Source organism: Megalobrama amblycephala, linkage group LG12, assembly GCF_018812025.1.
Source record: "Megalobrama amblycephala isolate DHTTF-2021 linkage group LG12, ASM1881202v1, whole genome shotgun sequence".
Taxonomy (NCBI): Eukaryota; Metazoa; Chordata; class Actinopteri; order Cypriniformes; family Xenocyprididae; genus Megalobrama; species Megalobrama amblycephala.
Window position 1 is genome coordinate 25447731 of NC_063055.1, and position 72089 is coordinate 25519819.

The 72089-nt window shown below is 37.1% G+C and overlaps 3 protein-coding genes across 10 annotated transcripts; all 3 read left to right on the forward strand.

Annotated features, from left to right (window-relative positions):
• The first annotated feature begins 3010 nt into the window (after positions 1 to 3010).
• amt (aminomethyltransferase) lies at positions 3011 to 9617 on the forward strand. The gene is made up of 9 exons (XM_048210008.1): positions 3011 to 3305; positions 4495 to 4662; positions 4851 to 4931; positions 6193 to 6324; positions 6621 to 6699; positions 6851 to 6996; positions 7513 to 7693; positions 7764 to 7919; positions 8588 to 9617. Exons 1-9 carry the CDS (start codon positions 3195 to 3197, stop codon positions 8764 to 8766), a joined length of 1233 nt encoding a protein of 410 aa, XP_048065965.1. The 5' UTR covers positions 3011 to 3194; the 3' UTR covers positions 8767 to 9617.
• Positions 9618 to 10099: 482 nt separating this feature from the next.
• On the forward strand, positions 10100 to 24955 carry ifrd2 (interferon-related developmental regulator 2). Of its 2 annotated transcripts, XM_048210005.1 has the most exons (13): positions 10100 to 10529; positions 14369 to 14428; positions 16182 to 16295; positions 16389 to 16470; positions 16556 to 16680; positions 19256 to 19413; positions 19500 to 19553; positions 19648 to 19826; positions 21562 to 21670; positions 21746 to 21880; positions 22053 to 22181; positions 22876 to 22968; positions 23966 to 24955. In XM_048210005.1, exons 1-13 carry the CDS (start codon positions 10481 to 10483, stop codon positions 24044 to 24046), a joined length of 1368 nt encoding a protein of 455 aa, XP_048065962.1. In that variant the 5' UTR covers positions 10100 to 10480; the 3' UTR covers positions 24047 to 24955. The 2 variants fall into 2 exon arrangements, with proteins under 2 accessions (XP_048065962.1, XP_048065964.1); XM_048210007.1 differs by lacking the exon at positions 14369 to 14428 and having other exon boundaries at positions 10101 to 10529.
• A 153-nt stretch (positions 24956 to 25108) lies between these two features.
• On the forward strand, positions 25109 to 49509 carry zgc:136971 (S9 family peptidase). Of its 7 annotated transcripts, XM_048209998.1 has the most exons (26): positions 25109 to 25195; positions 25746 to 25917; positions 26078 to 26382; positions 29455 to 29512; positions 31227 to 31633; positions 36574 to 36706; positions 36812 to 36938; positions 37060 to 37135; positions 37218 to 37293; positions 40771 to 40910; positions 41040 to 41174; positions 41323 to 41414; positions 41614 to 41651; positions 41798 to 41919; positions 42539 to 42599; positions 42711 to 42805; positions 43012 to 43081; positions 43210 to 43295; positions 43382 to 43520; positions 43613 to 43696; positions 45319 to 45399; positions 45487 to 45575; positions 45655 to 45848; positions 46892 to 46994; positions 47351 to 47457; positions 49146 to 49509. In XM_048209998.1, the coding sequence occupies exons 1-26, from the start codon at positions 25166 to 25168 to the stop codon at positions 49246 to 49248; spliced, it is 3123 nt and encodes a 1040-aa protein (XP_048065955.1). In that variant the 5' UTR covers positions 25109 to 25165; the 3' UTR covers positions 49249 to 49509. The 7 variants fall into 7 exon arrangements, with proteins under 7 accessions (XP_048065955.1, XP_048065956.1, XP_048065958.1 ...); XM_048209999.1 differs by lacking the exons at positions 25109 to 25195; positions 25746 to 25917; positions 26078 to 26382; positions 29455 to 29512 and having other exon boundaries at positions 31241 to 31402; positions 31510 to 31633; positions 49146 to 49507; XM_048210001.1 differs by lacking the exons at positions 25109 to 25195; positions 25746 to 25917; positions 26078 to 26382; positions 29455 to 29512; positions 31227 to 31633 and adding exons at positions 34326 to 34594; positions 34775 to 36103 and having other exon boundaries at positions 49146 to 49506.
• The last annotated feature ends 22580 nt before the right edge of the window (positions 49510 to 72089 follow it).

Genomic DNA, 72089 nt, shown 5'->3' on the forward strand with positions numbered 1-72089 from the left:
AACGACCGACGCCACGGGAGCGCAAGCGCTTTGGAAAGAAGGAGAAGCGGTGCGGCCGCGCCTTCCACGCGTTTTTAGACGCGATATGTGAACGGCCCCTATTCATAATTCTAAGTTCATGTTAAATTTAACATTTTTTTTCAGTGACAGACAGCCCTATTCAGCTGTTAATTTGAATACAGAAGGTTTTTATTAAAATTTTATATTTATTTATTTTATTGAAATGTGATCTTGTATGTACAACAAGGAAAATTATTGAAATTTGTTCATGTTTTTTTAATAAATCTTGTTTGAATTTCAGTTTCATTTTGTTCAAAATATCGTGATACGTATCGTATCGTGAACTCCGTATCGAGATACGTATCGTATCGTGACCTGAGCGTATCGTTACACCCCTAGTGTATTGTGATTGTCAAAACATTTTAGTAACTAAGCTGAATTGTATTAGGTTTAGTGACATGTTACAATGTTTACATGGTAGGCTACAATTTCTGGTAAGCTACACTTTTTTATTATTTTTATTCAATTATTATTATTTAATTATTTTTGTGATTTGATTTCATATTGACTCATTTGGATAAATATTAGCTAGGCTACACAAGGTAGGCATTAATTTTTCTCAAGAAAAAAAACAACTCACCTAACTTAATGCTGTAAACATACAGGGAGCCCTATCAGCTGGCAGTATTATTTAAAAATAACAATTTAAATATAATGCATTTTTATTATAATAACAACTTTATTTAATGATATAAGTAAAATATAATAAAGATGTAATACAGTACACATATCAGCCAAAACAGGTTCTGTGTGAGGGGCTGCTAGCTGACAGCGTTCGGTCATTTCTGAGAGATTTACCTCAGACGAAGGTAAGTGTGAATACATAAATCCATTTTGAAAAACATGTTTACAAGAACATAACATTATACGTCGTTTGATGTTGTAATATTTTTTAATCTGTATTTCTAGCATGTCACATTTACAAGCACCAAAATGGTATTTATTGTTTGAATTTCGTAATAAAATTGACAGAATCTGAGAGCTGAGATTTTTTTCTATCATAAGTAACCTGCTCTGTCTAGTCTGTCGGTCTCTGTGTCCTCTTTACTTCGCGATTTTTCTGTGCGTGAGAAAATGGATGTGTGGCGTGAGAGCGTGTGAAAAGCGTCAATTGCGTGTGTCTCACATTTTATTGCATTTGTATTAGCTGTTTGAAGAGTAAAAAAAAAATCCGTGGGTCTTAACGCAATTACAATCGGCAAGTCGGTCGGACTAAAAGGGGAAAAAATAATTAATTGGGTCGGTCCTAAATTGACAGGGTCGGTCGGGTTATGGCAAACAAGAATATTTTTAAGGATGGCCTAATAATTATTTGAAACTTAAGCTTGTGAACATATTAGCAACACAGCTAGTAATGACAGCGTTCGGTTTTATTGTTGTCATCAATTAATACACTTCTTAATTACATTACATTACATTTTTACATTATTACATTATGTTGTCAATAAATTACCTTTATCGGTAAGTTTTGGCCACTGCCTGACATCATCTACCCATGTTCCCTTTCACCAGACATTTTCTTTAATGAGCAGGATGAACTTTAATTGAAATGTCATTAGAGGGCACCGGCAAGTGTCACACCGTCACACTTCGCAGGCACGCAGTAATGGCGGCAGGCAAGATGGCGGCGCCCATAGAGTTCGCGGCGGATTTGTGTATAGAAACAGTCAGACGCGCGCCTCCGAAGAGACGCGCATTTAGGTCTGCGCATGCGCATTAGCTTGATCCAGCCTGAAAAATACAGTTTTTTGTCATGATTCGAGCGTTTAGAAACTAAATTTATGAGCCGGTTGTTGTTAGATTTCATTGGTGATTTCAAATATGAAATTTAATCGTAAGGTTGGTGAACAGTTTTGGAGAATTTGATGTTTCCCCATTCAAAGAGACTGCATGATGCCCAGGATGCCCGAGAGGCGTTTCAAAGATGGCCGCCGAGTGAAATGACTTGTCTTAAAGGGACTTTGCTATTACTCACCCTCATGACGTTCCACACCAAGACCTTCGTTAATCTTTGGAACGCAAATTAAGATATTTTTGTTGAAATCCGATGGCTCAGTGAGGCCTCCATAGGGAGCAATGACACTTCCTCTCTCAAGATCCATTAATGTACTAAAAACATATTTAAATCAGTTCATGTGAGTACAGTGGTTCAATATTAATATTATAAAGCGACGAGAATATTTTTGGTGTGCCCAAAAAACTAAATAACGACTTATATAGTGATGGCCGATTTCAAAACACTGCTTCATGAAGCATCAGAATCAGTGTGTCGAATCAGCAGTTTGGAGCGCCAAAGTCACGTGATTTCAGCAGTTTGGCGGTTTGACACACGATCCGAATCATGATTCGACACGCTGATTCATAACGCTCGGATTCTTCCTGAAGCAGTGTTTTGAAATCGGCCATCACTAAATAAGTCGTTATTTTGTTTTTTTCTTGTCGCTTTATAATATTAATATTGAACCACTGTACTCACATGAACAGATTTAAACATGTTTTTAGCACATTAATGGTTCTTGAGAGAGGAAATGTCATTGCTGGCTATGCAGGCCTCACTGAGCCATCGGAATTCAACAAAAATATCTTAATTTGTGTTCCAAAGATTAACGAACGTCTTATGGGTGTGAAACGGCATGAGGGTAAGTAATAAATGACATTATTTTCATTTTTTGGGTGAACTAACCTTTAAGTCCACAGAGGCGGGACTGGACAAGAAAAGCTCCACGAATGAGTCGGACTTCCAAACAAATGAGTCCGAGAAATGTGTTATCTTCATAGTTTAAAAAATACATAGATTACATTATACGTTTTGTTGTGACCAGTATTTTATATAATATAATTCATTATGTTGCCATATTTATGTTTGTTTAGTAGTGCTATTAAGGGCCACCTCTTTGTCACATCAAATATTATATTTCTTATGCGCCATATTCTTATGGTCTGTGGCAATTTCTCAACAGCACGTGTGCGTCAGGAATTCCAACTACATTTCCCAGGATTCTCTGAATTTGTTTTGCAGTGAAAGCAGAATTACGAGTGAGAGTCGAGTCCAAACGAGCTGACAGTTCACCGTGAGATCGTGTTGCTCTCGCTGGGCTTTTGAAGAACTGCTGTGAAACTAAACGAAACGCAACATGCTTGCTCGGGCTTTTGCAAATGGACTCTGTAACCGACTTTCCAGGGAAACCACGCGGACTGTTGGGTTGGGGGTAACGGGGCGGCAGAACAGACAAGCTTCCACAGAGGTATGCACGGTACTGGGACCATCAAAATCATCTTAAGCTGTGCAAACAACTTAAAATAAACCAAATCCTTTGCAAAACCGTGACAAAAGACTAATGATCATTCCCTGCAATGCGTGTAAAGGGAAAGTTTGCAATTGGTGCATTTCAGTGTAGTTCTTATTTTAAAATGATTTTGAATGCATTGCGGTTTTAGTGGTCTGTTAATGCTCAGGGTGTCGTTCATGCACGAGGAACACGGCATCTGCTGTGCTGTTGTCCGCTCGAGCTGCTGCGCTAATTAGGAGCACGAGAGCGTCCATCCGTTCAGGGTCCTCGCGGCTTTGACTCTGAATCACTGAAACACAAACTCCTGTTCATATTGGGTCCCTACGGAGTGTTCACACTCTCTGCTCTCTTTGTAGAAGTTCACTTCACTTGGGATTTTTTCTTTTCCATCTGGAACACCCAGTCACGTCATCAAACGCAGACAATGAGTCACTGAGAGTTTTTTTTTTTTTTTTTTTTTTTGAATGACAGATGTACATAAGCGGTTTAAAAGTTAAAACGTTTTTTTCTAGGGTACATTTATAAAAGCTACATAAAAACCCTAATTGAACTCAGGCCTAATCCTGGCTTAGTCTAAGCCCTGTCCGTGAAACCAGGCCATAATTTAATAACTAAAATAATATGATCTTGTGAAAATACATGTGTAATAATTGCAATAATTACTATTAAAATAATTAAACTGGTAGTCTTAGTTGACAGGACACTAAACTTCTCTTCACTAAATGCTGTGTGTGAAACCTGAAGTAATAAAGATAAAGTCACACACACACACACACACACACACACACTTGGTAGATCAGATAGCGTTCTAGTCTCTCATTCTGACTACTTGGTTGACTTTGGACTGGTTTCGTAAATGGTAAATAGCTAATGTGGCCTAATGTGAGGTGGCAGTGGCTGGACTCATAGGCAGGAGCCAGTTCTTGAGGTCAAAGGTCACAGTACCATAAGCTGTATCACGCACGGGATCTTATTTATTGTGTAATTTATTAAACTCTCAAACATGATGGACAACATACAAGATACCGTGGAAATTAAAGTTTTTAATAAAGTATAAATATTATACTATATTATTATACTATAATATATAAATATTAACTTCATCCCACAGGATTTATTTGCACTGCTTTTTCTCTGTATCTAGGTGGCACTGAAGAAGACCCCGCTTTATGATTTCCACAGGGCTCAGGGTGGTAAGATGGTGGAGTTTGCGGGATGGAGTATGCCTGTGCAGTACAAAGACAGTCACATTAACTCACACATGCACACACGCCAGCACTGCTCCATCTTTGATGTCAGTCACATGCTGCAGGTCAGTGTGTAGACATTCAAAGAAATGTCTTTGTAGGTGTTTGTAGACCAATCCATGTGGATTTTTTTGATGCAATACTGATTTTAATAGAGTAAAAATTATAAAAATGACATCAGTTTAAAGTGTATCATGAGGTAGTAGTGTGAAGTGTGTCTGAATGTGTCTGATTTGTTGTTTTCTCCTCATAGACTAAAGTCTATGGTAGAGACAGAGTGAAGTTCATAGAGTCTCTGATTGTTGGAGACATTGCTGAACTAAAAGACAACCAGGTATGATGCACACACAGTGTTAATAACTGCAAACTTTGTCACCATGAAATCAAAACTTGTGTATGAAATATTATTGCAGTATTTATTTTAAATGAATTATCTGTTTGCATCATTATTTTTTCCAAAATGAATGGGCCCTCATAATCTTTAATCAAAATAACTTCCCCTCCCTCTTGCATCTCTTCCAGGGTTTCTGTTTCCCCTTAAACAAATTAAGGCCTTAAAAGGTCTTAAATCAGAGCAGAAAGTCTTAAATTCATAAAGTTATGGCATTAAATATTGCATGCATAAAAAAAAATCTTCATCAGTATTTTTGTCCTGTTTTCTAATACAAATATCTAAACATCTTTGATACATTCACAGATGCAAGTGTAAAATGAAGTTATGAAAACTTCCCTTTGAATTAAGTTGATTTTTCTGAGCAAATTGGCAGATATCTGGTCTTTTATAAGCATAAACTCACATCATTTTAATCAATTTTGCAGAAAACAAGACTTCATATTTTATTTCATATTGTATCTCCAGTAAATGCATCTTGATTTAAGAATCTTTAGACAACTGCACTGGAAAACAAGACACAAATACTTAGGAAGAACATCACGCTTTTGCAGTGTGATCACATATTCTAGTGGTTGAGAGCACTTTTTGAATATTTCTTTTTCTTTCTTTTCTTTCTTTCTTTTTTGTTTATTAAGAAAATGAATTGAAACGTAATTATCTGTTGGAAGTTGTTTTCAAACGCTGAAGTGTTGCTAATATAACTCATTGTGTTTCTCCCTACAAATTTACATTTAGAGAATATTGACATATTGTATTCCCTTCAATATATTCCTTACATTTTCTTTACTTGGTCTTAAAAAGGTCTTGAAAAAGTTTGGATTTACCTCCATAATATCTCTAGAAACCCTGCTCTTCTCTTGATGCCATTTTTCGGCACAAAAGCGGGGCAACCTGTCACTCACATTAGATTGCAGCAATGGCAAACCACAACCATCCAAACAATTCCAGACGGACAAAATCAAGTCCTACCCTAAATTTTTTCTTGTTCGAGAAGCCGTTTCAATTGGATATACATCATAATAGGGAAGAAAAGACTGTTGCAATTTCCTTTTCATGCCAACTTTGAATTAAAAAAAAAAATCTTTAGTCATCCAAAAAAATAAATATATATATATATATATATATATATATATATATATATATATATATATATATATATATATATATATATATATATAATTTTTTTTTTTTTTTTTTTTAGGGCACTCTCTCCCTCTTCACAAACGCTAAAGGAGGAATCATGGATGATCTGATTGTGACCAAGACAGATCAGGAGTACCTGTATGTTGTCTCCAATGCTGGCTGTGCAGACAAAGACTCGGCTCATATGCAGGCCAGTAACATTAATGATAATTAAACATGCTCTAATCGTTTGATCAAGGCATTTACTTAATTTTTTTTATTTATTTTTTTATAATGACTGTGAAAATGTATTGTAGATATTGCAAAGATTATATTAACTATCCTTAAACACCACAAGGGGGCATCCAAATTCCTTAACATTTTTCATTTCCAGTTTTATTAAATACTGTTGTGTGAGAATCTGATTCTTTAATGTAATCAGTTTATTTATGAGTATGTTTATTTGTGTGCATGTGTTTCTGCTCAAAAGTTTGTGTTTGTTTGTAGGCCAGACTGCAGGAGTTCAAATCGGCAGGTCATGATGTAGATTTGGAGTTCATGGAAGAAAGTCTCATCGCTCTGCAGGGTAAGTCGTGGGTCTGTGGATATACTTGCATGGTAATATTGCCCACATTCCTGCTTTATGCTTTTAGAGTACATTGGTCGTGTGTTATTTAAATGTATAATGTACATTTTCAGGCATTCGATTGATTGTATGTTTATTCATGTGTATGTAGGCCCATCAATGGCCCAGGTTCTACAGAAGGGTGTGGGTGATGACCTCAGGAAGCTGACCTTTATGACCAGTGTATTGACCCCAGTGTTTGGCATCCAGGGCTGCCGGGTCACACGGTGCGGATATACAGGGGAGGATGGAGTTGAGGTGAGTGTGATCTCCATCTGACTGTATGACATATATCCTGATATTATTTACTACCATGGAGAAGTTTGTTGTCAGTAAGTTGTCAGATTTTTTTAAAAAGACATTTCACAGTTTCCACAAAAATATTAAGCAGCGCTTATTTCAGCATTTTCAACTGTTTTCCGAAGGATCATATATTAAAATAGAAAACAGTTATTTTAAATTGTAATAACATTTCACAATATAACTGTTTTACTGTATTTTGATCAAATAAATGCAGTCTTGTGAGCATAAGAGACTTCTTTCAAAAACATTACAAATGTTAAAGACTTGAACAGTGTGTGTCCAATGACTATTATCAATATTTAGTGGCACAAATCTTTTTTTTTCCCAATATAATAACTATTAGAAATATTATCTAACATAAAATTAACTTAAAATAAGCAGTTTTAAACACTTTTTGGGGGGTTGGTTTGTGTATATTTTTTGGGCTGCATTTAGAGTTAAATGTCTTGTCTGTACACATGATTTATTCAGATATCAGTACCACCTGGAGACGTTGTCTCGCTGACTGAAAAGCTGTTAGCCAATAGTGAGGTGAAACTCGCTGGTCTCGGGGCCAGAGATAGTCTCAGGCTGGAGGCAGGGCTTTGTCTCTATGGCAATGACATTGATGAGACCACCACACCTGTGGAAGCAAGTCTTGTCTGGACTATAGGTGCGTCAAGACTTTTATTATCAGTTCTCATGCAAGTATATTGGGTGTTAATCTGTTTGTTTGTGTTAAGGTAAGCGCCGTCGACAGACACGAGATTTCCCCGGTGCTGACATTATTGTTCCACAAATAAAGGCAAAAACTCAGAGAAAGAGAGTGGGACTGATTTCCACTGGACCACCTGTCAGGCAACACACACCCATCCTGTCATCTGATGGCAGGGTTATAGGTAACAAATGCATTTGTGTTTAAAGTGCCACTATTATGCTTTTTCAGATATTACCTTACCATAGTTGTAGCTGAGCACTGGAAGAGTTTGGTTCATGTTGTGAACATGTTGAGAAGATGCCCTTTTCTGTGCTGCAAGAGCAAATCCACTTTGCATGCACATCCAAAAGGATGAGGACTCAGGCTTGAATTGATTTGGTAATGCTTGCACCATTATTTCTGAGTTTGTATCATTGTGTAAGCGCTGAGGAAGCCTACAGAGATGAAATTCAGATATAGTCATGTTTTTTTTTTTTTCTTTTCTCGAAGCGCACTGTAAGCTGTAGACCAATCACAACAGACATACCAATCAGAGCAGAGTAGGCTCACGAAAAGGAGGGGTTTAAAGAGACCGAATCCTTTATCAGAACTATTCAGACACTGTTAGACTATATGTGATGCTGCAATGTATATTATGTGAAAATTAAAGTTTAAAATAATTTTTTTTTTTTTTTTTTTAACCTTGGATGCATGTAAACCTATTGTACTAGGAGACCTACAAAACAAATTTAGGAACCTTTAAAATAGCACAATATGGGCACTTTAAAAGAATAGTTCAAAGTAATCATTTACTCACCCTCATGCCATTCCAAACCCGTATGATGTTATTTCCCACCCACTTTATTTTAGGTGAGGTCACCAGTGGATGCCCCTCCCCCTGCCTCAAGCAAAACGTTGCCATGGGCTATGTGGAAGCTGGCTTCAGTAAAGTGGGCACATCAATCCAGGTGGAAGTGAGGAAAAAAGCAGTACCAGCAGTGGTCAGCAAGATGCCATTTGTGCCAACCAAGTACTACATGGGCCAGTAGACCTACTGATCATAAACCCGTCTGTGTTTAAGATAGGGTCTGTCGTAGATATGTCTGGAAGTATTTAACACTGGATTACCACTGGGATCGAAACCAACATTAGAGATGATGTAAAGCCTGGGACACACGTCAACATTGAGCATTCCATAAGGCAAACACAAATGCAAACTTAAACACTTTCACAATTTACTTTAGTGTAGTGGCAAGTAAATTACATTCCAGAACATTTTGTAATAGTTGCACAACATGTTGTAATAGCCACTACACTAGAAATTCAAATCAAATGGACTTTCAGGATGTGGGATAGGACCACTTGCTGTTGGTGTGTGTGTCTAACATAGAACACTTAAAATGTTTGAGTCTGGGAAGGTGACATCTGTTTTAAAGACTACTCAGTAAGATTTCTTTAAAAAATTTGCTACACCTCTGGTTTGTTTTATGCCAGTGTACTTCTTTAGTGTCATAGTTCTATGATGGACAATGACAAGTTCAATAACAAAGCTAATCTGAATTATATATATATATATATATATATATATATATATATATATATATATATAATTAGAAAAGTGCCTAATTTCTCAGTAGTTTGTCATGCTGTAGTAATTATTAATTTCATCATCTTTTAACTTCAGACCACATCACTGTGAAGCATTTCTGTCTGAAAGAACATTTACATTTTTCTTTCTTTTTGGGATGTGATTAAATAATTACATTTTATTTTATATAATTTTATAAACCTTTACCTGATTGGTAATATAGTAGTATTCCTTAGCAGCCAGTGAACAATTTGGTATTTGTATTTGTATTGTGGGCTGTGATTTAAATAAAACTTAAGTGTATATATTTTAGATTTTGGTTATATTTACATATAATGAATTTGGCTATTATAAAAGAATTGGGTGTAAATTACATAACGTTTTGCGATGAGTAATATTAGTTGATTTGTTTAGTTAATTAATAAACAGAAAAAGCGGGTATTGATATTGTGAATAATTAACTTGTTAAAGAGTAAAGGGTTTTGTGGTCGGTGCTGTTAAATCTGACGGCCACGTGTACCACCGTCTCATTCTATGAAAACTACTAGCGTCATAAAACCATAAAAGTCAGTGTATACTGACAGTTCTGATTAGCGTCTTAATTGTTTTCAAGCAGAAAAAAAGTTTATAAAGCTGTAACTTTTCTGCAGACTGTGCAATCCAAACATTTCTGAATAGCTGATCATTGTTGGAATTGTAGTTCTCAAGTTTACCTCTCTGGCAGAGGCCGCCAGTTGGAATTCCTACAACGAACTACATTACCCACAATGCCCTGTTGCGGTGTGAGCCGTAGAGGAGGAGCGTGCCGGGTGTTCGAGCCGTTACCGATGGGAAGATGGTGGAATCTGAAGCAGCAACGTGCACGATACTCCGTCCCAAACATTTCCAAAAACATTTACCATCACAACCTGGCATTAGATATCGGTTACCCGGGGACAACCATAGATAATAAATACTAAAACTAAGATAGAATTATAAGTATTTTGATTTCGGTGCGCGGCGCACCTTGCATTGTGTTGCCTGAAACGTGGGGCCAAACTACACAGATCACAGTATTTTGATACTCTGGAAAGGATTTCTCGGCTGGGATTGTTTATAAACAGATCACTGTCTACAGTGTGTTATTCTTTATAATCTGTTTCCTTTCTGCTTTGGTGTTTGGAGCGACTGTCAGCATGCCACGAAGCAAAAAGGGAAAACGCAGTGGGAACAGTTCGAGTAAGGGTGAGTTTAACACCTCCTGCTGTCATAGGCAGTATAAATACAATCACACAGCAAAATATCAATAAGCAATCTATATGTAAAATAGGGTGAGATGTACAAGCCATGCTTGTTTGGGTGACAAAATGGCCAGCTGGAAACTAGTCTGGAGTTTTTGTTTGTCTTTCCTCTCAGATTTGTAGCCAAAATGTTGAAATGATGAGGCATATTCATTCACATTTGATTTAGTCTTGCTGATGTGGCTGCGACCATTTACAGCAGTTTAGCTTCATTGCTTCTCAACTTGAATTAATAAACAAAAACGAATAAATATAATTATTAACTAATAATAATAATAAGCTAATTATTTAACAAAGACTGTTTGCCCTTTACCTAAGCATCAAGGATAGAAGCAAAGTGATTGACTGTCAGGGTTATTCAGTCTGCAGCATGACAGGTGAAGCTCATGCCAGCTCGTGTATATTTAGCCCAAGTGTCACGGAGCCGCGAACACCGGGCCTTACAGGACCACTCACGCGAGCTGTATTACAGACCGCTTTTCATTAAACATTCATCCATTCGTCTCAAACAACAGGTTTTTTTTTTTCGTTAAAAAAAAAAAAAAAAGAAGTTTTTGTTAAGTTCGCGTGCAGAGCAGCGTCACGTGCACCGCCAGCAGCACGACGCGTGCGTGTGTACCGCCAGTCAAACCAGATCCAGGGTTTGATGATACTCGCGTGGCGTCACCCGGTAAATGCAGGCATGGCAAAAACTGGTCTCTCTTGTGACAGAATTGACTACGGCGAGTGCTGAATAGTTTTGTTTGAATGGTGTCAAATCATCTGATTGAATTTCTGTGTGATTGTCCTGCTACAAACAACCAAACAACACCACACACACACACACACAAACAGGTTAAGCAATCTACAATGGTTTGCTGGTCTTTTCTGTTTTAAAGGTGTTACAGAGGATCTTTTCGTCGACTGAGAAACCAAAGACTGTTAGTGAGTTTTTGAAATGAGCGCATGCGTAAGAACAACCCTCCCTCCTTCACCCTTCACAGTTCATTTCGAGGGAAGGCACGAGTATTGGAACACGAGTGTTTACCACCGGCATTCTCTGTGTCGTGTTAGTGGATTCATTATGTCGGACTCACCGCAGGTAACTCATAATCTGCAGTTGTTACTCCTGTCTCCTGACAAAAACATTGCATGTGGCGCCTGTAGTGTGGGAAGTTACTGGAGCGCGCAGCCGCGCACGTCTCGCAAGTCTCGCACAAGGAACATCATGGCAGTGATTGACAAGCCAGAGGGCCAATCGTTTACGCGATCATGGCTGATGTTTTTAAAGGCCTTACCTCATGCACAGATGATGTATATTAATAATATTCCTTTCAGAGTAGGGCTGGACGATATGGCCAAAATTTATATCACGATATAATTCTTAATTTCGGTCGATACGATATAATTCCGATATCGATATGAACTATATAATAGCCTCAGAAAAACTGCCAAGAAAGGCCACAACGGATGTTTGTACCTACAAATGTCTAAAAAATGAATTTCCCAAATCTATGAAATCTCTTCCTATAAAACTATATAATATTTTAGAAATAAAAACAGTACAAATAAATTTGTTCAGCTTTTATTTGTATTTAGCCTTCATACAAACATAAAAATAAACATAAGACTCACTCACTTTAGTAATATTAATATCTTTAACATTAAACTATAACGTAGGCTGATTTTATTATTCTTAAAGGGTCATGAAACCCCAAAACACTTTTTTTTAGATGTAAACAGATATGTATAGGCTGCACATCGTTGAAAACACTAAAGGTACTCAATGTTATTCATAAGTGAAAAATGGTTATTTTTGCATTTTTCATAGCGATTTCTGTCTTCCTGTTTGAAAAGCTGAGTAGGAGCAACGTCACAAAATCTGACGTAATCGTGTACTTTCGGCCCAAGTATGGGCATGGTCAAACATGCTGACGTAGACCGTTTCGAGCGAATCTCGACATATATATTCATGATATAAAGCTCATTTAATCCAATCACTGCGCTGTAGTATGCATAAGATTATAATTGCAGTATTATGCATGAGGAAGCATCACTTCTCTCGGAAGTGGATTGTTTTGCTGTAATCTACCAGCACAAATGGAAAATATGTTTGCAGGAGATCGCATTACAGCGGATAATTTAAAGGTGCTAAAGAGGATGTTTTGTTTTATACATTTTTGCAATATTACTTGAAACTGTCTTTACTAACTGATAAAAGACTATTTATTAGGTGCACTGAAAGGAATAATATTAATATACATCATCTGTGCACAAGGTAGGGCCTTAAAAACATCAGCCAATCGTTTACGCGATCATCGCATAAACGATTGGCCCTCTGGCTTGTCAATCACTGCCGTGACGTTCCTTGTGAGAGACGTGCGCTGATTGGCCCTCTGGCTTGTCAATCACTGCCATGACGTTCCTTGTAAGAGATGTGCACGGCTGCACGCTCCAGTAACTTTCCACACTCTACAGGAGCCGCTTGCAATGTTTTTGTCCGGAGACGGGACTAACAACTGCAGATTATGAGTTACCTGCGGTGAGTCCGACATAATGAATCCACTAACACGACACAGCGAATGCCGGTGGTAAACACTCGTGTTCCAATACTCGTGCACGAGTTTTTGGAGGCGTTCCCTCGAAAGGAGGGGGGTTGTTCTTATGCATGCGCTCATTTCAAAAACTCAGTAACAGTCTTTGGTTTCTCAGTCGACGAAAAGATCCTCTTTAGCACCTTTAAATGTCACAAAAGTGCTGTTCATTCACCTCTGCCTGCTCTAGCTGCATTCAAATACGCAAGCCGTAGGCTGTTTACCTCAGCACAGCACGTGTGTTGTTTGTATTTTGCTCGCGATGCGGTCAGAACTGGAGTTTGAATACGAACGCATGAAAAATACGATTGTTTTTATGATATACAGGCGGAGCGCGCATATGCTCGTTTTCAGCGCAGAGTTTAATAACACTAGCCACGTGACGCATACAGAACAAAGTATCCGTGTTTAAAGTTTTTATTTCACACATTCTCCTGCACCAAACATTAACCAACACGGTGTAGTTATGCACACATATTTTCATCAAGTTGTGGAAGCTTGTTCCGTCGCATTTGCATCAGGTGTACTCATTTTGTAAAACTTGCCGCGTTCGCGTTTGATCTTAGCGTACAACTGTTGAGCACTGGCTGGTGCTTAATGTCTCTGTGGTGTACGTCATCACGCAAATAGCCAATCGCGTTCTGCTCTTTCTAACGGCTGCGCCTCAAGTCAGTGATGCTGTAATGTATCGAAATACCGGAAATGTTTAAAAATCATATCACCGTTATCGAAAAAAATTCTATCACTATATATATTGATATTGAATTATTGTCCAGCCCTACACCTAATAAATAGTCTTTTATCAGTTAGTAAAGACAGTTTCAAGTAATATTGCAAAAATGTATAAAACAAAACATCCTCTGTAGCACCTTTAAGATTATTGTTTGTAGATAGCTGGTGGACGAGGTGAATTTTCAACCTGATCAGCTGAAAAATGACCTAAAACCAGCTAACCAGAGTATGTATGACTATGTATGATCAGATGGGAGACCAGCACACCATTTTAGGTGTTTTTTTTTTTAGCAGGGTTGTAATTTTGAAAGATTTGGGAAGTCATTTCACTATTGCTCAGTAAAGTGGGCACACTATTGCATACTGCAATAGTTATCAGCTGACCTTGTCCTACAGTTAAAGTTGTAATGTCAAACTGATCTCAGATAAGATCTGTGTGTGGTTTAATCTGTCTCTTCCTCCTGTTCACTGTGAGCAGGCTCACTTCGACAGGAAGTGCTTCAGCTGCAGTTGTCAAAAACTGCCCTGTCACGTCCAGGTAGCGTGACCTGATCTTGATTGTGACCTCATGCCTCTCACCCCATTAATATTTTGTGAGCAGCATGTGAATATCCATTCATGTGCATTTGTTGACATCACCTCTCATATCTTTAATGCCTTTGATGACTTGAGAACCAAAATTCCCCACAAGCATCTATCTCTTCTGCTTTCTTGTGAAAGCAGACCTATAGACCAGTGTTACCCAACTTTTTTTTTTGGTCCGTTGTACAACCACATCAGTAAAGGTCAACTACTTTTTTTTTTTTTATTGGTACCAAGCAAGAAATCTGCTCTTTTAACTACTATTTTATTGGAAATCATTTATAATTTTCAGAGGCTTATTAACTCACCAATTAGCTTCTTCTCTAATAAGACAGCTAATCCTTCACGAGTTTCATCTGCTCTTCAGGCAGTCATAAAGAAACTGGGATAATTAACAAAAGTAGTCATTTGCACTTTTTCAGTGGTGGAATTTAAATACCAAAGGACCTCCTGGGCTACACAGACCCCTGGTTCTAGTCTGTTGCAGCTTCAGCTCCACTACATGAAGCTTCTGGAAAGTTCTGGAACTCAAGTCAAAATATTTGGAATAACTTTTTCTATCCACATTTTGACTTGCAAAGTCTGAGGCTATTGTGGATGGTCTCAGATGTGTTTTCCATAAATTCCCAACCATTCTACCCTCCTCCTCCACATGGCATCCATCCTATGCTGAATGCACTGCTGCTTCCCATCTCATTCCTGCTGTTCTGGTGTCTTGTTATGCTGATGCATGTATTAGTACAGCAGTTAATACACTACCATTTCAAAGTCTATTGAGGTGTCATATTGATATTGATGAGCTATTTCTTTTATTGTGGCCAGACTGTGAGAATAAGAGACTTCTTAAAAACATTAGGAAAATCTTAGCAACCCCAAACTTTCAAACAGTTGTTTTATGTACATTAAGCAGACCAAATTAAATGAGTAATATCTTCACTAAAATACTCCCAAGGATATCAGACTAATCAAGATAAATCATGATTAAATCAAACTAACCATATCACTTAAGACAATATCTAGTAAAGCAGGTTAAAATCCAGATAAATAATAGTTTCAAGTGGTTTGATTGAATCTTTCTTTTGACTATGAACTGCATGTACCTGCCTTTCAGAGATTAGCCTGATTCAGTAGATTCTTGATCCAGAGTGGATCAGTGCAGAGAGACAGTCATTGATTTAAAGAGGATGGAGTCCCTGGGGATATGTTTTAATCTCTGTCTGCCTGTATTATTGATGCATGCATTTTTTCACTCCACTTTAGTTCATTTTTAAACATACCATTTACAAATCATCATTTCTGTGATTGACACTTCTGTTTCTTGGATGTGGGGTTGCTGAGTTTATATGTGAGAATGATAAAGGTGGGCTTTTCTTTTTGTTTCCTATATAGTCACACTGTTCGCACTTTGTCAAAAGTTCAATTTAAAGTCAACGGGACACTCTAGATTATAAAAGCCAAAGCCATGCACCGGTTTTGCAGTCCTACATGCGTGTTTGTTTTATCTGAGAACTGAAGTGAATCATCTGGCTTTGTACAAGCAGAGGGTTGGTTTAGGTACATCACAGCTGAAACACGCATCCATCACCTTGACACATCCATTCTCCTAACCTACGATCATTCCCTTCTGTTTTCCCTCTTTTATTTATTTAAACCACTAAACTAATGTTGAATGTGCATCTCTTCATCTTGTCGCTTTCTCTCTCTTTCAGGGAAGAATGGGGTGAGAGGCGAGTCTGGTGTGAGTGATGATGATTTAGCTTCTGATGTTCTCAGTCACTACAGCAGCGCCAGTGAGAGCGCATCTGTCATAGAGGAGAGCACAGGTACAGGCGCAAACTTTATCACAATTATGTATTGCCACTAGCATGCAGTTACAAAAAAAGAACATCCACACACTGACTCTCTGTGCTGTACAGGTGAGGTGGTAGATGAACAAACTGCTCAGGAAGAAACAGAAGACAAACTGAGGCAATGCATCGACAATCTGATGGACAAAAGGTACCAATATGTTTTGAAATCACACAGTTACTGAAAAGCATATAAGCTCTGCTGCTGTTTCACGCTGTTGTTTTATGTTTCTCAGTGCTAAGACCCGTCTGGCTGCATTAGAAAGTCTGCGCTTGGCCTTTTCCTCCAGAGTCCTGTACGAATTCCTGTTAGAGAGACGTTTCACCATCAGTGACTGTCTGGAGAGGAGCTTGAGGAAAGGTTGGAATTAGGACTCAGTTTTGTGTGTCTGTATGTTTTTAGGGTTTGCTTTAAAGGTGCCCTCGAATGAAAAATTGAATTTATCTTGGCATAGTTGAATAACAAGAGTTCAGTACATGGAAATGACATACAGTGAGTCTCAAACTCCATTGTTTCCTCCTTCTTATATAAATCTCATTTGTTTAAAAGACCTCCGAAGAACAGGCGAATCTCAACATAACACTGACTGTTACGTAACAGTCGGGGTGTACGCCCCCAATATTTGCATATGCCAGCCCACGTTTCCAACATTATAAAAGGCATTAGACAAGGGCAGCCAGTATTAACGTCTGGATGTGCACAACCAAAATCATCAGACTAGGTAAGCAAGCAAGGACAATAGCGAAAAATGGCAGATGGAGCAATAATAACTGACATGATCCATGATAACATGATATTTTTAGTGATGTTTGTAAACTTTCTAAATGTTTCGTTAGCAAGTTGTTAATGTACTGTTAAATGTGGTTAAAGTTACCATCGGTTATTACTGTATTCACGGAGACAAGAGAGCCGTCGCTATTTTCATTTTTAAACACTTGCAGTCTGTATAATGCACAAACACAACTTCATTCTTTATAAATCTCTCCAACAGAGTAGCATTACCCGTTAGCCACGGAGCACTATCAAACTCATTCAAAATCAGAAGTAAACAATATACAATACTCAATATACAGTATACAGTACTCACATAATCCGACGCATGCATGCCGCATGCATGACGAACACTTTGTAAAGATCCATTTTGAGGGTTATATTAGCTGTGTAAACTGTGTAAAAGCACGGGATTTAAAGGGGCCGCAGCATAAAATCGGTGCGTTTATAATGATGCCCCAAAATAGGCAGTTAAAAAAATTAATATGGGGTATTTTGAGCTGAAACTTCACAGACACATTCAGGGGACACCTTAGACTTATGTTACATCTTTTAAAAACATAATCTAGGGCACCTTTAATATGTTTTAGTATAACAATGTTTCATTGTTTTTGATTATTAATTTTAATTTTATGTATTGTTTTATATAAACAGTTGTTTATCTTTTGTGAATTAGTAAAATGTGCACACAAGAATTTAAGTACAAGCACTGTAAGGATATTTTTTTTATATTACATTATTTTTTTATATATTTTTCCTTTTTACAGTGCTTGTACTTATTCACAAAAGATGAACTATTTATATAATTAAAAACATAATTAAAACGAAACATGCGTTTTGATCTAATAAAACAAGAATGTTAAACCAGACTGCTTGCTCTTACATTTTAAAGATATTAGAAAGTTATTACCAATCTTCATCCAAAAGCTAACTGTATTTTTAATATCTATGAAGGGCCAAAAATCATAATAGATTGAGGACAGTGGGCAAAAGATAAATGTTCCATTTTATCCAATTATATTATATAAAATATTTTATATAAAGATTATATATTGTTATTTTCACATTCTCTAATCAAAATGATATATGATTTGTTGGAATCTGACAAAAAATGACTGAGCTACACCTGTTTGAAGTCGATACAGTCAGCAAAGTCAATTTTAAGGAAAATCGAGTTAGTTTTCTGAAGGTTCCAAAATAAAATCGCCTTGCAACCATACCTTAAAATCCTTGGTAATTCCACCAAATTTGGCCATAGTGTTATGTCTATAGGAAGAAATATGTATTCAGCTATTCCACAATTGCACAGTTGTTTGATTAACATTAATAAAACCTATAAACCTATATATTAAGACCTACTGTAGCACACAGATCTAATATTATGTTACACATCAGATGTTTTCCCCCAACCGTTAACCAAACGTTCACTAAAGACATAACAGTTAACCTTTGGCTTTGCGTGAAAACTTGCCAAGACAGATTTTAAATACTGTACTTCTGTGTATATGTGTATGTCGGGATTGCGGCGTCTTTGTGCACGCGCTTCGGATCTGTCAGTCAGCGCGAGTAAGATCATTTTGTTTACATCAGCATGAGTTTGAAAATCACATTTCATTGGTTCAGACTCATGCCATCAAGAATTCGCTATGAATATTCACAAAGTTGGAATGATGCGTTTTACAACGATACCAAACTTGTGCTGAGAGGAAGCGCCAGTTGTCCAGAATCGAGCAGAGAAAAACAGCATTTTTCATGGACAAAGGAAAGGTGGTACTCAGAAAACGTACAAATAAAGATACTTTTAGATGTTTAATTGCCATTTGGAGCACTGGAATCGCTAGACGAGGGCTTAATTAACTCATTTTTGTGAGAACCCCAAAATTTAACTGACCCAACCAACCAAAATTGACATTTTTCAAATTTTTCTTGTAGCTGGAAATTAGCCTGTGCGCATTCCGACTCATTTTGACAGCATGGGTCACATATTTTTATTATATAACTTTTATTATTGCATTGAAATGTAAAAACGAAACAAAAAAATTATTCAACCCCCACCCCGTGATATGACATAGCGGGCCAAATCACAGGCCATCTCGGGCCAACTTTGGTCCGCAGTCCCTGGTTTGGGCATCTCTGCTAAAGAAACTTTTTTCTTTTCCTCTAGGTGGAGGAGAGGAGCAGGCGGCTGCTGCAACAGTGGGCGCTCTCTTGTGTGTGCAGCTCGGGGGTGGAGTCGAAGGTGAGGAGGGCTTTAAGATGCTCCGCCCCATCCTCAGCACCATCCTGATTGACAGCTGTGCCAGCCTATCAGCGCGACAGAGTGTGAGTGATGCCTCAAAATATGTCCATAAACTCTTATTAGATCTATTACATGGACTTTTAAAATGTAATTGTTTACCTTTCATCAGTGCGCTCGAGCTCTGGGTATGTGCTGCTATGTTTCTGCCTCAGAAGATGCAGAGGTATGATCAAGTCTTGTAAAATGCATAAGAATATTTATAGATCTGCATGTTTGTAGAAGTATCAGCTGTCTTTTTTTCTTTTGTGTTTTTTAAGGACCTGCTAAAATCTCTTGGAAATTTGGAGAGTGTGTTTGTGGGTGCATATCCCCTGGGTGATGGCACTCTGCCCTCTGTCAAAACTGGGACCCCTGCACTTCACAGCGCCGCCCTACAGGCTTGGGCTTTGCTCTGCACCCTCTGCCCTGCGTCACGCATCAACACCATTCTCAATCAGTGAGTTTGACTTGCAAGAATACACAAACTCTACAAACAAACAATAACCAAGGTCCCCGCAGGTCCTTTTATATTGTAATATGTTGTAGATGGTTGTAAGAGTGCATATTTTAGCTCCGTTTTTGAATAGGCAGCTGTAAGCTGGAATAAGCAGCTACAAAGACATTTCAAAATAAGAGTCCATGTGTATTTTCAGGCTTTTTTATAATTAAAAGACCAGCATTATGCTTAAAATCTTATTTTTCTGGTTATTATTGGTATTTTGTTGTCACAATAAACTGTATTTGGTATTTAATTAATCTCTTGTGGCTTCTCTCTGTGCCACCCCATCACGCGCAAGAAAGTCTGAGAACATTATTAACACACAGAATATATATATATATTTTGTCTGTTTATTACCTTTCTTTGAAGACAAAATTATTCTGTCAGCAAAATCCATTATCGATTGACCTCTAATTTATGTGTTCATATATTAGTTCATGTATTTTCAGTACATATATACCAACCCATATGAATCTATCCATGTAAATACATTTGTATATATTAAATAAAACACATTTTGAGTATTTTAAACTTGTTTTGCTGATAAGTAGTATTAACTCCTCATTAAATGTGTGACCAAACCTGTTTAATTAAGTAAAAGAATATAAGATACATGATTTATTTTTAGATTTTGTAGGTTTGTTTCGTAGGGTCATATGGTATTGACATATATTTGATTTTAAAAACGTATATCCTAGCATATACAGTATCCTGAACCACATTAGCCATGTTTCCACTGTCGGGCCAGAAACGAGCATGCTAGTGTGTGCCAGGGCCAGTCACGTTTCCACACAGTAAAATCCCCAGAGTTAAATCAACTCTGCTTAGAGTACATATGGTCCGTCTCTAAATAGTGTTAAAATAACACTGAAGCAGAGTTAAAGTTAATGAGATAATTAAGCAATTAATAAGGCTGTGACTGAAGTCAGTTGTAGTTCTTGTGTTTCTCTTTTCTTCAGTGATTCTGCTTGTTAACAGCAGGTGTTCATCACTAATGCACAATCATCACTTAATTAATTGTTTAATTATCTCATTAAGTTTAACTCTGCTTCAGTGTTATTTTAACACTATTTAGAGAGGGACCAAATGTACTCTGAGCAGAGTTGATTTAAGTCTGGAGATTTTGCTGTGCAATGTCACTCTGGGGCTTGATCGGGCCTACTAAAGGCCAACGGCCAGGGGTTTTTGGCCCGCCAAATACCTTGGTCCAAAGTGGGTGGACCAACTGGGGCTTGAGGGAGTGGTCATGAACAAGAGCAAAGTTTATCTGAAACAGAAGAGGATCAACATCGCTGCTCATGTCCCAAGTTTTTATATCAGGCTACCAGCTAACCTCAACATTTAAAACATTTTTCATATCAACTCACTTTCAGACACCAGCGAGTGTTTTACATATACTCCGGTTAACTCGTATAACTCTTGTTTCCTGTCCATGAGCTCCTTCTGTTACTCTGTCACTGAAAGGATAACAGTATAGTGAGATGGGATAGTGTTTTGTTGTCACAAAGCCACAATCCAAAGCAGATCTAAAATCTAAGCCACGGTGAATACACAACACATTATAATAATGTCTCCAAGGTTTTTATGTAATTCTTTTATCAGGGTGAATAAAAAGCCATGTGACAACACCCAGATAGAGTACAGATAGTCCAATTTGTCTGTAATATGATCTTTCTCTTTGTCTGTATTTCAGCCACTTGCCACGTCTGCATGCGTGTTTAGAAAGCAGCGAGGTGAACTTCAGGATTGCTGTGGGAGAGACCATCGCTCTGCTGTATGAACTGGGCCGTGACATCGATCAGGTGTGTATTGTGTAGTGTTGAATAGGTTTGAGTGTCAGGATGATGGCAGCGTGCATAATGTGCGTTGTGTCTCAGGAGTTCGAGTATGAGGACTGCGATGCATTGTGTGACAGTCTGAAGAGTCTAGCGACTGATGGAAACAAACATCGTGCTAAAAATGACCGCAGGAAACAGCGCTCAATCTTCAGAGAAGTGCTGCACTACATTGAGGTGAAAGGAGAGCCGCAACTGAGGCTTTTTTAGCTTTAAATAACAGTTAATTACATATTTTATAGCAACACTGCATACTGTGCTGATTATCCGGGTTGATCCAGGACTTTCATAGATGATTATGGTTTTAAAATTTACATACACCAGACCAATCATTCCCTCCCATTTTCAGAATGAAGATTTCACAGAGGAGAAGATCCAGTTTGGGATTGAGGCCATCTACATCGATGGCTGGATGCGCCGCAGGATTTATGATGCCTTTAAGGAGGTGCTCGAGTCTGGAGTCAGACACCACCTACAGGTGAGGAGGACCAATTGCAATTCAGTGTGGGCATACGTAACACTATGGCTGCGTTCCAGTTTGTTTTTAAAATGCCTTTCCCTTGCTAACTTCCCCTCAGTGTTGTTGACTCAGATGGATGTCATTGCTTACGTTCCACAAGTGTCCACTACTGGTGGAACCTATGCAATGGGCTGAACTGGACCGTCCTAAGCCCTTGATCACTTGGAATTCGCAATGGAGCTGATTTATTATTTATTTTTTCTCCTTACAAAATTGTTTAATACAGCATTCTATATGTATATATGTCTGTTTTAAATCTTTAAAAAAATAATTAATATATCATAGAGTTGTTTGTGGTGGGGTAAATTAAACGCGATATGCGGTGACGTCATAATCGTGTTGCATTGTGGGTTATGGAGCTGCCTGAAGTGTACATATGAAGTTATGAAGAGCGAGGGTCTGTCCATATAAACTTCCCTCATCCACTTCATGAAGTGGAACGCACTTTAAAATGGCAGCAGGGATTCCCCCGAGGGGAAGTGTTTAGGGAAGTTTGCGAGTGCGTGTCTAAAACTGGAGTGGAACGCAGCCAATGTAGTACTGGAGAAAAAGTTACGTTTGCTGAGCTTCCCCAGTGGGCCCCAGGGCCCCTGGTTGAGGACCACTGCTATAAAGTGTTTGTTATAAATAATTGTTGTATCTGTTTGTGTAGTTTAATCCTTTGTTGAGGGATATTTTTGGACTTGGACCTCCTCTCATCCTGGATGCATCTGTTAAAGCCAGCAGGATCTCCCGCACAGAGAGGGTAATCTTTCACATTTTCATTTATTAATGTAATAAAGCACGCAAAGTGATACTGACTTGAAGAGTTAGTTCACCCAAAAATGAAAATTCTGTCATTTATTACTCAGCCTCATGCCGTTCCACACCCGTAAGACCTTTGTTAATCTTCGGAACACAAATTAAGATATTTTTGTTGAAATCCGATGGCTCAGTGAGGCCTGCATAGCCAGCAATGACATTTCCTCTCTCAAGATCCATTAATGTACTAAAAACATATTTAAATCAGTTCATGCGAGTACAGTGGTTCAATATTAATATTATAATGCGACGAGAATATTTTTGGTGCACCAAAAAAACAAAATAATGACTTATTTAGTGATGGCCGATTTCAAAACACTGCTTCAGGAAGCATCGGAGTGTTATGAATCAGTGTGTCGAATCAGTGGTTCGGAGTGCCAAAGTCATGTGATTTTAGCAGTTTGGCGGTTTGATACGCGATCTGAATCATGATTCAACACGCTGATTCATAACGCTCCGAAGCTTCCTGAAGCAATGTTTTGAAATCGGTCATCGCTATATAAGTGGTTGTTTTTTTTTTTTTGCCGCACCAAAAATATTCTCGTTGCTTTATAATATTAATATTGAACCACTGTACTCACATGAACTGATTTAAATATGTTTTTAGTACATTAATGGATCTTGAGAGAGGAAATGTCATTGCTGGCTATGCAGGCCTCACTGAGCCATCGGATTTCAACAAAAATATCTTAATTTGTGTTCCAAAGATTAACAAAGGTCTTACGGGTGTGGAACGGCATGAGGGTGAGTAATAAATGACAGAATTTTCATTTTTGGGTGAACTAACCCTTTAATAAAAGGTCTTAGTTTGCAGAGTAAAGTCAGATTCAGTTGAGTTTTGTGAACTGTCTGCAAAGATAATTTGCATGAAATAAAAGCAGCACCCTTTATTTTAAGTTTTTGCTCACATATTCATGTAACTTTGGCTTGTCTCTTCACAGCATTTGTTTAACTCTGCTGCGTTCAAAGCTCGGACTAAACTGAGGAACAAAGTGAGGGACAAACGTGCTGATGTGATGTGAGGATGAAGGCAACACAGAGAGAGAAACACTACATCCTTAAAATTCCCTCTGCTCACTTGAAATTATACTTTGACATACTGCCAAGCCAGAGACTTGACACAATGTGTGCGTGACTGACTATATGTCTGCCTGTGTGTGAGTGTGAAAGGCCGGGTGTGTGCACTTGTGTGTATGCGGTGTTTTTATTTAACATCACAGTGTGTGATAGCTAGGAATCCTGCAATTAAACAAAACATGAAATATTGTATCTTTATAACAACCTTTTGTAAGGCTGTATTCAGCTTTTCTGTTGAAACCTGTTTTACCTCCTCAAGAGTTTTTGGGAAAAAGAGAATTTTTATCACTGAAACATCAACTTTTTACAGCTCTGCAACAAGGAAAGATGCCAAGAAAAATGAATTCTTTGTAGTTTTTCTATATGCATTTTATAAATGGACTATGCTGATGCACCTATGATCTCATGATGCAAACAACTGAAAATACTTCTTGGACCGTGGGTTTACAGAGTTAGTGTAGACAGTTTTGTTAAACCTCTCTCACTGCCACTAAATCAACCATGTTTTACATAAGTCATCTGCTGGAAAAAGTGTGATTTTTATTGGTTCCAAGTGTGATGCAGTTGAGTTGATTCTTACACCCTTACCCCCAAGCATATTGTTGCCTGTTTAGATCATGCTTCCAACATTTGTTTGAATTTGAATTTCTTTCTAAATTTCAAAAGCTACCTTCATCCCATTTTTTTTTTTTTTTTTTTTTTTTGAAACTTATGTATGCAACAGCCGGATTTTTGAAGAGAATAAATTATGTAATTATCCTTTTCAGAGTTGGAAGTCTTTTGTTTAACAGACATAAATGTATATGTAGTAAGACATCATGGCTTTCATTAAACCAAAATACAGTAAAACTGCACTAATTTCTCCTTCCTGGGTCTTCGATTACAAACGTATATCATAAAAATGTGCTTGATAGTCCAGTCAATTAATATATATAATAGGAATGATTTGAGTGTATTTTAAATGACTCTTGTTTTGTAACTATTTTGAAAAACTATCTACGATATCTCCTCATGGGTAATCTCGCGAGATTTCAGACAAAACATATCGGGCTCTTTTGACTAACATGTTTAGCCATACACGTCAACATACAGAGGTAAATTAAAAAGTTTCTGCATACTTAACAATAAGGGTAGATATATCACCTCACACTGTGTCATGAAAGAATAAGCAATCGTACCAAAATACAGAGTTTATAACGCTACAGGTGAGTATTAACAGTTGGATGCAGCGACAAGAAGCGACCAACTGCAGACCTGCTAATCGGCCCCTGGCTGGAGGAGTCCGTCAAAGGATCAGCTGTTGTTTCAAAGAGTTTGTTTTGTAATAAATTAATTGTACAATAAAGATACCAAAATACTTTAAAACGTACTATGTTTTGGGCCGGGCCACATAAATGTGACATTAATTTGCCTTTAATTACATTATAAGATTTTGAAATTGAAATTCACTGTTTTATAAAAATGCAGATTCAGATAGATTTGGTGCAGGCAAACATATTTTGCCATAGATTATGTATCTTCTTTTTCTTTTTTTAATCTCATAATGAGATAAGGAATAAGATTTTCATGTACAAAGCCCTTGCTTGAAATGCCCATTATCAGGAAACACATTAAGGCTGTTTTTTCCTACATTTAATTTCATAGCTACACAAAACTATTTTGCGAGGAGAGGAGCAGCCAGCTGTCCAGAGATGTGAGGACTGTTGTTCCTTGTACCACTGTCCTTTCTGTGGGCCTGAGATGTTCAAACCCACCATCAAAAGCAAATGTTTGAAACATTTACAGGGTCACAGAAGAAGAGCAATACGACACAAAGGCAAGTACTAAATAATGTGTGTGAGAAATGACATGCATATTGTATATTTATTACCTCAAGTAGTGAAGTCACAGGAATAAATATTATTCTCTTCCTTCTAGACTTAAAATTTACTATAATTTTATCGAAGAATAATCATTATAATAAAATCTTCTTCCAGAATTCTTCATTTTCAAATGCCATTTAAAGTGCAGAACTGCTCCACACTTTCACTGCATCAGCTGCACATCCACTTTTATGAGGAAAGATGGTTTTCTAAAACACCTGGCAATGTGTGAGAACAAAAAACCCAAGATAACAGTTGTGGAGTTGAAATCAGAGGAGAATTCAGCTGCACCAGATCTTCATCTGACTGCCTCTGAGGAAATGCCTGTCAGTGAAGCACACAAGAGCCTGATCTCTGAGGATCCTCAGAAAATCAGACCAAGAAAAGCAAACATTGAGCAACGCATGTGCCCTAAAATGGTAAGTTTCTTTTACTTTTGTTTTTTATGTGTCTTTATACACTACTGTTAAAAAGTTTGGGGTCAGTAAAGTTTTTTTTTTTTTTTAAATAAAGTAATACTTTATTCAGCAAGGAGGCAATTGGCCAAAAGTGACAGGCATTTAAAATTTTACAAAAGATTACTATTTTAAATAAATGCTGTTGTTTTGAAATGTCTATTTAAAATTCTGGAGAAAATGTATCACATTTCCACAAAATTTCCACCATATAAATATATTACATAGAATGATTTAAAGGGTTAGTCCACTTTTAAACAAACTTTTTCTGATAATTTACTCACCCTCATGTCATCCAAGATTCTAATGTATCTTTAAAAATCCTAGGTAAACACCCCCTTTGAGAAAAAAAAACACAATTTTCCTCAAAGGAACATTTATATAGGATTATAGAGACACATCAGTCTGTTTAAAGGATTAGTCCACTTTTAAATAAAATTTTCCTGATAATTTACACACCCCCATGTCATCCAAGATGTTAATGTCTTTCTTTCTTCAGTCGAAAAGAAATTAAGGTTTTTGATGAAAACATTCCAGGATTTTTCTCCTTATAGTGGACTTCAATGGGCACCAAACAGTTGAAGGTCAAAATTAGTTTCACTGCAGCTTCAAATTGTTCTACACGATCCCAGACGAGAAATAAGGGTCTCATTTTCTGAAAAAATTTGAAAATTATATAAGTTTTAACCTTAAATGCTCATCTTGAACTAGCTCTATTCTTCTTCTCCTCTATTAGAATTCCAGCAGTGTAGACGCTGCTAAGTGTATTACTGCCCTCCTCAGGTCAAAGTTTGACCTAATTGTTATATACTACTGAACTAGCATATTGCATATAAAAATTAGTTCAAACTTTGACCTGAGGAGGGCAGTAATACGCTTAGCAGTGTCTACACTGCCAGAATTCTAATAGAGAAGAAGAAGAAGAAGAGAGCTAGTTCAAGATAAGCATTTAAGGTTAAAACTTATATAATTTTCCATTTTTTTTCAGAAAATGAGCGATGGTTTCACTAGATAAGACGCTTATTTCTCATCTGGGATTGTTTAGAACAATTTGAAGCTGCAGTGAAACTAATTTTGACCTTCAGCTGTTTGGTGCCCATTGAAGTCCACTATAAGGAGAAAAATCCTGGAATGTTTTCATCAAAAACTTTAATTTCTTTTCGACTGAAGAAAGAAAGACATGGACATCTTGGATGACATGGGGGTGAGTAAATTATCAGGAAAAGTTTATTTAAAAGTGGACTAATCCTTTAAGGATCTGTTATATATTTTAACATTAAAGGGAGTTTACACAACAATGATGTACTAAAAACTTAAAAACTTTTCCTTTGTGTTCTTCTGCTTATAACAACGTTATCAAAACGATCCCCGTTCACACGGATCTAAAAATGCTGTATTATGCATGCCAGGCCAGTAGTTGGCGATGTCACTTTGTAAAGAAACACTATGTGCAGGCTATAAACTGAACATGTAATATGCATGTGCATGACGTCACCATTTTCACAGATTTGCGTTTTTGTAGTTTACACAGAGGCGATAAAGATATCATTTTCAAACTTAAGCTTTGAAACCTGTTTTCAAAAGTTTGCATTTTCAGGTTCCCAAAATGCCGTTGTCACATAAATGAATGGACAAAACTAGGGCTGTAACGATATGCGATATGAAATCGAAATCGCGATACGCAGGTCCACGAACCTGTATCGCGATGTGAGAAGGCAGAATCGCGACACACCCCTTCCAACTCCCAGAGTTATCCTTCCTGTCCAGATCCAATGCTACCACATTTTTAAATTACTATAAGTATTAGGGGTGTAACGATTTATCGTAGATGGTGTGTCTCAATCAGCTCTCTAGTTCAGTAAGTGTTTCGGGCACACATTGAATCTTGCAAGCAGGTTTAAACGTTTCTCATGTCAGTCTCATACATGGTCGCGTGAGAAAAGTCGTGGCTTTCTTTCACCGCAGTGCACAGCAACAGCTGTGCTCACAGAAAAGCAAAAGACGCTTGCGATGCTTTGCTTTAAGAAGTTCTGTGGGGCCGTTCACATATTGCGTCTTTTCCGCGTGCAAGTCAGTTATTATTATAAAAAATGTAGCCGCGCGGCAGGCGCGCTCATAATGGGATCAACGCGGTCGCGACGCGCATGCAATTCTCAACTTCTCAGAATGCCGCAAGCGCACCGCAGGTCGTGTGACAAGAATCAACCGATCAGCTATGGCCTTTCCGTAACAAAACATCAAAAGCTCAGCCGAACAGCTGATCATAGCTGTACATGGTGGTTTTTATATCTTATCTCCATCAATATATCTCGTAGTAAAACTAATGCAAGGGCTAGAAATCATTTATCCTTTGCAGAAACATCCGATCCTTTGGAGAGCTCAGTATGGTTGCATAGCAACGACCGACGCCACGGGAGCGCAAGGCTTTGGAAAGAAGGAGAGCGGTGCGGCCGCGCCTTCCACGCGTTTTTAACGCGATATGTGAACGGCCCCTGTTCATAATTTAAGTTCATGTTAAATTTAACATTTTTTTTCAGTGACAGAAGCCCTATTCAACTGTTAATTTGAATACAGAAAGTTTTATTAAAATTTTATATTTATTTATTTTATTGAAATGTTGTATGTACAACATTTTACAACAAGGAAAATTATTGAAATTTGTTCAGTTTTTTTAATAAATCTTGTTTGAATTTCAGTTTCATTTTGTTCAAAATATCGTGATCGTATCGTATCGTGAACTCTGTATCGAGATACGTACCGTATCGTGTCACATAAACCTGAGCGTATCGTTACACCCCTAGACAAAACGCATAAAAGTTTTCATTTTTTAGTTGAAAACGGTGTCGTGTAAATGCCCCCTAATACTAATGCACTAAAAAAAAATGTAAAAAAAATCTTCATTTCGATGAATCATCATAAACTGATGGAAAAATCATCCCTTAAAATCCTTTAATAGGGCTTTGTTGTGTCAAAATTTATGAAGCTGTGGAAATTGATATAAACATACAAAACAATTTTGGTCCTGTGCTTTTGCAGGCGGTAAGTGAGGAGACATCGAACCCGGGGCCCACTGATTCAGAGCAACGGTCCACAGGTAATGAGTCTCATCAAACAGAAAACATTCTGCATAATGCAGTGTGCTCGTCTTGACCTTCTATTTCCAGTGTGACAAAGGAATGAAGTAATATCAGGCACAGAGTTAAACATTTTCACTTGTTATTTGATCATAGTGCCAAAATTAAGACACAAAGCATTAAAATTAAAAATGCTAAATAAGTAAGGCAGGGCTCCACTTGCTAAATTAAACAACATGATGAGGTCATAACAATACTATAGGATTGAAACGTTTATCCTTGCATGCTGTTTAACATCAATTTTTAAAAACTATACAGCGAACACTGTGCAGTTTGTGATACAATGTGGAACGATGGTAGCTTGAACTGAATTATAGCCTATGTAACATCATAGACTATAGAATAACACAAGACGTGTCACTCGTATTGTTTTGAATGGGAGAAAGTGCAACGCACAATATGGCAGAATAAGTCCCGCCTTCTAAATAAGAGCCAATCACCGATTGGTAAAGTCATTCAGTCACTGCAGCGGCCGTTAGAAGCTCCTGTTCTTATAGAAACAGTCAGACGTGCGCCTCCGAAATGAGACACACAAGAGACGCGCATTTAGGACTGCGCATGCGCATTGATCTAGCCTGAAAAATACAATTTTTTTGTCATGATTCGAGCATTTAGAAACGAAATTTATGAAACGGTTGTTGTTAGATTTCATTGGTGATTTCAAATATGAAATTTAATCAAAAGCTTGGCAAACAGCTTTGAAGAATTTGATGTTTCCCCATTTAAAGAGATAGGAGCTGCACTTGCATGCCCGAGAGGCGTTTCAAAGATGGCTGCCGAGTGAAATGACTTGTCTTAAAGGGACTTTGGTAACATCCCTTTTAACACTTGCCCAACAGGAACATAAATAGTGGCGGCAACTGTTTTTCTTCAGTGAGATGTTCTTTGTGTTTTTTCTAGTACTTTAGATACTGAATTCAACAAACAGATTTAAAGGCTGGAATACACAACACAACACTTTTGCCCAGATTTTTGCCCTGTTATGCAGTCTGGAAAGTCAGAGCCAGTCTACAGTTTTTGAGAAGTCAGTTTTGAGAGATTTTGCATATTGTATGATGTGCAAAGAATCAAAATTTTTCACTTCAGACCATTAAACATTTCATTTCATTTTTCAGGCAGGTTTCTGTGTGAGTTTGTTGTGTTCAGAACAACTTGAAAGTTTGGTAGTGTGTGATCATCAGTCTTTCGGCAAGTGTATGATGCCTGCTGTTTTAAAATCTGTTCAGATTTTAAAAGTAGTGCAGTGCATTCCAGCCTCTAATTTGGAATGAAAATGAAGTTGCTATTGTCTTTTCTTCCTTATCGGATATATATATATATATCCAATAATATATCCAAGTGAAACGGCTTATCGAACAGTGAAAAAATGTAGGGTGGGACTTGATTTTGTCAAGTGAGTCATTTGATGGTTGTGCTTTGCTATTGCTGTGATCTCATGTGAGTGACAGGTTGTCCCGCCCTCACGTCAGTAAACGCATCATCAGAGAAGATATGGCGTTTCAAGAGGGAGAAGTTATTTTGATTATAGATTTCAAAGGCACATAATTTAAGAAAAAAAATAATGATGACTAAAAAACAGGACTATGAAATCCAGTGTGTAATGTATAATGAGTCTTGTGCATATTGACATGCTCTGATCAGAGACCTTAATATTTGTACTCTCTTTAATCTCAGGTAAAGGAAGGATTATGCAGATGAGAACAGATGAGCCATCTAAATCCCCAGTGGATGAAGGAGGTCCTTCAGTTGTAAATCTCTCTGTAGTGGATCACAATGTCACAGAAACCACCGCTTCAAATTCTGCTGCCAATCCTCATCCTATAGAGGCTGATGTCGCCATACAGACTTTGGTAAATGAGATGTTCACTGGACACACACCTGTTGAAAGCACCATCCCACAAAGGTCCAGATCCGACACACAAGATCTGTGTCCTTTCTGTGGTTTAATGCTGCACAGGAAGAATCTGCAGGTGCATTTAAGAAGGAAGCATCCAGATCAAGTTTCAAACCAGGAGAAACCCACCCCTGCTCAGGTGAAAAACCCAAAACAACAGAGACTCCCTTTGCGACAACAACAGAAGGTGAGAGAAGGAGAAATTCATCTTTTGCAAAGTAATGCTGCCTTTTTTTTCTTTTTTTTTACTCTTTAGAGCAGTTTCCCAAACTGGGGTTTATGAATTCCTGGGGAATCTAATAATTAATGTAAAATTAAAATAAATAATTTTAATATAAAAACAAAATAAAACACTTTATATGCACTTTATAAACAATTTGTATTATATAAAACACTTAATTATACAAACACTTTGTATTATTATAATATTTTAGTTGTTTAACTGCTTGTCATGTGACATTTACTGACATCAGAGAACTGTGAATATGCATTTTTATTGTTAAATTATTGGGGGGTAAGCCAATATTTTAGTTTAAATGGGTTCTGCTGAAAAAAAAAATAATAATAATAATAATGATAAAAAACTGTCCCTTTTTTCCTGCTTTAGAGTAAAGGGACTGTTCATCCAAATATTCAACCTCATTTTATTCAGAATTTATTATTTTGTGTTTCCTTAATGATTCATCCAAGTTTTCAATGACATAATGTGATTACAGATTTTCATTTGTGGGTGAACTATACTACGGTGGCCCAGTAGTGCACAACACAACGAACTGCAAAAACAAGTTAACAACAAAACGAATAGCCACAACACAATTTAAATGCTCCCACGTGCTCGTGTACAAAACTTGTGCATTCAGCCAATTTCACAGTGCCGTTTCTATAGACTCAGGGGGTGTGTTAAAGCTAACATGTAGGCTTTATACTAGTGGCAATGGACTAACGAAACACAACTTTTGAACAGTTTTTACTGTACCAAAATATTTTTTATGAACTCTTGAATTTCCCAAATGAGCCAATACACAGGAGGGTCTATCTGCGTCCTGCAAGGCTACAAACCACGCCTATTAAAGGTCCCGTTTTTCGTGTTTTTTTGAAGCTTTGATTGTGTTTATAGTGTGCAATATAACATGTGTTCATGTTTCGCGTGTAAAAAAACACAGTATTTTTCACATTATTTACTTATCTGTATACCGCTGTTTCCACTGTCATAAAAACGGGCTGATGACTTCCTTGTTCTATGAAGTCCCTCCTTCAGAAATACGTAACGAGTTCTGATTGTGCCAGCGGTTCCTGTGTTGTGATTCGACAGCAGGTTAGCGCACCTTGCCCGGAAAGGTCACGCCTCTTACCATAACGTGGAGATGCACGCGCTCAGTGTTATTGTAAACATGTCTTTAATTTTACCCTATCAATTTGAGCCGGAATCAGACCCGGTGATTGGACTGCGGGATGAAAATAACAGCGTTTCGACGACATGGCAACAAACACACTCTACAAACGCAACTCTTGTGTATTTCTGTGGGCGGAGGTTAGTCAAAAAACTGTTTTAGTGACGTCATTAAAGAAGGAAGTAGAGGGATGTAGCCCAAACTGGCCGTTCGATGTAGGCGACTTCTGTTAAATAAAATATCTCGCTTGGCATTGAACTTTGAACTTTAAAATTTTACAGATTTTATTTATACTCTAACAACAACATTACACACTAACTAAAGTTTGAAACATGGGATCACGAAGAACGGGACCTTTAAAGGTACGTCCATCACAAGAAAGGCCTACTATCACCCATGTAAGTTATACAGTAGGGGGCGGTAATACTGCCAAGGAGTGAGCGGCCATTAAACAAGAAGAAAACGAAGAAGAAACGCCTACTAGCAACAACAACAACAACATTCCCACGCCCACTCCAAGATAGACGCGCGAATTTGATGTCGTCAAGATGGTTCAATGTCGAGATGAGAAAGTAAGTTATTGAAATAAATATTAGCTTTTGTCTTTGTTGTTGTTTATACAGTAATATGGCACGGGACGTGGCATCATGTAGCTTAAGTTTTAAAGTAATCTGGTCGTGTTTTCCCTCTTGTTCTGTCTTCTATTTCCATCCGAATTGGGCTTGTGTAAGAAATAAAGTTCTTATAATGTGTGTGGTTTGTATAGCGTGAGGCTTTAGTTTAAATAAACAAGAATAAATTAAATAGTTAAAATATATAGTCTATCCATCTATCTGAACTGCCGCATAAATAGGTGTTTTAAATTTAAACTATGTCCTTCCTTCAATTTAAGTGTGTTTGAGAGTGTCTTAACACCTTTGTTCTTTTGTACTGAATCCTTCACACATACACATTTTATAAATTGAACGTTTATCTTTTTGGTTGTGACAGTTATAAGTGATGTGGACTTTTAAAGAGTTCCAATAACTATTTTATTTATTTCTAGTTTCATGTTACCATTTTGAATGAGGGAAGTTCTCCTGGACCTATTTCGCTTGCTGAAAATGAGTACAAATGCCTGTTTTGTAAAAAGACTGGAGAGTATCCTGCTCTGGTGGCACATGTACAGACCCATGAGAGGTCTGCTGTCAAGCATAAAGGTATGTTTTAGAGTAAATCTGTTATAAAACACACAAAATCAAATTCTCTCTGAAATTATTGTCAGCATGTAAAATTATGTGTATGCTTTCATAAGTATTTTATAAATTTTTCTTCTTCTTTTTACAGGGTATAAAATGTATAAATGCCACCTGGGATGTATAGAAAGTGGACACTATCACTGCTTCTGCTGCCGTCATATTATAATTAGAAAAAACTTATTTATTAATCATGTGCAGAAATGTGCATCAGCCAAAGTCCAAATTACATCTACAGAACCTTCCAGAGTATAAACATGTCCTTTAAAACTAACTAACTTTCCAACGTCCCACAGCATCTCAACAGTATCTGCCACATGTGATCTTATCTCTAAACCTATAACCAATCCAGGTTTACCTCCAGCTTTGACTTCTCCACCAGTTGCCAGCACCTCTGGATCTTCCATTATTTCTTCAAAACGCATCAGACTGGTTGACCACGGTGCCTCAGAAATAGAACATTTCTCCAGCACACCAAGTTCCATGACAGACTCGAAGACTGCTGTTTTACATCCTACAGATGTAATGCCCTCAGACATTCAAAATATTGTGTCTGCCAACACAACTGAAAGCATCTCAACCAGTAACAAAAAAATACTTAAGTGTAGGCCAAAGCGAACAATGTGCTGCTTTTGCAACAAGATTTTGAACAAAAAAACATCAAAACTCACATTCAAAGACGTCATTCTTTGTCTTCTCCAGATATCAATATAAATCACCATCTTCCGTCAACAGGCATTGACCGTAAAAATGGAAATTTCGCTGTTGGAGGACCAGTCACTGGACCAGTAAGACCTGTACATGTTCAGAAATATACATGGGGAAATCTCCATAAAGAAGCCTTTGAATTAGAAAAGTGCAGATGTGCATTGAGTTTTTCCAGAGGAGTGGATTAATAGGCTTACAGTGCATTCATCTTTGGTCTTTAGTTTACTGTCTTATTTCTGCTGAAGATGAGACACCTCTCAATAAGGAGGGTCTTTTAGATATAGACAAATAAATGGATTTCTGAAAATACAAAAAAACAGTATATAGATGTGTAAACACACCTCATATTACCATAGTTTGGGGACAACAATGAAAAAAAACCCAAACACATTTGGCACTGCCTGTGTTCAAAAAATAGTCATCTATGTCCACAAGTCCATTGCAATATTTCACTCAAACCAGACAAATTCTGGGCTTTTCCGAGTTCAGACAATGATGATGTATTTGACTCCTTTGCAGATTGGTATTGTGAATGATAATAGTAATGACAAAATGTGTCTGTATCCACCCAATGGAAATGGTGTTTTGTTTTTTTTAAAGAAAATTCCAGCTACTACCAAACAGCTTCTGAACAGTTTTTACCATTCCAATGTTTTATGGACCCTTGAACTTTGCACATATTGAATCAGCCAAGTCATTTCATGTAAAGGATGCATTAAAAAGCTTACATTTGGGCTTCATGCTAGAGGAAATGGTCCAACAAAATCTAAATTTCAAATAGCTTTTACTTTACCAATCTTTTTAAATGACACTTTAAATTCGTATATGCCTATAAATGACTTGATGACAATAAATGCAGTTGAAGGGTTTATTAAAAAGAAGAAGAAGATTGGTACACTAAAAATGTTCAAAGTTTGGATTGTTAGAGCATTACCTCCAGTATGAAGCCCTTGTGGCCGAGAAAGGAGCGGGAGCATTTTTGTTGTGTTGTGGCTTGATTCGTGTAACTTATATTTATGTATTTATTTACGAAACCCAATACTTTGCACATGATGCTATGGGTTATATAATTAAAACAAGCAGTTCTTAAATATTGGCGCAGTTAAATAAAGATCTTTGTGTCGAAATTGTGATGAAAAAGCCGAACCCCCCTCAGAGCCGCAGAATGGACGCGTCCGCACAGAAACGCTTTGACGACGGTTGAAACATCGGCTCTCATCGACTCTCCAGCGATTTTTCCCGATCTCTCTCTTCTGTCACGACGGTCCCCTTCACTTCACTCGACCGGCGTGGATTATTGTTGTTGACATGCCTTGCGGAGGGGTGTGTTTTTGCTGTTTTAGCCAGATTTCATTTGCGCCCTTCTGACCCACATCTATTGTAAGGTGCGAACGGAACCGGTGCTACTTTTTAATGTCCGGACAGTCTTTTTATTCTTATTAACATGTTGCTTTATTATTGACAGAATAAACATTTTTTTATGAGCTTACCGGAAGCGTATCGTTATCATAGCGTTAAACAGACCGGTGAGATAAAACGAGTTATTTCATGGCGCAAAATAATGCCTAAATGTGGGACTAGTAGCTGATTAAAAATGAGTTGCGTTACATGTAACAGATTTTGAGTTTTGAATGCTGCTGTACACTGGTATCATGAACTTAAGTTTATATACTGTATGTAGTCAGTGGGCTCTAAATATAAAAAGCCCACAAATAAGGCTGGTTCAGGTTTGTTTACTCATGTTGTTTTCTGTTTATGTTGTTGACTGGTAGTTAATATGTTTGTGGTTTCAGATTGCAATGGAGAGTGTGATCAGAGATGTGTTCAGACACTGTATCAGGTTTCCTGTACCCATTTCGGCCTCTGTGGTCGCTGATGAGCTTGTGGACACTGCCAGCGATAAGCGGTGCATCACTGTATTGGCCCGTGAGTTTAGTGGAGAGTTATGTCGTGTCGTTTTATGGTGTATTTGCATAGTTTAGTAATATTAAAACTTTATAGTGCTAGCTTTTCAACTCTCTTTCTCTGTAGGATGGAGTCAGTGTGATTTGGAGAGAGGGGTGAAACTGCGTTTCTCTCAGAGATGGACTCTACTGTGTAAACATGACACAATAGAGCTCGTTCTGCCATCTGGAACAAGCTCACACATAGAGAAAGAGTAAGATATATATATAAATATATAAATGCAGATATTCATGTATCCTCAAGAGGTGAAAAGAAAGATAGTTTTGACTACATGTAGACAACACACCCGTCATCAAAATTCATCTCTCACTCAGGTTGCTCAGCTGTCAGTCTCCTTCTGGGACTCTTCAAGCTGTCATCCGGGAGGAAGCAGGACATCAGTACCTGGAGGTAATGGCTGATATCTTTTGAAATTCACATTTTAAGGTGAGGAAAATATATTAATTCTCTTTGTTTTTCTTTCTTTTGGTAGGTTTGGGGCCAAAATGGTCTGGAGAAAAGCTTGGACCTCATAGCTCTGAATAAGCATGGAAAAGTGTACGAAGATGGTGAGAAACACTTTTTGCTGTCTGTGTTACACACCAAGAGTCTCGAATCACTGGCCTGTGGGCCAAATACGGCTAATTGTGAACAAATGACCCTTTTGAGCTTGTTCTTTGTAAAAAATTAGGCCAAAATTCTAAAACAAGAGTTTAAATCTAAAAACTAACTCACTCGATGGACCATCAGCCATTTTCGGTCATGTCACATTTGGGATGAACTGAGAACCTTTACTGTGAGGTGCACTTCAGGTTTATGTTTATATCAGTCTTATATCAGACTGTTTTTGATATGACAATATGTACAGTACCATTCAAAAGTTTGGGGTCAGTAAGAAATTAATACTTTTATTCAGCAAGTACACATTAAATTGATCATGGGTGACAGTAAAGAAAGTTTTTATTTCTGTTCTTTTGCACTTTTCATCAAAGAATCCTGACCAAAAAATGGTTTTCAACATTGATAATAATAAGAAATGTTTCTTGTGCACCAAATCAGCATATTAGAATGATTTCTGCACGATCATGTGACACTGAAGACTGGAGTAATGGCTGCTGAAAATTCACAAGATTAATTTACATTTATAAATATATTAAAGGGGTCATGACAGGGATTTAAAAAAAAAAAGTTTTCTGAGGTTCACTTCTAATTGGTGTTAATATTGTCAGCTGTTCTTAATTTAGTCTTGGGTGTGTTCTCACTTGGCATGTTTGATTAGAATGAACCCTAATGCGATTGCTTTGTTAGTGCGGTTCATTTGAATAAGTGTGAACACTACCGTCCGAACCCTGGTGCGCACCAAACAACTTCCAAACAAGCTCTGGTGCGGTTCGAATAAAATGTGAACGCAACACGGAAGTAAACAAACCAAAAACAGGATATGATGTCACAAGGCACATTTTATAAGCTCTTCACAAGTTGTCAGCTCCATCATAATATGTTTGTGGTTTTAGATTGCAATGGAGAGTTTGATCAGAGATGTGTTCAGACACTGTATCAGGTTTCCTGTACCCATTTCGGCCTCTGTGGTCGCTGATGAGCTTTAACATCATATGTTCTCTCATAAAGTGAGCACATTTATCCCAGCACACAGCGTTGTTTTGGTTGTTCAGCAAGTCGCTGAAATATCGCAAAATATACGTAACAAAAGCCATTTTTATTTGTTTGTATCTTTAGGTTTGGTGTTAAAAATGACAGTGTGAATGAACCAGGGCTAAATATATGATTTTCTTTTTTTGGTCCGGACCAAAAGAACCAAACTACAAGTGTGAACACACCCTTAAGCCGCGGTCACAACAGACTTTGAACGTGCAAAATTTCTTCGGATGCTGTAACGGTCGTGATACGACGTCACGGTCTACGGTGTCTTTTTTATAAACATGAATTCAACACATATCTTAAAGTAATACATTCAAAATGTAAAAATATAGAACCTGCTTGACTTTACTGCAAAAATATTATTCAAGAGGTCATGCCGTTACGAATCAATCTTCTACTGGTCGCACGTCTTTACGTGATGCGAATTCGCAGGTCAGAGTTCACAAAACGTGAACTTTGGAACGCAGAAAAAATGCTAAATTTTTTAGCACAAGCTTGCATTTCCGGTCTGACGCATTCGCATGCGTTTGAATGGAAGTCAATGGAATGAAAAGTGCAGTGTGACCGCACCTTTAGACTTAGTCCTGTGTCAAATGTACTTTTTAGTTTTTATCATATTTAGTCACCTTGCCCTGCTTTTGTTTAGTCAGAGTTTTAGTCAAAGAAATGTCTAAGCATTTTAGTCTAATTTTAGTCAATGAAAACTTGTCATGCTACATAATGGTTAAATTGATAATCATGGTTATTTTGCTTAAAATTATAATCAAAATGATTGTTGTATTTTGAGATTTATTTCATCAGAATTATTGCACTTTAAACACAAATCAAGAGAATGTCAACTCGTTCGTGTGGTTTAGTTTACCTCATTTAGTTTCCTGATTATATGCTATTTATCATATAAATTAACACACTCCCTACATTGGTAAAACAAGAAACTTCTCTCTTGCGGTTTGTAATGCAACTGCTGTTAGATCCACTAGAGTTGTTCTTTCAAGAAAATTTCCTTTGTGAACTCTCCATTACACTGTGCCTTGTTTACAAAACAAAATGCTCTGAACAAACATATAATCCTCCGATGCAATCCAGGATGCCATTAACTAAAACATCCACTTTTTCCAATGCTGGGATCCTTCTTAAGTCTGTACAGAGATGCTAACGAGCTGTTTAAACTGGATGTGTCAAAGCAAACATTCGTTCACTCTTCCATTTGTCCTGTTGTCGACAGACTCAAGTCCGTGGAGTATGTCAGAAATTGAATGCGCATTTGTATGCTATATCCAGTGTAGACAGCATCAGTGATTATAATGGATTCTAATCACTTTTTACGTAGTGCAATGCTCATATCCATGTAGGCCCACGGTGCAAAGATATATAACTATTCGTTGATGTCTTGCTCTGGAGGCAGTAGGGCGGCACGATATATCGCATGCAATTGTCACGCGCATTTCGTCAGTAAAGCCGGTTCCCTGATTACCGCTAAATCGTCATCACCTGCTTTCAAATGGAGCGGCATTTAATAGACAGAGCCGTAGTTCACTGACAAGCTACGCAATATCGCATTCATTATCGAAGGCGATTCATCGGCGATAATGAACACGGTATTGCGTGGCTTGTCAGTGAACTACGGTTCTGTCTATTAAATGCCGCTCCATTCGATTTAGCGGTAATCAGGGAACCGGCTTTACTGACGAAATGCACGTGACAATTGCATGCGATATATCGCCCAGCCCTAGGAGGCAGTCATATGCAAATGATAATTACCGCGACTTAATTTTTCTCAATAAAACGGTATCAAGAGCTCGATAAATGCACACATGGACCATTTATCTGCTTTGCTCAAAGTCCAAATGGTAGCAAAGCACAAGCTTACTAGAGAAGTTGCGTTTACTTTCTAAATGGTCTCAGTCATGCGACTATTAAACAGCGCTGTGAGATCCAGTGTGAAGCGCTTGAATTCAGCGATCTTGGTGATTTACACTAGTTTTAAACCAGATGAAACCACTCTGACAAACAGGAAAAACAATTTTTTTGGCCATATCGCCCACCCCTACGTCACAGGTCACCCAATATCAGAACGAGCTGTTTTTGGAGCTTGATTAAAAAATGCTTTGTTTATAATGAGAACGTTTTAAGCTATGTAACTTGAAGTATGTTTTAATGGTTCAAACACCTCTTATATGTCATAAAATCAAGACAACTTTGATTTCTCATGTCATGACCCCTTTAAAATAGACATATATTAAGTGGTTCTGTAATTTGGCTAATAATGATTAATTTTAGTAACCAGTGGCTCTCTTTTGATTTTTACCTACTCTGTCTGGAGCCCTGATCAGTCTGTAAGGATATTGATCTGATTGTGTGTCTTCTGTTTCTTTGTGCATCATTAGCTCAGTTTGCATGTCTGGCCTGGTCACCATGTGAAAAGAAGTTGCTGTATGTGGCTGAGAAGAAGAGGGTGGAGCCGTCAGCTCAATCATCAATTGTATCAGCCAGTGAGGACGGAGGGCTAGTGTTGCTTGAGGAACAAGTGAGATTTCTGTCAATCAAATCATCTCAACTGAGCTTATCTCACATGTAGTCTTGTGCAGTAACTGTTATTACTAGATGTCTGAAGAAATTAATTTGTAGTTTTAAAAGTCTTGTGTGCATTTCTCAGGATAAGAACGTATATATTGAAGACTGGGGTGAAGGGCTGGTGGGTAAAAGCTGTCCAATCTTGTGTGTAGCTGATCTCAATAAAGCTGCAGTCATTGTGTATGCTGGCGTCCCTCCTAATATATCACCAGGACAGGTGAGCAAGATATATTTCACTATTCTTATTTGCCTAATTGATAATCAATTATCTTATTCCATACTGGCTTTAAATGGTAGATGTTATATCAGAAATCTCAAATTCAAATGTTAACTGAATCATGAACTACTCCTCGCTCTCTCTCAAGGCCCTGTGGGGACCTAATGGAAGGGGCGTAATTTTTGTGGGCCAATGGAATGAGCCGTTCAGACTGGGCCTGAAGTTCTGCTCCAATCGTAGGTGAGAGGCGGAGTTGAAGAAAGCTTTAATCCCTTTAACAGACAGTTTTTTTCCCTTATAAATATTGATTTAGTTATATTTCCACGCTCAATTAAATATGATGCTTATCTCAGTTGGCTGACTTGGTTTGTGCCAAGATTTTAAAACACAATATTTTTTTTTAAATATAATATTTGCTGATTTTCTCTTTTTTTCCCAGATCAGCTCTTTTTTACTTGGATATGAAAGGGAACTGTGGTGAGATTCTTTATAGGAGGCATTTTATGTATGCACCTTTACAAGTGCTTTTGCTTTACATGATGAGCTTTAATTTATATATAGTTTTTGTGAAAATAGAACTCCTGGTCCTTTAACCTTTTTTTTGTTCAATTTGACCTGTTCAGAGTGCTTGTCACCTGAAGGTGTGTCTGTGTCGAGCCCTCGAATGAGTCCAGACTCGTGTTGGATCGTCTACTTACAGGGACAGGTCTTTGGACCACATCATCAGTGCTTGAGCATGATGTTGGTGAGAATGTAAATAATTGATTGACGTAATATTTAACTTAGGAATGTTTAAATGAAATGCCAAAATATGGAATATTTTGTTTAATATTTATTATATTATATACTCAACCGTTCAAAAGTTAGGGGCCAGTAAGATTTTAAAAAAAAGAAATTAAGACCTTTACACATTAAGAATGCATTAAATTGATCAAAAGTGACAGTAAAGACATTACTATATCAAATAAATGCTGCTCTCTAAGCTTTCTTCTCACCAGAAAATCCTGAAAAAAGTGATTGTTTCCAAAAAACAGTGGAATGCTTTTAACATTGATAATAATAAGAAATGCTATTTGAGCACCACATTAGGATATTAGAATGATTTCTAAAGGATAATTTGACACTGAAGAATAACAATTTTTTAAAATTGTAACAATATTTCACAATGTTACGAATATTAGTTTTACTATACATTTACTATCAAATGAATACAAAATTGGTGAGCATAAAAGACTTGTTTCAAAACTCTTACCATCCCCAAGCTTTTAAACGGTAGTGTGTATGTGTGTGTGTGTGTATATATACATTCAAAATTATATTTTATTTATTAAACTATTTTCTCTGTCTTTGTTTGTCCCTTATAGTATGACATTAAGAACAGAAGCACTTCGGTTTTGGTAGATGTGGTTAGACGAGCAGAAAAGGGTACTTAGATGAAAACACATGCACACATTGAAGAGGGAGGTCAAGTCACTTTAATTTGTATAGCATTTTCACAATAGACATTGAAGTGAGTAATGTCATGATCCCTCACAGGTCAGTTTCCTGGTTTATATGAGTCATTGCCATCTCAATGCTGGTCTGCAGACAGTGAGAGAATCTTCTTCAGCAGTGCCTGTGAAAACAATAAGGTAAACAAATACATAAATACACATACCGCCAAAGACAAAAAATACAGCTGCTTTACCAAAATAATGAAAAAGTGCAAAACAGTTGGCCCACTGTTAAATAGCTTGCATAGAAAACCTGTGTGAGTCACATGTCTGCACTTTGTGGATTCTGAATTTCTGATTTCAAGTGTTAAGATTTTGTGATTTTGCACCATTTGTTCTTCTAGGCGGTCTTCTCAGTTGACAGAACAACAGGAAGACTCACACAAGTGTGCGGACTGGATGTGCTAAGACTAGGTAGTGTGAATATGGAGTGATGTCATGACTGATTTTAATCAGGCCGTTTGTTCACTTTACTGTCAGTGTCATTTACTGTTTCTTGCCATTTGTGATAGTCATTGATTCTGTGGATTTGTGTTTGCTAGATGATTTTGGGAGTGTGCAGCTGTTGACTATACAAAAAGACATGATGGTGATGAGCTGCTCGTCTCCAAATCAGCCACCCTGCCTGGTACAACTACATGTGCACACACTTTACTATAATAGTCATCTTTCTCTAAAGATACTGCATGACATATAACTTTGTGTTTTCTGTAGAGAGTTGGCTTCCTCTCAACAGTTGACCAGGCTGAGGACATGCAACTTTGTAATCTGGGTGGAGCAGATGTGTATGAGGAATTTTGTTGGCAGCCCATGTTGATCACACCGACTTCTCAAGAGGAGAACCATCAGTTCTGTGAGTAACATGGATGTATCATCAGCTTTACAGCCGCTACTAGCAATATTTCTTTGTGATTTTTCTCGTTCCTCCTCTCTACCTCTATATAGCTGGACTGAATTTTGGAGCAATTTTGTTAAAGCCTTACAGTCCTCCAGAGAGAAGGAAAACTCCTCTAGTGGTGAATATACACGGTAAGTCTGGCACTTTTTTTCCATGTAATTTTAATTTAAATGTCAGTGATGAATAGCTACATTTACATGAACCCAAGTACTCCAATAATAATCAGATTGATGGCTCTATCAGATTGAAAAGCCTTCATCTAAACACCTCAATTGATCCAAATGAAATTTCGATCTGATAGGAAGAGGGGTGGTGTAGACCTGAAATAATCCAATCAATATGAAAAAATAAGCATGTAAACTCTAGGGCTGTCACGATTATGAAATTTGACTGACGATTCATAGTCTAAGAAATAATTGCGATTATGATGATGAATTGTCTGTTTTAGAGCTTTGTCATACTTTGTTGTGCTTTGTTTATTAAATAATTGTTACAAAATATCATGATTAATTGAATCCTTTGTAAGTTGTTGCTATGCAGTGTAAGATTAGTATAGTTAACACCTTTGAAAATAAAAGTAATTTATTCAATTAAAGGTGCTACAGAGGATCTTTTCGTCGAGTGAGTTTTTGAAATGAGCGCATGCGTAAGAACAACCCCCCTCCTTCACAGATCATTTCAAGGGAACGCCTCCCAAAACTCGTGCACGAGTATTGGAACACAAGTGTTTGTTTACCACCGGCATTCGCTGTGTCGTGTTAGTGGATTCATTATGTTGGACTCACCGCAGGTAACTCATAATCTGCATTGTTACTCCTGACAAAAACATTGCAGTGCCTGTGGAGTGTGGAAAGTTACTGGAGCGCGCAGCTGCGCACGTCTCTCACAAGGAACGTCATGGCAGTGATTGACAAGCCAGAGGGCCAATCGTTTACGCGATGATCGCGTAAACGATTGGCTGATGTTTTTAAGGCCCTACCTCATGCACAGATGATGTATATTAATATTATTCCTTTCAGTGCACCTAATAAATAGTCTTTTATCAGTTAGTAAAGACAGTTTCAAGTAATATTGCAAAAATGTATAAAACAAAACATCCTCTGTAGCACCTTTAACTGAAACTGATACATAGACAACAAACTGGCCAATCAGTATGAGCTCAGATCAATGAGGCCTATGATCAGTCAGATCCAAAAAGAAATACAAAACCTGTGCTAATTGAAAGAAAACAAGTTAACAAAAAGATTGATTCCAAAATTTGGTGATAATATATAGTAATAAGAGATTTATAAGCAATTTTTTGTAGGCTGGTCATTTTTGACAGAGAACACCACAAATGTAACAAAGTGGGGGAAAAAAATCACAAAAAAATAGAAAAATTCTCGGTAACGTTAACTAGCATTTTCAGGAGTTCCTCTCCGGGTCAAAATGACCCTCACAGCTTTACTATTAGTAGAAAGATGCTGCACAAATGAAATTTACAAGCACAATCTCTCTCTCTCATTAATTCATTCAAATAAATGCAATCATACCATAGTGCTTTATCTCTGTCTGATTTAAAGTTGGCACCATTCGATCCGACAGGCCCAGTAAACACTTGAATATGGTTATCTGTTTCATAAATGCCTTGTGCGCTGTGTTGTGATGCGTATGTTTACGAGAGCCTTTTAGAATCTGAAATTGGATTGGTCTAAATCAGATTGACGAAAATGACTACATCTAAACATGCCTAATAAAGTATTTCTCTGTGCAGGTGGTCCTCACGCTCATTTCGCTGCTGACTGGAATGCCACAGCTGCAGCTTTAACCAAACTGGGCTTTGCTGTTCTTATGGGTGAGTGTTCATATGTCATTCTTGTTCCTATCACAAATTTGAAGATAAGCACTGATTTTAAGTATTTAAATATTTTGTGTGTTACAGTGAACTACAGGGGCTCCACTGGTTTCGGTCAAGATAGCATAGAGTCTCTGCTTGGAAATGTTGGCAGTCAGGATGTCAAAGATGTTCAGGTGTGTATATGCACAAATAACATGTACCTGTTATTAAAAAAAGTATTGCATTAGCTTGTTTGTCATTCTTTGTGTCCAGAGGGCAGTGTTGTGCGCTTTACAGAATGAGACGACTCTCGATCCTGATAGAGTGGCAGTGATGGGTGGCTCTCATGGTGGCTTCCTGGCTTGCCACCTGGTTGGTCAGTATCCAGATTTCTACAGAGCATGTGCAGCACGAAACCCCGTCATCAATGCAGCCACACTGCTCGGGACCAGTGATATCATAGACTGGTAATGCACTCATGTTTACATTCATTAGTACTAGGGCTGTAAAAATGGCTGAAAAACTAAATTTAGTTTATACTTAAATATTACTAATATTCAAATTTAAAAGGCATAATTTCAGTTAGGGGAAGAAAAGCTTGGCTTGTCTCATGAGGCCACAAGAGGGTGCAATGAGCAAAATATTAATGCTCCGCATTAAATAGTTTTTTCAAAGCAATGAAATAACATGATTGTAAAAAAAAAAAAGGTGCAAAACTTTTAAATTAATGTAACCAAGATCTTCTCCTCATTGAGCTTCTCTATATCTGCAGTGGTTTAAATGAACTATGCAGCAGTGTCGCATCTAGTGGGTTCAACTTGAAAGGCTAACAAAAAACATTAAAACACGACTCTTACATCATCCCATCTCATGCACCACTGATAATAATGCCTGATGCACACCTAAAATTCGAATGCATCTTTTTTGCATTTGAATGTGGATTTTAATTTTAAATTAGACAAATATTTGAAATTAGAATTAATACCCCTGCTGTTAAAAATGAAATGATTTGATGAACTTTAGTTATGTCACAGATAAACTTACTTATATATAATTTCTAGTCGGTTGCAGGTGGTATCAGGACAGGGTCATGCTCATTCTAGAGAGAATGAATGGAAATGGATGGAAAAAAATCTGTTTATTGCAAGGAATAATTTTTTCAAAGAGAGATAAAGACATTTTAATTGTTGCTGTTGTAAATCAAAAATAGTTTTTTTTTTATTAGAGGACACTTTTTTTTTGCATTCCTTTTTTTTAAATGATGTGCATGCATAATAAACAGTAAATCATGCATAATAAACACTGCAATATTCCATAAAAAAAGAATAGTCAGTTTTGATTTGAGTCTTTAAAAGCATAGAACCAGTTTCTTAAGATCCAGGAAAAAACACAGTTAAGCCTAATGTATTCCAGCAGAAGGAAGGAACCTTTGTGTATAATTCAGTAATGTAGTATTGCTTTAGCATTCTGAAACTGTAATGTAACTGTAATGGTGTTAATGCCTCTACAGGAGATATTCCTCTGTTGGGCTTCAGTATGCTTTTGACCGGTTGCCCACATCACAGTCCCTTGCTTCCATGCTGGAGAAGTCACCTATAATTCATGCTGCACAGGTATACACTGACACGTGCACACACATACACACGTATTTACTAAAATCTAAATAGGGAATTTGCACAGACTTCTGTTGGTTTTATGTACAGATAGTTATACAGTAAATACTGGACCCTAAAACTTTCTGCATTTCTACAGTTAAAAAAATCTTTATTTTTATACCATGTTTACAAATGAGGGTGTCCCTAAAAAGGAGGGTTTTTTGATATTGTCTTAGGTTTAGCACATTTCTGAGTACAAATTTGTCCTCAAACTATGCACACACAGACAGAAAAAGTAATTAATTTACATTAATTTTGTAGCATGATAAGTTTAATATGTAAATAGTAAACCATAATATGGTTTGTGTGTTTAGATTCGTGCTCCTGTTTTGTTGATGTTGGGTGGGAGAGACAGGAGAGTATCGCCTCACCAGGGTTTGGAGCTCTACAGAGCACTCAAGAGCAGGAATACACCTGTCAGGTACACACACACACACACACACCAGCATTTAATATACAAACATACTGAATACTATTTTCTAGGGGTGTAACGATACGCTCAGGTCACGATACGGTACGTATCTCGATACAGAGTTCACGATACGATACGTATCACGATATTTTGAACAAAATGAAACTGAAATTCAAACAAGATTTATTAAAAAAACATGAACAAATTTCAATAATTTTCCTTGTTGTACATACATGTTGTACATACAACATTTCAATAAAATAAATAAATATAAAATTTTAATAAAAACCTTCTGTATTCAAATTAACAGTTGAATAGGGCTGTCTGTCACTGAAAAAAAATGTTAAATTTAACATGAACTTAGAATTATGAACAGGGGCCGTTCACATATCGCGTCTAAAAACGCGTGGAAGGCGCGGCCGCACCGCTTCTCCTTCTTTCCAAAGCGCTTGCGCTCCGTGGCGTCGGTCGTTGCTATGCAACCATGAACTGAGCTCTCCAAGAGGATCAGGATGTTTCTGCAAAGGATAAATGATTTCTAGCCCTTGCATTAGTTTTACTACGAGATATATTGATGGAGATAAGATATAAAAACCACCATGTACAGCTATGATCAGCTGTTCGGCTGAGCTTTTGATGTTTTGTTACGGAAAGGCCATAGCTGATCGGTTGATTCTTGTCACACGACCTGCGGTGCGCTTGCGGCATTCTGAGAAGTTGAGAATTGCATGCGCGTCGCGACCGCGTTGATCCCATTATGAGCGCGCCTGCCGCGCGGCTACATTTTTTATAATAATAACTGACTTGCACGCGGAAAAGACGCAATATGTGAACGGCCCCACAGAACTTCTTAAAGCAAAGCATCGCAAGCGTCTTTTGCTTTTCTGTGAGCACAGCTGTTCCTGTGCACTGCGGTGAAAGAAAGCCACGACTTTTCTCACGCGACCATGTATGAGACTGACATGAGAAACGTTTAAACCTGCTTGCAAGATTCAATGTGTGCCCGAAACACTTACTGAACTAGAGAGCTGATTGAGACACACCATCTACGATAAATCGTTACACCCCTAATACTTATAGTAATTTAAAAATGTGGTAGCATTGGATCTGGACAGGAAGGATAACTCTGGGAGTTGGAAGGGGTGTGTCGCGATTCTGCCTTCTCACATCGCGATACAGGTTCGTGGACCTGCGTATCGCGATTTCGATTTCATATCGCATATCGTTACAGCCCTACTATTTTCGATATTATTAGTCACTAATATTGATAGACCAGGCTGATTAAACAGCCACTATTTTGTCCATTAACATTTGTATTATAAAATGTAATTTATTCTTCTGATGGCAAAGCTAAATTTTCAAATCTAAATTTTTAATCATCACTCCAGTCTTTCACATGATCCTTCAGAAATCATGCTAATATGCTGATTTGGTGCTCAAGAAACATTTTTTCTTATTATCAATGTTGATACTTTTTTTCAAGTTTTTTTTTTTTTTTTGATAAATAGAAAGTTAAAAAGAACAGCATTTATTTTAAATAATAATCTTTTGTAACATTTATAAGTATCTTTGCTGTCAGTCTAAATCATTCTAAACCTAATAAAAGTATTAATGTCTTTAAAAAAATCTCACTGACCCTTCAGCCTGCTCTTTCTTTATCACACACTTTTTTTCTCTTCTCTTTGTCTGTTTCTCAGGTTGTTGTGGTTCAGTGATGAGGGTCACTCGCTGTCTAAAGTCAACACTCAGTCTGACTGCTTCCTCAACATCGTTCTGTGGTTTAAAGAACATTTAAACTGACATTACTCAGAAGTGCGAATGAAAATATCCATCAGAAGCTTTTTTTCCCTGTCTGGACACTTTGTGTTTGACATTCTTGCCAAAATTGAATGTCTATGAATGCTGCACTGAAGCTAAAGTCACAGGCTATGGAGGTCACTGTCCACTAGGGGGCAGACTTGTCCATGTTAATTCAGCACTGCTAAAATAAGGGGTCAAATGCCAAAGCATGGAGTCTATAAGTTAAAGGGATAGTTCACCCAAAAATGAAAATTTGATGTTTATCTGCTTACCCCCAGAGCATCCAAGATGTAGGTGTCTTTGTTTCTTCAGTAGAACACAAATGATGATTTTTAACTCCAACCGCTGCTGTCTGTCAGTCAAATAATGCTAGTGGATGGGAACTTCTACAATAACAGTAAATAAAACTTGCTTAGACAAGTCCAAATTAAACCCTGCGCCTCGTGACGACACATTGATGTCCAACGGCATTCATCACTCGATTCGTTTGGTCTGATCGCGCTCTGACAACGGCAGTGATGTCTAGCACTCATTGAAGTATATGCGCGAGACATCACTGCCGCTGTCAGAGCGCGATCAGACCAAACGAATCGAGTGATGAATGCAGTTGGACATAGTGGTGTATTAGAGGTAAAAAATTATATAAATACTGTTCGGTTTCTCACACAAACCGATCGTTTCGTGTCTTAAGACATCAATGTGTCGTCACGAGCCGCAGGGTTTAATTTGGATTTGTCTGTCGTGTTTTATTTACTCTTATAGTCCAAGTTGACTTGCATTATACCACTGACAGACGGCAGCGGTTGCAGTTAAAAATCATCATTTGTGTTCTACTGAAGAAACAAAGACACCTACATCTTGGATGCGTTGGGGGTAAGCAGATAAACATCAAATTTTCATTTTTGGGTGAACTATCCCTTTAAGAAATCTGAACTCATGTACTGTGATACTGAACTTTTCTTTTTAGAGTCAATTTCTGAACATTCACACTCTTTTGCGAGATGTTTGCTCTTCATTCTGTTTCTAATGGACAGTAACGGACATGCCGGTATTTTACCATGTCAGTGATTGTTTGTAGATTTAAATTAGTTTGGATATGAAAAAAATTACATTTTAGACGGGAAGTACAAGAGAAGAGCAAAAAGCTATTTTCTACTTTCAGAAATGTATCTGTAAAGATCTTTAACATTCCATGTTTATAAACATGATACAAGAGAGAAATGTGTTGTTCATATATTTCATCCAGGTAGCTTTGGTGGCTGCTGTAACAGCTCACATATCTAAGACTCTCGTGTCCATTTCATTTACAGCCGCTTAAGAAAGATCCTTCTCTCAAAGATTTCTTTGTTTCATAGTTTCAGCAACATTCTTGTCCTTTGAACACTTAATCTTCAAATCCCCTTTGACAGATTCATTCAGCTCTTGTGTTTCTGTCATGAACTCTTGCTTTTTGTATTATTATTATTAAGCATTTTGGTTTTCCGTTTGTGGCATGTTGAGCATCAGCGAGGTTTATGTTACAGTGTTTTAAGGCCAATTGTAGCATGTGAGTTTTCAGTATGCTGGCGGTCTCAGGGGGCAGATTGCTTTATACTCTAAGATTGCATTGCTAATGACCCACAGAGAGAGAAGTAGAACACAACAGGTCACCTGAGACCACTGCCACTATGTGTGTGTGTGTGTGCGTGTGTAAGAGAAAGAGAAAGAAAGGTCTTTTATTATTCACCCTTTGATCGGGTTTAGTGTAGGTGTCTGGGTCTTGGCAGGTCAAATATCATTATAGGTCTTTTCTCTCTGTCTCAGTCTGCATAGATGCTGGAAGACATGCTTATAAAGGAAGATTAAAGAGCAAGGGAGAATTTGAGAATAAACACAAACACTAAAACAGCAGAAAATCATTGCCAGGGGGTGAAAAGCAGAAGCAGATTAGAGGAAGTAGAAATATCTGAGTAGTTTTAAGGTCACACTGAGTAAAGGGAGACCGGGTTAAAATGAGCCACTGCTTTGTTGGTACTTTCATGAGCGCTGTGTGGCAACTTAACAAAAACACAAAAGTTAACTTTATCTGATGGCTCAAGCATTTTTTCTCGAGAATGCTGGGAGTTGGGTAAGATCCAGTTGGCCTGGAGTAACAACAGCCATAAATATGACGCAGCTAGAATCAGTGATTGTGCACTGAATTGATTTAAGTTGGCAAAATACTATAGCATAAATTAAATCCTTCAGACTTCTTTGTTATACTTTGGTTCATGTGTCCTCAGTTGCTTTTGGTGATTACAAGTTGTTTTCTGTGATCTTTAAGGTAGATCCCTGTTTCTTAAACTGATATACGTGTATGGTAATATAGGCTGTTCTGTTTTATTTTCACCTATTAAAAAGAAAAAGGTAATAAATCAAATTGGCTCAACTTACCCCACTTATTGGTTCAACTTACCCCACACTTGAAGTTTTTTTTGTTTATTATTGGCTGTCACCGCTGCATTGTTGACAAGTTTCTAGGTCATTTCTGGTGCCAAAAAATTTACTTTTTTCTGATATCTTTAGTACTACTTATTTACTATTATAGTATTTAATGTTTTGAATTAGCTTTTTTTATATTTAAAGTTTTCATTTTATCAACGTGCTTTTGTCACTTTTATTAGTTTTTCTTATTTATGTAAATTCATATAGCTTTAATTCATTTTTATTTTAGTTAGTTGCTAATGCAACATTTCTAACTTTTAATTTTTTTCATATAATTGTATTATTTTATTTCAGCTTTATTTCTTTTACCAAAACTGATTCTTAAAGGGATAGTTCACTCAAAAATGAAAATTTGATGTTTATCTGCTTACCCCCAGGGCATCCAAGATGTAGGTGACTTTGTTTCTTCAGTAGAACATAAATGATGATTTTTAACTCCAACCGTTGCCGTCTGTCAGTCAAATAACGCGAGTCAATGGTCACACAGTTTGTAAACATAACTCAATAAACATGCACAGACGAATCCAAATTAAACCCTGCGGCTCGTGACGGCACATTGATGTCCTAAGAAGACACGAAACGATCGGTTTGTGCGAGAAACCGAACTATCATTTTTTACCTCTAAAACACCACTATGTCCAACTGCGTTCAGCAATCGCTTGGTGATGTCTGATCGCGCTCTGACAACGACAGTGATGTCTCGCGCTTACACTTCAATGAGTGCAAGACATCACTGCCGCTGTCAGAGAGCGATCAGACATCACCAAGCGATTGCTGAACGCAGTTGGACATAGTGGTGTTTTAGAGGTAAAAAATGATATAAATACTGTTCGGTTTCTAGCACAAACCGATCGTTTCGTGTCTTAGGACATCAATGTGCCGTCACGAGCCGCAGGGTTTAATTTGGATTCGTCTGTGCATGTTTATTGACTCTTACAAACTGTGTGACCATTGACTCGCATTATTTGACTGACAGACGGCAACGGTTGGAGTTAAAAATCATCATTTATGTTCTACTGAAGAAACAAAGTCACCTACATCTTGGATGCCCTGGGGGTAAGCAGATAAACATCAAATTTTCATTTTTGGGTGAACTATCCCTTTAATACTTTTAGTTAACTGTTTAAAAGTTTTTAAAACAAGAATGTTTCAATTAAAAATTGAACGAATATTGCAAAGAAAATAACTTTTTGTCTTATCATCAGTATATTGAAAAAGACCCATCTTACTCCATTCTAACTAAATTCCCTGCAGTCTCTCATGACGTCCTTAGTGCTCTGATCACAGACTAACAATGTGGAAAATTGAGCAAAAGGGTAAAAAGACTATAAAAGAGTCCAATCTAGAGAAAGTAAGGGTGAATGTGGAGGGACGGAACTGACCAGTCATACCCATTAATGAAAGAATATACACAAGTAGAGGGGCTGCTCGTGTGTGGTTATCAGTGTGTTTAGACAGAAGGCTCTGGATGGGATTAGACTGAGTAGAGGAGATTAAACAAGAGTATTTCCACCTGCTTGTGATTTAGTGTGTTGGAAAGGAAATGCAATACTGCTTAGTGTGAGGGATGTGAGTGATATGTTGTGTGAGTTTGTGCAAGCCTGAAAACATTACTACACTCTCATAGGACGTGAAGAGTGTGTTTGTGTCTATGTGTTCAGGGGGCCGGAGGGTAATAGACTTTTGGGGTAATTAGCATGCTGCTGAAAGCCATTAATTCATCTCACCTTTCCTCCCCCATGCTTCCATTCGTGGGCCGGTCTGCAGTGCTCTGCTCGGTTGTCACTGTAATGGATGAGTCCATTAGCTGCCCCTGGCAGGGGAGGTGATCGGTCAGAGATTAAACTGGGTAAAAAGGGCAAAACTGTCACCAAACAACTTAAGCTAATAGCATCACCACTTTACTTGATGAAATGTGTTTAACACGCTCTCTTGTGCTTTGCTTTTCTCCCTCCGTCCCTCAGATAAACACACATTGCTAACACCTTCATACTCCAATGTCTCTCCTGTCGGCCTTCCACTGTCATTTTCTCATTCCATCGCTCACTCCCTCCCTTCCGCCGTTTTGCCATGTAACTCTGTCGTTTCTTGGGAGTGATGGAGCTGGAGGATATTTGGTCACTTGTAAAGAACTGACGTTTCCTGTCAGCGTTTGAGTGTTATGACTGGGCATTAGGGTGAGACGGGGTGCTGAAACAGTGTGTGAGTTCTGCAAGCAATAACAAATCCAGCATTTCACCATTTTGACATTCTCCAGTGAGCAAAGAAAGAATCTTATGGAATTTTACACAAAGATGAATAAGCAAATGCAAAAACTGTGTGCCGTGAGTGTGTGTTTGCACATTTGCATATGTCAAGTTATATGATTGCATGCTCACTGGACTATGTTCAGAATAGAAAGCTAGCATGCTGCACAGTATACACTGAATCCTGCCTATTATTAAAAAATAGTATGTAGTATGGATTAGACAAAAATAAAAAAAACTTCAGATATTATGCAATGAAGTACAGTAGTATGCATTTTTTCCCTCATGAACTCACATTAGTCACATTAGCTATGTTTCCATCCACCTATTTTTTTTTTGTGAATTTTGCAATTATTGCATTTAAAAACAAAAACGCTGGATGGAAACACAATTAACGAATAAATCCCTTGATGCGGAACAAAAAACTTTGCCTCGATAGAGAATGTGATTGGAGAACTGGACTTACCAGTGGACCAATTTCATTGCACAGTATCTCAAATGTTGGTGGCCATTCTGAAATGCCTGAGCCAAAGTTTGTCATCAAAATGGTTTGGTATAATTACATCCTAGAACTGTTCAGGCATCTGCCTCTGAATAGATAACATGATGTTTATTGGCTTTCATCGGCACGCTTTTAATTTAGATGCAATTAATTCATGATACACGAAAAAAGAGCCACATTGCAGCAACTTACATTTTATTACAGATATTTTTTGCCAATGGAAACTGGTATATTCACAAATGTTTTATGCAATGTCCCAATTTTGCGCATTAGTTAAATAGTTAATTATTGCACTTTATGAGCAGCCTCATCCCAGACTATAAAACTTGACTTGATATATAAATGAATGTTTTCTGTGTGTGTTATTCTATTTATGAATACGTTAATAGCAGTCCTTTTGTGGTGTTTTAAATGAGTCATTAGATCACTTATTTTTCTGCCCTTGGCTTCATCAGACTCTTACCATGAGCTCCTGCAGTTTAAGCGGTTTTTGTAGTGGGATGTTTTTCCCTCCCGTATCTCTTTTTCAGCCCAGAGGAAGGACTTATCCAATACTAGATGTTTTTGGCTCTACATGACAGAGTTTCTCTTAATATTTACACAGCCGGAAGGTAGGATATGTCTCTCTATGTGCGTTTCTAGTTATTAAGTGCATGCTCAAGGGAGATGGAGGAATTCAGCAACTCTATAGTTTAGGGTTCAAACCAAAGATTTTGGTTGCCAGCCCAGATTTCTAATCATCACCCTGGCACCAATCCTGTCATATGTGTGTTAGTGTGTTGTTTTGGAGATAAATATTTTATCTGCAGCAAAGACCGAATTGAGACATTTTTTAGCATTTAGCAAAATCCCTGAATCTAATAAACCATGATTTGCATTTAAGATTTTCCCCTAATTCTTAGAGATTATTTCCACATGTTCCATGATTTAGTGATGGTATCAGATGGCAACACCAAATAGTACTTAATACATTGTAGTGAATGATACCATATTCATGCTCCATTGTATTTACAGACTACTTTCTATATAATCAAACCATGGTGCAACTTTTTGGTACTTTTTCTGTTTGTGACAAATCCTCCACTTTAGTTGAGCTCCTATTCCACCAATAACTTATGGGTCATTCTGTACTAATTGTCCCATAAGTATTTGCATATATTTAAAGACAGTTCAAGTTTAAGTCCTTTTTCTCAATTTTAAATGTTTTAGGCTGATAAACAGTCCTAATGAGTATAAACCTAATCTCCCTTTAGTCAGAGGCCTGATTCCAATCGCAGTAACAAACAGACCTGCTGTAATGTCTGCCACATGTTCCTGATAACAAACCTGCAGGAGTTACAGCATAATCCTAATTTAAATGACAGTTCTCAGAATGAATGACTGTTTTACACTGGTGAAGTCAGAGCACTGCTTACAGCACTGTAAACTTTCTTCAGCCCTGAGACACATTTAAACAATAAATATACAAGGTATGTAATGTTATATGTACTTTAGCCATGTAATATGTATCCCAGCTTCTTGTTATATTTACTGCGGGTGAGTGTGCATTTACAGAAAGTTTAAAACTAGTACCTGAAGAATTGCAGTTGCAAAACATGTAATCCAAGATTAGATTCAGTACGTTGTCCTTTATATATATCTCTCCTGAACACTTCTCTATACTGGATGAAAACATATAGATTTGCATGTTTACTTACAATTTCTTTAGAGAGAAGTAGTATTTTTCTTATTTTTACCCAAAATAGGGTGTTGTTAGCATTTTTGTGTACAGGCATATAATGTAATGTCTGTTTCATTCATTCATACTCGTAGCCAGAGGGCGCCCTCGTGCTGAAAGTCCACAAGTGAGAGAATTCATAAAACTTATGACATTCCAGGAAATCCCTTTTATGGACAAAGGCTTCCAGCTATCACTGTAGTAGAATAAAACGCAGAGAAGTTTTGAATGATAAAACATGAAGACAATAAACATATGATTATGACAATATATGGTTTATCTGTGGTGTTCTAGACATCTCATGTAGATTAATTTAGTTTGGAAATCTTTATTAATCCCCTTGAAGAGAAACTCATTGGCCACCATTACAGCACAGTCAATCCATACAATAATTACACAGCTTTATTAAAAAAACCTCACTTCAGCAGGGATAAAAGACATTCTAAATCATTCAGTAGATCACTAATCTCTCACTAAATGAACTTTTAAGTCCACTAAAACTACAATCTAGTGGATGACCTTCATAAGACAAAATCATTTGTAATTTTTTTCTGGTTCTATTTTCCACTGTGACTTCAAGTGAATCTGGAGTAAAAACCAATAACCGAACCAGCCTTCCTAATCATTTTATTAATCCTATTTTTGTCGTCCACAGTAATACAACCTCCCCAACAAAGCATTGCATACAACAAAACACTGGCCAGGATTTCCTGATAGAAGACATAAAGAATATTCCCACTAATACCAAAGGAAGTTAGCTTTCTTAAAAAGAATACTTTTGACTGTGCCTTCTTGAACACAACCTCACTATTCATCTTCCAGTTTAATATACTGTCCAATTACTTCCTTTATAATCCTTTATAAGACTGAACTATCTCTATCTTCTAACCTTTGTCACTGGTAATACTTCTTTATTTCTTCTAAAATCAATAATCTACGGAAAAGGATTAGGGCCAAGCAATAATAAAAAAATAAAACCACCTCAAGATTAAAGTTGTTAAATTTCGAGAAAAAGGTCGAGATAAAATGTTGAGAATAAAGTCATTAAATTATGAGAAAAAAGTCGTTAAATTACGAGAACAAATTCATTCAATTACGAGTTTATTCTCAACATTTTATCTCAATTTTTTTCTCGAAATTTAACGAGTTTTTTCTCGAAATTTAACAACTTTAATCTCGAGATGGTTTTATTTTTTTATTATTGCTTGGCCCTAATCCTCTTCCACAATAATCAACTCCTTTTCATAAGAATAAAGTATATTTATAACCCAATGATAGCGCAGTGCTTTAGAATTTATTATCTTTTAAAATATTATGTATTATGCATCACAGTCTTTTATGCATGAACAAAATGTACATACAGCATATTCCAAACATGTTTCCAAGTGTCCATTAAGTTAAAATTACCCAGACTTCAGTGCTGCTCTCTCTCTGCAGGACAGCTCTGTGATAAAGAAAGATGGGAGTTTTGGGCTGTGTGTTTTGTGATTGGTTGTTCTAACAGTTTTCAGTAGCAGCTATGTTGTTTTTTTGTAGGAGTATAAATATCAGTGTTGGAATGTTTTTGACGATTCTGAAGAGAGCTCAGAGAGTAGAAGACTATGTCTGAAGGGTCTCAGAGGGTTTCAAAAGTTGTTTTTTCTCTAAATGCTATCGGTCAGTGTCAGACTGCACATGTGCTGTATGTTTCTATAGCCTGATTCTACCCTACTAATGCACACTTCATCAACAGTTAAGAGGTTCTTCACTGAATTCAGTACATACTATACCCAGCCTTTCGCTGTCATTCACTTAATCCTTTCTCATCCACCAGTTTTTCTATACTAAACAACAGATTACTTTTCCCTCTCATCACTCCTATTTGATCAGGTCTTCTCACTCTGTGAAGTGCTGCTTTACTCTGATCAGTGAGGGGCCCATCGCTCGCTCTCTCTCTCTCTGATGAGGTGTCGTGTCATTAGAGTTCCGGAATCTTGGAGTGGGTTCTGGAATGTAACTGTCTGAATAGAATCTTTATAATCTCAGGTCTTCCTTTCCTGAGAATATCATGTATTAAATAATGCATGCAGTTTTTGTTTGAGTTTCAAGTTGTGAAAATTGGAAAGTTTGAAAAATTCATGTAGAGTATTTAATAGATAAATAGTGTTCTGCTAGTAGGGAAGCATGATATGATACCATATTGTTTATTGGTATAAATTGGTATAATCGGTGTTAGACAATATTGGATATTTAATTTTTTTATGCTTATTTGTATTATTTTTAGATTTAGATTTTATTGGCCATTATTTACTATTCACTCATTTACTCTTCATTTACATCATTTACTATTCAACAGGGTAAAAATTTTAACATAGAAATCATCATACTTCTATGGAAGCTTGTGGAATAAAAAGCTATGGAAGCACGGAATAAAGTCACATTACATTTTTAATTTTTATCTCACAATCCTGACATTTTTCTTGCAATTGCAAGTTTATATCTTGCAATTCTCACTTTTATTTCTCGCAATTCTGACATATATCTCCCAATTCACAATTTTTTTTCTCACCAAAATCTTAGAATTAAAGGATTAGTCCACTTTCAAATAAAATTTTCCTGATAATTTACTCACCCCCATGTCATCCAAGATGTTCATGTCTTTCTTTCGTCAGTCGAAATGAAATTAAGGTTTTTGATGAAAACATTCCAGGATTATTCTCCTTATAGTGGACTTCAATGGGCACCAAACGGTTGAAGGTCAAAATTACAGTTTCAGTGCAGCTTCAAAGGGATTTAAACGATACCAGACAAGGAATAAGGGTCTTATCTAGCAAAACGATCGGTCATTTTCTAAAACAATACAACTGTATATGCTTTATAAACACAAATTATCGCCTTGCACGTGCTTCCGCTTTCCGCATTCTTCAAAATGCTTGCGCTGTATGTCCTATGCTTTCCCTATTCAACTTACGGAACGAACGTGGCGCCAGTTTCGTTTTTTTCCGTAAGTAGAATAGGGAAGGTGTAGGACATACAGCGTAAGCTTTTTGAAGAATGCGGAAAGCGGAATCACGTGCAAGCCAATAATTTGTGTTTATAAAGCATATACAGTTGTTTTTTTTTTTTTTCAAAAATGACCGATCGTTTCGCTAGATAAGACCCTTATTCCTCGTCTGGTATCGTTTAAATCCCTTTGAAGCAGCACTGAAACTGTAATTTTGACCTTCAACCATTTGGAGGCTATTGAAGTCCACTATAAGGAGAATAATCCTGGAATGTTTTCATCAAAAACCTTAATTTCTTTTCGACTGACGAAAGAAAGACATTAACATCTTGGATGACATGGGGGTGTGTAAATTATCAGGAAAATTTTATTTAAAAGTGGACTAATCCTTTAAACAGACTGATGTGTCTCTATAATCCTATATAAATGTTCCTTTGAGGAAAATTGTGTTTTTTTTTTCTCAAAGGGGGTGTTTACCTAGGATTTTTAAAGATACATCAGTCTGTTTAAATCTAAAGTTCGGAGAGAGGTTGGATTATGGTTAAGAAGAAAATTAAGACTTCTTTAGGCGCAAGAAACGTAACTAATATTATACATGTACCCCAGGAAAAAAAAAAGTATGATATGACCCCTTTAAGGGTGTCTGGATGAAGTTAAGGCATCACATTATGGTGTCAGCTATGATAAAACTATAAGAAAATAGAGAGATTTGGAATTGGCTTGGTGCCTGTTTAGTGGGATCTCATCTCTCTCGATCATGTCTCTGCTGTCCCACAAAAACACTTTTCATTCAGCACTTCAGATACCCAAACAAGGTCGAAACGAGAATGTCAGAGAGAAAAAGAAAGCAAGGGAGGATTTAAACAGAACATAAAGAAGGTTGATCATAAAAAGATGCACCCCTTTCTTCACTCTTTCAGAACAGCGACCCTACTAATACGCGTCAATTCACTTAACGCCCCGTCAAGCGACCCTCGCTTTAATAAATCAGTAGGCAGAATGAACAACCACAGCAAAGAAAAACCAATGTGTTCTCAATTAGCTGCCTCCTAAGGAGCAAGACGGAGGAAAGGAAAATTATGATGGGTGAGAAAAGGGACGTCCTGAAAAGAGAGAGGCGGAACGAGGGGATGGAGAGGTGATGCTTTGCCCCAGATGGTTTATGGTTAATGGTTTAATTATCTGCTTTTAAAGCTTAACAAAGACCGTCTGGAACTAAATGCTCATCCCAGCTAGAGAAAGCGAGATGGGACATCTGACAAGCTGATCTCTCTCTCTGTCTCTCGCTGTGCAGTTGTCTGCTTGGTTGATCAGTTAAAAACAGGAAGTGGGCTGGTGGCTATATTGTCTGTCACTCTCACCCGCTGTCTTGCCTCTTTCTCTTTCTCACTTTTCTTCTTTCAGCATAATCCACCATTCATCGCTCCATTCAAACCAAAATCCCACACTGCACGGTCATGGACACATAGACACACACACTGCGTTCTCATTAACACATGTGCTAGCACAAACACACACTGCATGCTCGTGAATACATTCATACAAATGCATCATAGCAGACACCAAAAGCCATTGAGATTATGGCCGGCCCCAAGCGCACACACTGCACACCTCCATGGGATTCAGCTTTGAAAGAGATGCCTCTGTGCTCACATCACTCTTCGGTTTGTTTGGTGAGGGGCTCAAAGGGAGTGAAATTCTTTTGTGTGTGTGTGTGTGTGTTCTCTGTCTTTTGAATAAAATCTGAGGGCAAACATTACCAAGGCATCTATTTGTGGTCTTTAACCTATAGCAGAGATTCATTTGGGGGCTGTGGCTTTAGAGAAAAGGCTTTAGAATATACACTGCATTCCAAATTATTATGCAATTGACATATCCGTAAGATTTCAGTACAATAAACATTCAGATTTTAGTTTTTCTAAGAAAATGTTTGTTCGTTTATTTATTCATGTCTTTTTAGAGAACTGGTATCAATCTCAGACAAAATAATTTGCCAGATCTATGGAAACCCTACTTAGAGGTTGTTCCACATTATTAAGCAAGTCACAGTTCACATGCAATATGGGGAGGAAGAAAGATCTTTCTGAAGATGAAAAGCATGAAATGGTGCAATGTTGTGCAAAAGGCATGAAACAACTAATATTGTATGAAAACTGAATGGAGATTATCGAATTATCATGAGATTTGTGAGTGATTTAGAGCACAGCAGAACTTGGTCAGATAAAGGCTTATTGAGGAAAGTTCCTATCAAAAAAATTAATTGTATTAAAAGGGCAGCTATAAAAAAGCCAGTGTTAAGCAGCAAACAGGTATTTGAAGCTGCTGGTGTCTCTGGAGTCTTGAGAACCTCACCATGCAGGCTGGCAGTTGTGCGTAAAGATGCATTTTAGACACCACTAACCAAACCTAACAAAGAGAAACATTTACAGTGGGTGTAGAAATACATTTTTAAACAGTTTTATTGCTGTGGTGTTTTTTTGCAGCATGGGATAGTGCATAGTGCATTGTACAATAGTGCATTGTACTATGCACTATCCTCCTTTTTATACCATAGCTGAAAATGGCCAGTTATGAACTCCACATATCTTGCAAAAGTCATTTTAATACCCTGCATCTCACTTCCCATTATTCCAGCCCAAATCATCACCCACCAGCTCCTTGCTGACGTCACAGTCTTGTTGGAACGTGGTGGCCATTCACCAACCATCCAGAAATCCATCCATTTAGACCATCCATTGTAGTACGGCATTAGTCAGTAAATAAAACTATTTAAAAATGAGTCTTCATGTATTTCTAAACCCACTGTAAATGTTTCTCTTTGTGAGGTGTGGTTTGGAGTGGCTGAAATGCATCTTTACGCACAACTGCCAGCCTGCATGGAGAGCTTCTTGAGACTCCAGAGACACCAACAGCTTCAAATACCTGTTTGCTGCTCAACACTGGCTTTTTATAGCTGCCATTTTAATACAATAAATTTTTTTGACAGGAACCTTCCTCAATAAGCCTTTATCTGACTGAGTTCTGCTGTGCTCTAAATCACTCACAAATCTTATGATAATTCGATAATCTCCATTCAGTTTCACACAATATTAGTTGTTTTCATGTCTTTTGCACAACATTGCACCATTTCATGCTTTTCATCTTCAGAAAGATCTTTCTTCCTCCCCATATTGCATGAGAACTGTGACTTGCTTAATAACGTGGAACAACCTCTAAGTAGGGTTTCCATAGATCTGGCAAATTATTTTGTCTGAGATTGATACCAGTTCTCTAAAAAGACATGGATAAATGAACAAGCAAACATTTTCTTAGAAAAACTAAAATCTGAATGTTTATTGTACAGAAATCTTACTGATTTGTCTCTTGCATAATAATTTGGAACGCAGTGTATACTGATAATTTAGTGATGGTTTTTAAAAAACACATATAAATTATATAATATCACTAAATTATTTCAGGCCATTTTCCATTTGATATAGGCTTTATGCAGGATTTCAGGACAAAAGGAGCACAAAAATAGATTATTTAAAGGGATAGTTTACCCAAAAATTTAATTTTTAATTTAATTTAAAAATTTACTCAGCCTCAAGTTGTTCCAAACCTGTTCTGCTGAACACAAGGGAAGATATTTTGAAGAATGTTTGTAACAGTTGTAGGGCACCATTGACTTCCTTAGATTGTTTCCCTAAACTACGGAAGTCAGTGGTGCCCTACAACTGTTTGATTACAAATATTCTTCAAAATATGTGACCTGATCCAGCAAAATGAGTCAGAGTGACCCAAATTTCAAAATTGAGATTTTGGTATGAATGGAAAGATGAGACAATAAAATTTTATCCTAGTCAAAGTCATACCTTGAATGGTTTTAAAGATATACCCATTTGAATTATGGTCGTCTGCCCTCTTTCAGTTGAAAACCTGAGAAAATCGCTTTTAAAGTTTTTCCCCCTTTTTTTGTTGATATCTTTCAAAATCCATTGCATTTAACCCTTAAATGCATGACTGTTTCTCCAATCATTCTTACATATTCGGGTCTTTATCGACCCGGATCTATATCTAACACGGAAGGATCTCTACCTGTCGCGATAATATAAAACTCCTCCGATATTAGAGTAACAATTACAGAAGAATAAAATAAAGCATATTTTGTTACCTTTTAGAGCTTAAACGGGCTCCGTTTGAGCAGATGTTTTATGCCATCACCACTGTCCTCGTCAGAGCTCATTTCCCAGTAAATTCAGAAAATAATGGGCTAGTTTTATGTTTGAGGTCACGAATATGAGCCCATTCGCGATCTCAAACGTATTCTCAAAACTATATAATTTTCAACATTTTCAAAATCAATATTTCGATCGCTGCTACCTTGTGGAATAAAGGTGAATTGCACTTATTCCATCATCTAAGATTCAATTTTTGTTGTGCAGAAAAAATATACATACACTCATACACACCTCGGGTCGTTTGCGACCCTATACAAATTTTTACAAAAAATGAATACAAAAATAATCATTCTTTTATAATTTTATGTTTTTTTCTTTTTATATTCTTTATAATGATTTGATTGAGGAATACCAAGAAGGTTGATGCCTAACTTTAAAAAATGAACGAGGAGGAGGGTAGTGAATGACGTCCCGGGTCACTAAAGACCCGAGGTATGCATTTAAGGGTTAAAGGGATAAACTATTTATTTTACAGCTTAATTTGACCAAAGACATTTTTATATATATATAATTGCTATTAAACCAGGCTGAAGCTCAAATTATTTTAAAGTATTTATTTGAATTAATGTTTTATAAGGCACTTTTACAAAGATTTACTAAAATCAGAAAGATTGAACAGAGGTGCTACATTTTTGCTTGAGAGAGAGGGTGTGTGTATGCACATGTGTGTGTGTGAGAGAGAGAGAGAGAAAGTGAGAGAGGCAGAGAGACAAGCAAAGAGAGAACAAATAATGCTAGCCTATGCAATCATATCTTTGTGTAGGCTAGTTGACAATAACAGTGTAACAAATTCATAACGGAGATACCAGCACGCGCTAGTCTGACAGGAGGATGGCTGGACCAATCGCGTGTTTATGTCAGTGTGCAGAAATCAAAGCTTTTTGATTGGTTCTATACAACGTGTAACACCATATTTGGAGAGCAGAGATAGTGACGTTTCAGGGGATACCGGGAAATGCTTAAGTGACAAGAGGAGTTGAGAAGTTCATTTCCAGTGAATTTAGTAAAACCATGTCAAATTTAATAGCCATTTAAATACCTTTACTCAATTATCTGGACTACGAAACTTTGGGAGATTATTTTTGAAAGTCTGTTCTTTGAAATTAGCTTAAAAAAAAATCGATTTTTTTTCATTGTTTTTCCACATTATTGGCCCATATCTTAAAATGGAACGTTGCGACTTCCGACTCATTTCGGCAGTGCGGGTCACATATCTTCCTTGTTCCTTTGGAACATCTTGAGGGTGAGTAAATGATGACACAATTTTCATTTTGGGGTGAACTTTCCCTTTAATGAATATCCATTGGGGTCAATTCAGTACAATTCAGCACATTACTGTTCAAAAGTTTGAGGTCAAAAAGATTTTTTTTTTATAAATTAATACTTTTACTCTGCAAAGCTGAACATTAAATAGGTCAAAAGTGACAGGAAAGACTTAAATTGTTTAAATTATTTAAAATATAAGTTCTTCTGAAAGTTTTATTCATCAAAGAATACTGAAAAAATGAAAGGGGTCATATAATGCCACTTTTACAAGATGTAAAATAGGTTTCAGATGTCCCCAGAGTGTGTATGTGAAGTTTCAGCACAAAATACCCCACAGATCATTTTTATAGCATGTTAAATTTGTCACTTTTTGAGCGTGAGCAAAAACATGCAGTTTTTGTGTGTGCCCCTTTAAATGCAAATGAGCTGCTGCTCCCAAGAAGAGGGTGGAGTTTCAAGAGCTCCTGTTAGCAGCTCTGATTAAAGGTGCATTCATGCCATATAATAATTGCTGTAACCTACGATATTCTGGCTCATAAAAAGCATTCACATCCTCGTAGAGGTCGTAATTACAGCTTGAAAGCTGGGAGTTTTCTGAAAGCTCCCACATGTACCACGTGGCCGCTGTACCACCTGACCACTGTAGATTAATTTAGGCATTGATAGTGGTGCCATAGAAATGCATAATTCCCAGTCAAAGGACGTGAACAGCTCAGAATACAACGTCACGTGTTGTCATCTCAAGATTCCGGTATATACAAGGTGGCATGAACGCAGCGTAACTTACCTCACTGTTCAGCCTTTTATGTTCAAACCGGAGTCGGACAATGATGGAGAGACTCTTAAAGTCATTGATTAGCATATTCTGTCATAATAATCTATAAATCTCAGCCAGAGACAGAGCCAGAGAATATATGCTGCATGAAGACAGAACAGGTATAGTTTAGTTTAATTACGGTTATAACTTATGTTGTCATCTTGCGTTTATGACATGCTATTGCATTTGTGTTGCATGGCCTCACCCCTTTGTTGCATGTTCGTGGGGGCAGGGTTTATGTACTTTTTTTTTTTTTTTTTCCCTGGTGATTTTAAATGTTATTCGTTTAGCAGAGAAATGTGGAAAATCACAAGCAGTTTGTCATAAGAGCCTACAATATTTGCAGTACATACTCATTTAATGCTTTAAGACTTGAAGAAATGCTCTTTTTTACAGGTTTGGCTTTGGCTACTAGCATTAAGATGACAAGAAAAAGAGACCCCTTAAGTCTTTTTAAGACTTTTCACCAAGACTATTTGAAGCACTTGGAAAATTAAGTGTGAGACTCCTGGGTCTTTTATTAAGCATTAAAGTGAATCATGATGTTTTGCCATTGTATTGCATTCACCTAACTCCATATTCATTCTAATCTCTTTTTGTGTTCCATAGAAAAACGAAATTCTGCTTTGGAATGACATGAGGGTGAGTAAATGATAACACAAAGTTCATTTTGGGGTGAACTATCCCTTTAAATCTGAATCTAAAGATTTACACACTAAAGACTCTGCATCAATCATTCTGTGATGATAAAGTTTTAGATTCAGCATGTTTTTGAGCATGAGTTGTGAAATCGGTTTCAGATATCACAGCATTTCTCAATCATTCCATTGCACACACACACATACACACACATTCCAGTACGTACCCATGCGTTGTCTGTGTCATCCTCATAATTCATGCATCTCTGGTTTGTCTTTCTGTCAGCACAGAAAATGTGGGTGTGTGGTTCAAGTTAATTATGTGTGTGTGGAGAGAGACACTTGTTTCATGCTCTACTGTCACACAGAGAATGTGAGGGCCAGAAAGTCTTTAAAATCAGACAGCAGTTCTTGCATTGACTCGGGATGAGGGTTACGACCCTTGACCTTGGAGTTATTCAAGTTGTCGTCTCCTCCCCAGACACAAAATGCAAAGCACAAACCAGCCATATATACAGAGAAAGAGACTCTCGCCCAACAGCTTCTAACAGACAGTGGCTCTTAAAGGGAACATATTATAGAAACACAGTGCAGCAAAACTAGTTTGCTACTATATAAACATTGCAAGTAAATTGCTATTAAAGTATAAATGGCTGATTTAAATGTTAGAATTTTTCTGTCACTTATTTAACCCTGAAAACCAAGATCTTAATGTCACTGTTTTTTATATATGCAATTCAAGCTCTCACATAAACTTTTCAGTCTTGAGGTGAAACAACTGACGATAATGCTTGACTGGTAATGGAAAATAAAAGATAACATATTTGGAAATGTGTTTATGTGGGAGAGGAATTCATGGGTGAATGTGCACAGTTCTCCATTTTATGCTTGTTAGTTTTAAAGCATTTCTGTAGATTAGCTTCAAATGCTGCTAATTAGCAGGGTTACCGTAGCACCCGTTTTGCAGAAACATGAGTTACGCGCTTGTTTTTGTTAGAGTTTTCGGATAAGCAGTGCATGACCACATCATAGACATGCTGCTTGGCAGCATTCAGCAACTCTGTTGCTTTATAACCCATGCATGCCCTCTGATCTAGAATGGAAATTCTAGTGCTAGTCAAAGTCTCAGAGAGAAATAGAGCTCTACTTTTATTAAAGGTATAGTTAAAGGGTTAGTTCATCCAAAACTCATCATTTCTGTCTTTTTCTGTCATGTCGTCCCAAACCTGCAACACCTTTGTTCACCTTCGGAACACTAATTAATATATTTTTGATGTAATACAAGAGGTTTTTTACCTCCCAGAGAAAGCAACAAAATTACCACCTTCAAGGTCCAGAGAAGTAGTAAAGACATCGTTAAAATGGTGGTTCAACTTTAATATTACGAGAATACGAGAAGTGACGAGAATACTTTTTATGTGCAAAAACAAAACAAAACAAAAATTATACTGCTGGCATTTGGACGTAAACACAGAACCCTCACTGCATTCACTATGTCAATTGCGTATGACAACAGTTCAAATTGTTGAAAATTTTGTTTTTGTGCACAAAAAGTATTCTCGTCGCATCGTAACATTAATGTAGTCACGTTGACTATTTTAATGATGTCTTTACTACTTCTCTGGACCTTAAATGTAGTAATTTTATTACTTTCTATGGGAGATTTTTAAAAAAAACACTCGGATTTCATCAAAAATATCTTAAATTGTGTTCTGAAGATGAACAAAGGTCAGCAAAGATTTGCTTAAGAATTGGATATTGCTGCTGCTGCTGCTGCTTTTTTTTGTAAGTCATACAGGTTTGGAATAACATGAGGGTGAGAAAGTGATGACAGAAGATTCATTTTTAGGTGAACTATCCCTTTAAGAAGACATTCTGTGACTATTTACTCTCATGATGAAGCTAATAACACACATAGATGAAATATGGCCAGATGGAAGGTGTTAGGAAGATGGGTAAAGCTGGATTATATAACTGGTTTTTAGTTGATGGCATTCCTGCTTGGTTAATATTGCTTTCTCTTAACTTCTCTCATTCAGACGCTTGAAACCACATCCCATGGTTCACTGCATCACTCAGCACACCTTCTGTTTTTCCTTTCATCTCTCCATCTCTCATTCTCTCATTTCCAACACCATTATTTTTGGTTCTATTCTGTTTTTTCTTGACTTTTCTTTGCTCTCTCTCTCTCTCTCTCTCTCTCTCTCTCTCTTCTTTCAGTTCAGGCGAGCTGTAGGGAGACGCCCAGTTCCTTCATGGAGGTCCTGCTGCCCGTGGCTCTCGTCAGGGTTACTGGGCTCAGGAGTTTGTAATGTTGGAGGTTTTTTTTTACTCAATGATGATTGCTTTGGGGCCAATGAGTGTTTCAGGGTCCACTGAGCTTTCTAGGGGCCCCCATTCTAGCAGGAAGACCTACACACACACAGATGCAGTCTTCCTGACTGCTAAACACCTGTTTGTAATAGTTTGCGTTTTAATATTTACATCCAGTGACGGCTTTGGGCTTATTGTGGATTTAATCATTTAGATTTGGCCTGTTGTTTTATCTATTTTGTCTTTTTCTGTGTTGTCTGTTTCTCTCTCTCTCTCTCTCTCTCTCTCTCTCTCTCTCTCTCTCTCTCTCTGTGTGGCACACAAAAGTTGAGACCAGCTTTGTGCATTAGAGAGATTGTGTAAAGTCAATATCCGTTCATTCAGTAGAGCTGCTTAGGGTAATGAGATTTGGCCTTTATTTGAAAATCGTCGGCTACAGAAAACATGTGAAAGTGTTTTGAATGCTGATAAAAGTTTCCATTTATTGGTTCTGTTTAAAATGAGCACATTGTTTCCCCCAGTCTTATCAAATAAGTTATTTTCTTTAAAATATAAACAGAGTGCCGGGTCTATTTAGTTGCTCTTTCTCTTTTGATGTTTTACAGAAGTTTTTCCCACATTGTGTTTCATTGTGTTTAACTGAAGGTCAAACTTTTCCAAGAAACAGGCAAAATATACCCTAAAACAACCCTCTTCTTTATATCACTAACACCCTCACCAACAGGTTACTGAGGGGCAAATTTTGTGTGTAGTATTTCATTGCATATTATTCACTAATTACCTGCAATTCAGTGTTACCAGGCACTAAATATGAATTTACTCTATTTAAAATCATTTATTGTTGTTATTTTCTGTGCAGATATGTGCTCTACTGTACAAAAGTTTAGGGTCGGTAAGATTTTTTAATGTTTTTGAAAGAAGTCTCTTATGCTCACCAATTTATTTGGTTAAAATACAGTAAAAACAACAATGTTGTGAAATAATATTACAATTTAAAATAATTGTTTTCTTTTGATATATTATATATATTTTAAAATGTAATTTATTTCTGTGATGATAGAGCTGAATTTGCAGTCTTCAGTGTCACATGATTTTTCAGAAATCATTCTAATATGCTGATTTGGTGCTTAAGAAACATTTCTTATTGTCAATGTTAAAAACTGTTGAGCAGATTAATATTTTTGTGGAAACCGTTTTCAGGATTCTTTGATATTTATTCATATTGAATAGAAAGTTCAAAAGAACAGCCTGTTTTCTAGAAATCTTTGTAACATTATTATAGTCTTTACTGTCACACATGATCAGCTTAATGCATCCCAATTGCTTGATAAAAGTATTCATTTCTTTAAAAAAATCTTACTGACCTCAAATCATTTGATCCAAAAAGTATAAATCAGGCTTATTGTGAATTGCTTTGTAGTCGAGTGTACTTTGGCTCTGCGGTTTCCAATCCTGGTCCTGGGGATCCACCGCTCTGCACATTTTGTTTTGAAAACCAATGCTTAACTCATGCATGTATTATTATTGTTGTTGTTTTTTCATTTTTTTTATTATTATTTTATTTTATTTTTGCAGTTTTATGCATGAACAAATTCTTGCTCTTATCCATAGATCTAATTTGAAATTTGGAAGGCTTTCTTGAGGTACTCCAAATGCAGAGATGAGCTCAATTTTTTTTTCTAGTATATACATGTGTGTGTTTAAGAAGGGAGGCCTCTCACTGGAAACTGCAGTAAAGTTTAGGTCTGCAGAGGTCACCACACCTCAGTTGAAGGTGTCATCATCGGGACAACAGGGAGAACAGGGAAGAAGATGATAGCTTCACAGAGATGTAACAAGAAAGCTGTGATTGGTGGTTTGGGCTTACAGAGAGCAGGTCACGGGGTCAACCTGACAGGCTATTGAGCTCACACTGTTTGATAGGCAACCTGCTGTGGAAATAGTGAAGCGCTCAGGGAGTGAGAGCTAGTTCATTTAGAGACTGAGCAGAAAAAAAAAGGATAAAGGTTGAAAAGGAGAGGAGAAAGAGATGCTTGGGGTCACTCATATGTTTGCCATGTGTGAAGAAAAGCAGACAACAGTCCTCACATGAAAGAAGTGTTGATTTTGTGTTTTAAGTCATCATGAATTTAAACCTGACCCTATTTACTTTCTTTATATGTGTTCCAGTTGTTATTATGAAGGATTCATCAGTGCATCAGTATTCTGTCATCAAAATGTAATAACTTGCCCCACCTCTGAAATGGCTTTTCAGCTGATGACATTAAGCCCTCTTATTTTTCAACCCCCCTAACCAAATACCAGTCATATATAGACCACTTTTCATGATCCAATCAAGGATCCAATCAAGCCCCGCCTTACATTGTTTGAATATGCTGCTTTACTCTGAATTACATCACATTACAAAAGTAAAATGGGTTGCAAATAACATTTTGTGTTGAATTCAAGCGAGAGGCACTAGTTTTCTGTCATAAATTAGTACATATTACAAATTTATCAAATTATCATGTTACATCCTAGGCATGATGAGCTGGATAGATGATCTTATTGAAAACATATTAATCTAATAAATAATATTTATTATATACTATTGTACTATTTAAGTTGTTAACATGCATTTATTTATTTGCATTTGCATTATTATTATTACACATTTTATGTAATTTATTATTTGCTTCTGAATGTGAATGTATTAAGACTTTAACCATGAAAAAATTATGAGATTAATCACAATTAAATATAATAATCATATTTTTATCTACTTTCAGCCTTTGTAGTAATATATTGTATATTTAATGGGAGCGTTGTACTGCAAAAATAGCATTTATTTATTTATTTATTTGCTTGTAATTTGGTTGTAATTTGGTTGGTTGCGGAAGATAAATATGGTAAAAATCTGGTAAATGAATTTACGTATGTGCTTTAAAGGTGCCCTAGAATTAAAAATTGAATTTATCTTGGCATAGTTAAACAACAAGAGTTCAGTACATGGAAATGACATACAGTGAGTCTCAAACACCATTGTTTCCTCCTTCTTATATAAATCTCATTTGTTTAAAAGACCTCCGGAGAACAGGCGAATCTCAGCATAACACCGACTGTTATGTAACAGTCGGGATCATTAATATGTACGTCCCCAATATTTGCATATGCCAGCTCATGTTCAAGGCATTACACAAGGGCAGGATGTCTGGATGTGCACAGCTGAATCATCAGACTAGGTAAGCAAGCAAGAACAATAGCAAAAAATGGCAGATGAAGCGGTAATAACTGACATGATCCATGATTACATGATATTTTCAGTGATATTTGTAAACTGTCTTTCTAAATGTTTTGTTAGCATGTTGCTAATGTACTGTTAAATGAGGTTAAAGTTACCATTGTTTCTTATTGTATTCACGGAGACGAGCCGTCGTTATTTTCATTTTTTAAACACTTGCAGTCTGTATAATTCATAAACACAACTTCATTCTTTATAAATCTCTCCAACAGTGTAGCATTAGCCGTTAGCCACGCATCACAGCCTCAAATTCATTCATAATCAAATGTAAACATCCAAATAAATACAATACTCACATAATCCGACGCATGCATGCCGTATGCATGACGAACACTTTGTAAAGATCCATTTTGAGGGTTATATTAGCAGTGTAAACTTTGTTTATGCACTGTTTAA

What these genes read in the sequence shown, in the direction of transcription:
- ifrd2 (XM_048210005.1), top strand. Translation starts at nt 10,481, where the DNA reads ATGCCACGAAGCAAAAAGGGAAAACGCAGTGGGAACAGTTCGAGTAAG. An exon ending in AACTGCCCTGTCACGTCCAG is followed by an intron (nt 14,429 to 16,181) that starts GTAGCGTGACCT and finishes TCTCTCTTTCAG; the next exon opens with GGAAGAATGGGGTGAGAGGC. An exon ending in GGAGAGGAGCTTGAGGAAAG is followed by an intron (nt 16,681 to 19,255) that starts GTTGGAATTAGG and finishes CTTTTCCTCTAG; the next exon opens with GTGGAGGAGAGGAGCAGGCG.
- zgc:136971 (XM_048209998.1), top strand. Translation starts at nt 25,166, where the DNA reads ATGTTTAGCCATACACGTCAACATACAGAG. An exon ending in GGTTAGACGAGCAGAAAAGG is followed by an intron (nt 42,600 to 42,710) that starts GTACTTAGATGA and finishes GATCCCTCACAG; the next exon opens with GTCAGTTTCCTGGTTTATAT. An exon ending in GTGCCTGTGAAAACAATAAG is followed by an intron (nt 42,806 to 43,011) that starts GTAAACAAATAC and finishes TTGTTCTTCTAG; the next exon opens with GCGGTCTTCTCAGTTGACAG.
- amt (XM_048210008.1), top strand. Translation starts at nt 3,195, where the DNA reads ATGCTTGCTCGGGCTTTTGCAAATGGACTCTGTAACCGACTTTCCAGG. An exon ending in AAGACTCGGCTCATATGCAG is followed by an intron (nt 6,325 to 6,620) that starts GCCAGTAACATT and finishes GTTTGTTTGTAG; the next exon opens with GCCAGACTGCAGGAGTTCAA. An exon ending in CAGGGGAGGATGGAGTTGAG is followed by an intron (nt 6,997 to 7,512) that starts GTGAGTGTGATC and finishes TGATTTATTCAG; the next exon opens with ATATCAGTACCACCTGGAGA.